Source organism: Mustela putorius, unplaced genomic scaffold (genome assembly GCF_011764305.1).
Source record: "Mustela putorius furo isolate JIRA1106 unplaced genomic scaffold, ASM1176430v1.1 tig00000228_pilon_pilon_pilon, whole genome shotgun sequence".
Classification (NCBI taxonomy): domain Eukaryota; kingdom Metazoa; phylum Chordata; class Mammalia; order Carnivora; family Mustelidae; genus Mustela; species Mustela putorius.
In genome coordinates, this window is record NW_025421322.1 from 7,323,339 (window position 1) to 7,395,136 (window position 71,798).

General features: G+C 42.3%; 1 protein-coding gene across 1 annotated transcript; it reads left to right on the plus strand.

Moving 5' to 3' along the window:
• Positions 1 to 4,335: 4,335 nt before the first annotated feature.
• ATP6V1C1 (ATPase H+ transporting V1 subunit C1) lies at positions 4,336 to 44,159 on the plus strand. Its single transcript, XM_013064762.2, has 14 exons — positions 4,336 to 4,526; positions 18,851 to 19,021; positions 20,018 to 20,085; positions 25,023 to 25,108; positions 25,738 to 25,832; positions 27,454 to 27,545; positions 28,560 to 28,658; positions 30,565 to 30,633; positions 38,263 to 38,355; positions 38,445 to 38,538; positions 40,156 to 40,253; positions 41,079 to 41,205; positions 42,740 to 42,831; positions 43,697 to 44,159. Exons 2-14 carry the CDS (start codon positions 18,890 to 18,892, stop codon positions 43,704 to 43,706), a joined length of 1,155 nt encoding a protein of 384 aa, XP_012920216.1. The 5' UTR covers positions 4,336 to 4,526; positions 18,851 to 18,889; the 3' UTR covers positions 43,707 to 44,159.
• Positions 44,160 to 71,798: the final 27,639 nt, after the last annotated feature.

Here is a 71,798-nt window from a genome sequence, read left to right on the forward strand (position 1 = left end):
CCGAGCTGAAGGCAGAGGCCTTAACCCACTGAGCCACCCAGGCACCCCAGATGCTTATGACAAAAGCAGAGGTAGATATTAAAGTCGTAAAAAACTGAGAGTATTATGTATCAAAAAGACAAAAACAAAAAGACAAAAAACCGAGAGTATTATGTATCATGTTGGTAATCAAGAATTATTGATTAAGTATTAATCAAGTATTCTGTATCAAAAAGACAAAAGACAAAAAGACAAAAAAATGAGAGTATTATGTATCATGTTGGTAATCAAGAATTTGGGAATCTCATGGGATGCCTGGCTGGCTTAGTCAGTAGAACATGTGACTCTCAATCTCAGGGTCATGTGTATAAGCCCTCCATTGGGAATAGAGATTACTTAAAAAAATAAAAGTTAAAAAAAACTTTGGGGGGTGCTTGGGCCGTGCATTCGGTTAAGCGTCTAACTCTTGGTTTTGGCTCAGATTGTGATCTCAGGGTCATGGGATTGAGTATGGTGTGAGCCTACGCACTCAGCACGGAGTCTGCTAAAATTTCTCTCTCCCTCTCTCTTTGCCCCTCCCCCCATGCCCTCTATCTTTCTCTTTCTAACATCAGTCAATCAATCAATCAATCTTAAAAAAAAAAAAAAGGCTTTGGAATCTGAGAATATCATGGGTCTAGTACCAGTGTTCTCACTCCTTAGCACTATTGACACTTTGGATTAGATAATTCTTTGCTGTGGGGCTTGTTCTGTACACTGTAGGATGTTTAGTAACATTCCTAGTTTCTAAATACCTGTAATATCCCTTTCCTCACAGGTTGTGACAAGCAAAAATGTCTCCAGATATGGCCAAATATTCTCTGATTGAGAACCACTGGTTTAGTGTCTTCTATTCATTAATTATGAATATTAAACTTCAAACATTCAAGATGTAAACCTCAAACCATGTTCAACACTTCACCTTCATAGGGGACACTTAGGTCTTCGACTAAGTCTTCAATTGATGTTGTTGTTGGTGAAAATAAGACTTTATGATATAATGTACATATTTTGCATAAATATTTTACTATCTTGTGAACTACTTCCAATCTAATGTAGAGCAAATAAATGAACATTTTTAAACTTTCACCTTCAAATTAGGTCAAATTACTGACTGTAAAAGTTGTACCAGTTTACATTTCCGCTAGCAGTATGAGTCTATCTCACAGCGTTTTCAGCAGCATTGGCTATTATGTATATATTTCTATCTTTGCTAATAAAGGTTCTCCTTTATAAATATTTTTGTAGATACTTATATTGTCATTATATATATTAAAGACATTTGTTGAGAGAGAAAGTGCACGAGCACATGAGTGCGTAGAAGGGAAGGGCATAAGGAGAGGGAGAGAGAAACTCTAAGTAGACTCCATGCTGAGCTCAGAGCTCCACATAGGGCTCAATCTCAGGACATGGAGATCATGACCTGAGCTGAAACCAGGAGTTGGGCGCTCAACCAACTGCACCCAGGCACCCTTGTCTTATATATATTTTTGAACCCTAGTAAGGGTTAATATTTTCCTATATGTTTTAGCCAGTGGTTTCTTCTTTTCCTAATTGTTTGTGTCTTTCTTCGTTTGTGTGTTGGGATCTTACTGATTGTTCTTTTTCATTTGTCTGAGCTCTTTATGTAATGTAACTTGATGGCAGAAATTTCGACAAAGTAAAAGCTTATATGAAGCATTTGAACTTAAACTTTATCAAAAATTGGGGCAGATGGCAGAAGATTTACATGCCAGCAATCTCAAATGGAGTTCTCAGCAATCCTGTTTTTGGAAGCCCTTTACCATGTTGCTTCCTTTCTCTTCTCTCTTCCCTTCACTTCCCTATGCTTTCCTCCCACCTCTTCACTCCAATTCTGTTTCTTTCCAATCCGGAAACTAGTTTAGTTATGTCTTGGTTTGTCTCCATTTACCCAAGCTCCGTTTATCTTCCATTTTGCTAGTTTATCAAAGTGTTTTCCTAAGCAAGAACATCTCCTTTCCCAGGAGAATACCAGTACCAACTTTCAAGATATTTTTAATATTATAGGAGGGCGAAGTGATTTTGATTTCTATTGTGCTGTTAGTTTCAAATACTTCTCCCACTTTGTTTAATAAAAACACTTATCTTTTTCCCTTGAAGAAATTGTGAGGAAAAATAGATGTTCTTTATGTAGTTTTTCGGAGACTTTAAGCTTAAAAGGTACTTCCCGGTGGGGAGTATATGGATAGTTGGAAATGGGAGTGAAAAGTATGGCATGTCTGCTATACACACGACAAACTTAGCATGCTCCTATGTACGGTATAAAAAAGTGAGCTTCTTCTCTTTCTGTAAAACACATTCTCTTGCTATTAGAAGCCATTAGAAAGCAATCATACCCTGCTTATATTAAATATGCTTGCTAATTTTGGAATGGGATATGCTAGATCTAGTAATAGTTAGAGCTGACTATATTACACTGTCTCTTAAGCATAGCATGGTATTTAAAACACTGGAAAGTGTCAGGAGGTCAGAAATGGATGCACTTGAATTTAAAATTTAAAAAACTGAGATGCAAATTCTGCTTCAGGGCCACAAACAAACAAAAAACCCCAAAAGATTTCAAATGCAGACCCTAAAATTGCACTATCTAAAGCAGTTACTACTAACCTTCCGTGTGTAATTAAATTTCATTAAAGTGAAATAAAATTTAAAATTCAGTTTTGGTCACACTAACCACATTTCAAGGGCTCAGTAGCCACGTAAGGATACTACCATATCCATAGCACAGAATAACACTTATATCATGGACGAAAATTTTATTGGACAGTACAGTACCAACAAAATACTGCCTTTAGGCCCATTTTTGTGATCACAGATAAAGCTTTTGGAATTCCTGACAAGTTTCCAAAGCTGTGTTATAGAACTGGTTGTCAGAATTGCTTGAACTTCATCCAGAATTGGTTAAAAAAAAAAAAAAAAAAAAGCAAGCAAGCAAAAAAAAAAAAATCAGGTTGTGGATAGCCTTGTTTGCTGTTACTTTCTGTCCAATTTAATACTGAGGTTTTAGGGGCGCCTGGGTGGCTCAGTGGGTTAAGCCGCTGCCTTCGGCTCAGGTCATGATCTCAGAGTCCTGGGATCGAGTCCCGCATCGGGCTCTCTGCTCAGCGGAGAGCCTGCTTCCCTCTCTCTCTCTCTCTGGCTGCCTCTCCGTCTACTTGTGATTTCTCTCTGTCAAATTAATAAAAATAAAATCTTTAAAAAAAAAAATACTGAGGTTTTAAGAAATTTTGGGGTGATTTTCTACAGGGACACAGGAGCAGGAAAGGTATGAGATAGCTCAGAAAACCTGGGTCCCGTAATGTACAGTAATCCTGGTGATCATTTACTGGGTGTTTTCTGTGTGCCAGCTACGGTGGTAAATGCATACTTCTTCAATCCTCAGAATACCTCTAAAAGGTGTGTATCATTACCACCATTTCACAGGGGAAGAAACTGAACTTTAGAGGCCTGAGGTCACACAGATAGTAGTAGAACGAGGATTAACAAGGAGGCATGTTTATGCTTTTGTGCTAAACAGCTCTGTGACCTCTGGTTCTTCACTTTCCTCATCTGTAAATCTAAAAGGACTAAATTAGAAAATTCCAAAGTTTTCCACCATTTCTAAAACTGTGTTCTAAGTTAGAATAATACCCCCTTATTTTCCCAAGCCAATGAAATATGCAGGGTTCAGAAGAGCGGCTTGCTACCTCCTTCTCCCAAAGAACATGCTTTTCCCCCGTCCATACCCTTGTTCTGAAACCTTTTTTGGTTTCTCATTATGTAATATGGTTTCAACTATTATGATGTTCATCACGCGCCACACACACTCCTGAAGTAGATAACGTGCCCTCTCATGGCAAGGAGTGATTCGCTCTGGTAGATAAATCCTAAAAAAATTTAGCGGAATGCCTAGTGCACAGTATGTTCCACGAACATTTACGGAATTAACTGGAATGGACTGGAAGGAAAATGTGAATCAGCTAAAGTAAACTGTGAAGGGTACTACTCAGAAAACAGGACTGCCCGGAGAAAACCCCGAGTGGAGCAGCCTGTGTAGGGGGCTGGAGACAAAGTCTGACCCACAGAAACCCGAAAAAGTGGGATAACGTTAGGGATGGTGGCGATGACGTCCACAAGAGGCGGACCTGACGGCGTCAGGACACTAGCAGAGGCGGCAAAGCCCACCCACCCCGGAATCACCTCCGCCAACTTTCCCGGGTCTCCCGGGCTCCCGGGAGGACCTCCCGGCCCCGCCCCTCCGGGGAGGTCGCCGCTGCGACGGCAGCTGCGGCTGCGCAGTGGCGCGCGCGTAGGCGAAGCGGCGCGCGCCGCGGTCAGCTGACTGCTCCGGCTGGCACGTGACTTGCTCTGTAGGCGCTGGGGTCGGGAAAGCCGGGAGGCCGGAGCTTAGGTCCGGCAGGGATGGAGCGCTGAGCCGTTAACGTCTGCAAGGCTGACCGCCTCCGTACCTGTTAGTGCAGCCACTTCGTCGTTTGACACCTTCCTGGGTCAGTGAGCGATGGTTACCCCGGATGGCCAGGCCGAACCTTGCGCTGCGGTCGCCGTCTGGGAGGGATGGGGGTGGGTGCAGGGGCAGAGGCTGTGGCGTTGCAGCTGGCTGCATCGTTGTGTGGGGTTTCTCGGCGTTGGTTCGTTGAAACCTTGGGCGTGGGTTCTGTTTCTAAGGAAGAGGAAGAAGGGAAAAAGAAATGGCCCTAGGGGGTACTGAATAGCCGAGACAGGAAGGAGAAACACTGCGGGTCTGGGACATTTCTCCTTGGAAGGGGTGAGGGGAGCGAATCCACGCCCCTTGATTTAGAGGGATGAAAAGCGACAGAGTGGCCCAGATGAGGATCTGGGGTTGTGTGTGTGAGGTCACAGCGAGCTCAAGAGTCTTCACTGGGCATACGCGCTTCTGAGTAGGGAGATGGCAGTTTAAAGGGCCTAGCAACCCTTCACTACAGGCAGGGGACTCTCCCAGAGGATGCAGGGCCTTTGTAGGCAGAACAAGAATCCAGAGAACTCAAACTGTTTTTATTAGATGGGGGAAAGATAGGCAAGAAACCCCTGGAAAGGAACTTGAGGGGGGAATCACGTAAGGCATATTGAATCACCCAAGAAACGGGTAAAGAGAAGCAGATACTCTTTTCAGAGGAAAATTCTGGTATGATAGGGAAAAATCAAATGTTTCAGCGAGAACTCAGTACTTAGCACTACTCTGGGAGTGCAGGAACGGGGCTGTAAACAGTCCAGCCTTAGGAGTTCGAACCGATGTTGGGGAGATAAGTCACACACACATGACACATTGAAGTACAATGAGGCTGTATGTAATTATCAAAAAAATTGCTAAGTGCTTTGGAATTATGGAGCAGGGACAGAAGGATGAACTGACACTATCAGGAAATATCCTGGAGGAAAGGCAACGGGGGTTGGATCTCTGCAAGCCAGTGGGATTTGAACAGGTGGAGAGAAATGAGAACTCTCTAGGCAGGGAAAGCCGTCTAGGCAGGGTTTGAACGCCTGAAGATGCAATGAAAGAGTGGTTCTAGGGGAGTCCAGGTTTGTGGTGATTTTGAATTTCAGAGAAGTGAGAAATAAAGTGGGGTCAGATACTGAAGACTTTTTAATATTTACTCATTCATTCTACTGATATATATTGAGCTATATACCAAGTACTATGCTGGTAGGAAGGTTTAGAAGGTTTAGAAAACACTCATAGAGTTTCCAGTCCAGTGGAGAAGATGGGTCTTAATAATTATGCAAGTGTGAAATGTGTTTGGGAGGAATAACAGTGGTGTGAAAGAGTTTGTAAGGGACATGGCCTTTAGGGGAAGTTCATAGGAGGCTTTTTGGAGCATATGACTTTCAAACTGATATCTGAAAAGAGGCTAAAAAGGGTGTGAAAGTGTGAGTAAAAAACGTTCAAAGCAGAAGGAACAGCATATGTCAGTACCCTGAGATGTGAAGAAGAATAAAGCTTTTGAAAAGTAAGAGGACTAGCAGGGTCGAATCCGGAGAGAAATGCGTGAGAGAGGCAGGTTGGGGAAGGCTGGGATCGGGCCCAGCAGGACTTTTTATCCTAAAAGCAAAGGAAAGCCAGTGAAGATGATAGGCAGTAGAGTGAGTTAGATGTGGTTTTTAAAAATAACATTTAGTGAGAATGTGGAGGGCGCAAAACTGAATGAGGGAAAACCACTTCAGGAGGACATTGTTGTAATTCCAAGAGATGGTAAGGCAAGTTAGTAGTTTCCTCCCATAGGAAATGGAGAGCCACGGAAGGATTTGAAGGTGGAATTTCTCTTTCCACCAAGGAATTAAGGAGAAGGTTTAACCATATTCACTTTTAGAGGAGCTAAGGAGTTGGGAAGGGAAAGAATGATTAGATTCTATTTTGATCCTTCACTGAAGGTAGTTATAACTACCCCCTAAGCAGTCCTGAGGACAGGGGAAGCTGGATCATTTGGGGGTTGACTGAAGGTTCCTTTGCCAAAATCTGTTTTGGCCTTCCAGACTTACCCTTTGGTAATGTTACTCCTCCAGAATACCTGTTATTGAATAGTAGTAACAGGGTAGAGTCTGTTACCTTTCATGTTTATTTTGTCCTGACAGGTCTTTGAGAGTAGATGAAAATGCATTTCATTTTATAGATAGGAACCTTTCCAGACCCTTGGAACTAGAAACAGATTTGTCTCAGTCTGGCAGAACTTTCACAGGGTGCTGACTGCTGGTGTACTTTTCCTGCTGATTACCTACATAATACTTAACCACAGCCGTATCTAGAGAGTATGAATTTCCTGATACAGCACATTAGCACTTTTGGTGAACTTTTTCTTGTAGGACACCTTCAAGGGATTTGGCATTGGTGGTCATTGCTTTCAAAACTGCTTTTCTGTAAGCTTGGGTCAAGCTAGTCAATTTACAGTTGCACTGGAAGAGATAAAGAGCTGCAGAGTGGAGCTCACTGTGCTCAGGTTGTCAATCACAGTTCTTTGGCAACAAGCAAGTCTTGAGTGGTGACGAAGACCGAGCCTTGGGGTTGTGTCTCTGAACTCCCGGATCTTTTTCTCTTTTGGTGTATCTTGCAGGGACTAGATAAAATCTAAAGAAACAGTACTCGGGATCTGACAGAAGCAAATGCTGAGAGGTAGTATAATTCTGCTTTTAGAACTGGGCAGGAGATGCTTGTTTTTAATTTTTGGCATATCAGTTTTAGGGAACCTCATTGACATTGGCTTTTACAACCAAAAAAAATTTAGAGCTTCAAAAATACTATTCTGTGATTATTTGCATAACTTGTGAAATAATTCCATTGGCCAAAGAGCAAAACTGGAATGCCAAAATAAACCTTTGCAGAGGGATCTCCTTGTAGTCCACCAGTTCCAAAGCATCTTCCTATTGAACTTGAGTTGGTTTAGGGGTAGCTACAGTTTTGACTTAGTATCTCCTAGTTAAATTTTGTTCTTGTGTATATTTTGATCTGTCTGCAGAAGTAAATCTTTTTCACCCTCTGGATGTGGAATTATATGCTATTTCAGATGTAAACTAATTCATGTTAGAGTCCCATTTCAACAACTCTTTGAAGACGTAGTAGAAATAGAAACTATTAATACAGTGACCTTGGAAAGAGCTTGGGTCAGGACCCATGACATTCTAAAATTTCTTATTGACACGAGTGACTCTTGGAACAAGAAATTTCAAACTATGTTCTTGATAATGAAGCACAATTATTTTCTAGTGGTAATCTACTTCTAATGTTATATCACAGTGTAAATCTGCTGTACACTTATTGAGTTCCAAAAGGAGCCAAGTGAGCTGTGGAAGAGAAGTGCTTTGGTTACATCAGTGGGTAAAAGAGCATTAGCTCTTTGTCTAAAATGGGGTGTGTGTATATTTGAAAATAAAATGCCCGGTAGGTGCAGAAAATGGTGTTTTATAAAAAGAAGCTGGTGTAGTTTTAAAGATATTGGAAGCAAGCTATCAGTGAATAGGAAGTTATTTGTAAATTAAGCTGATTAGCAGGTGGATTAACTTTACCATGAAGGTTTTCTTTATGAACCAGGTTATAGCTTAATATTTCTATACGGGTGTTACTGGCATTTTGGACAGGATGGTCTGTTGTTTGGTCCCCATCCACTAAATGCAGTTAGTAGCTTCCACGTTGGGACAACCTAAAATGTTCCCATACATTTCTCCTGGAGGAGAGATGTACCATTTGGTTATGAAACACTTGCATGTGGTGCTACCATTTGTTCGTCGGACAGAAATTTGAGTGCTTGTTAAGGGACAGATACTCTGTTAGATGTTGAGGGTATAGAAGTTAAGAATAGTATTTTAATAAACTAGCTGTAAAATATGTATAGTCTCTAGTCATGTGATCTTGGACAGATGATTTCATTAACTGTTCTTCCATCTACAGCTGGGGGTGATAATAACATCTTTGAAGAATTTAAATGCAAAATTGCATAGCATATTGACGTGCTTATCACATAGTAAGTGATTTAGTAAGTGGTTGTCGCTATCAAACAGAATCTCAAGCTTACTGGAGTGATGAATTGGGAAAAACTAACTTGAAAGTCTGTAACTTGGTGAGTTTCAGGCTACATTGTGTTAGAGATAAAAGCACCTTCTGGTGGAATGTGGTATTGTGGTCCAATCAGTGTTACAAAATACCAGCCCAAAATGAAAGGGAAGTAACACTTTGGGAGCCATGAGTGTAGATTCAGGGATTCCCCTCACATGGAAGGAATTGTTTGTTCCTTGGGTCATTGCTGAGTTGCCTCTGGCAGAGAGGAAGTCTCTGGGAGCTCAGAAGGTCCTGATGATTGCTTTCAGTAATAGGTATACAGTGTCCTCCTGCCATGTCTACCAATTCACCTACCTTTACCAGAAATTGCAAGAAAATTTCCCTAAAATGCCCGAGCACAATCCACACCCCACCCCCCAACATTTCAGTTTTTATAAGTGCTATTTATGTAAAAGTTAAGGCTTGGCTTTTACAAATTTATTTTTAGCCAACTGTGATATAAGAACACGGTAGTTTAGGGGCACCTGGGTGGCTTAGTCAGTTAAGCTTCCAACTCTTGATTTCAGCTCAGGTCGTGATCTGGTAGGTTTTGGGATTGAGTCCTGCTTTGGGTTCTGCTTTCAGCTGGGAGTCGGCTTGAGATTCTCTCCCTCTGCCTGGCTTGCCCCCAACCCCATCCCCACTGCTCCCCTGCTCATGTGCTCCCTTGCTCTTGCTCATGGTTATTTGCTCATACCAAAAAAGATGGTAGTTTATAAAATATGTCTGTTAAAGATAAAATTGTCTTCCATCTTTAGATGTATTTTTGGCATGAAATTCAGGTAATCTGTAATGGGATTATAGAGCAATTTTAAATATTGCAGTTGGAAACAAAAAGAGATTAAGATTTATTTGAAGAAAGTGTATGTTCTGACAATTTCTAAGTTTTTTTCTGTATGAATCATGAGATTACTCCTTGAAAGGTAAAATTCCCCTTTTAGTTATTGGAAACTTTTAAACAAGTTTTATTACCAGTAAACCCTTCCCACAATCTCAATTACAATGCTTCTGTTTTGAAGGGTAGAATTTCAACATTTGAAGAGGAAACAGTTGTTCTTTTTATTTTTATGGTGTTAACAGTTTCTGGGGTAGGATGTGGCACTTTTTAAAAAAATGAATGGATGGTGGTAAATCTTTTGCACTGGTGAATTCTCTTAAAGGTTGATGTGTCACAGTTGGAAGGCTGTGTGATATTTCGCTGACATCTGAGGTGTATCTTCTTGCACTTGTTGTAAACAATAGCCACTTAGTAAACTTGGTATTTTCAAGGACTGAAAAGGAGGTTGTTTTGCATGTAAACCGCCTTCAGTCTTAAGTTGTTGAGAAATTTTATTTACTGTGGAAAGTGGTTGCATTTCAGAGACTATTGGTTTGTTGAAAGCATTGAAATCAGTTAAGTATTGGAACACTTCTGAGGTGCTGTACTGTTTTCTGTGGTTGCCCCTGTGTTGGGTCAGGGTCACACCTTCAAGAAGACATGACAGCAGGTCTCTCTTTGAACTTATTATCCTAATCCTTTATGTTGTTATGATAGTTACTGCTTTACTGTTTTTTTATATTGACATCAGTTATGGTAGGAAAATAATCTACAGCCTTCAAATTCCCAATAGTGGGTTGGTACAGTAAATAAACTATCTCAGAGCTTTGTACCCAGGTTTTCCTTTTTCTTTTTCTTTTGTGTTTCTCTTTTGCTCCAATGTATTTTTCTTTTTTTAAGATTTTATTTATTATTAGAGAAAAAGTGTGGATGTACACAAGCAGCAGGGCGGGGTTGGGGGAGAGGGAGAGAATCGCAATCAGGCTTTGCCCTGAGCGTGGAGCCTGACTCGGGGCTTGATCTACGTGCCCCGAGCTCATGACCTGAGTTGAGATCAAGAGTTAGATACTTAATAGACTGAGCCACTCAGGCACCCTTCCAATGTATCCTGCCTGATTTTTCTTTTTTGTCTTGTCACTTGAGTTTTCCTCCTACCTCTAATGGCTCACACAGACATATCTGCTCATATAGACCTGTGTGTACATGATTGTAAGTTCCTTCAAGAAAGGCAGTGCATTTCATTTGTTTTGCTTCTTAGATCCTATCACAGTTCTGAAAACTTAAGCACCCACAACATTTGGTGACATGAATGATATGACCCTGAAAACAGTTACACTCAACAAGAGATGTGAGACAAAACACCAAATAGGTGTCTGCTTTATTTAATGTGGTTAATTACATGGGTTTAAATGGGTTGGAGGGACCATACTGAGGGGAATATACTAGTTTGGGATTATAATAGTGGATTTAGTACATGGTTAGGCTTAGTTGGGAAAATCTTTTTGTTAAGGGAAGTTTGAGTTGGTTTAGACAAGAAGAGAAGTTTTGTGCAAAATGGACTGTCTGAGCAGAGGCAAGGAGGAAGAGAACTAAAGGCAGGCAGGCCTGAGGTCAAGGTTGTTAGAGGTCAGGAAGATTGTGAAGGTAAGGCAGAAAAACTAAGACAAATACACTAGTCGTGATGACAGTGAGGACAGGCAGATTTGAGTCTTACTTCCAAGAAAAACAAACTAGGAGTGTACATTTATGTGAGTTGTTAAGCCTATTACCAATATTTTTAGAGCTGCAAAAAGTTTTCAAGGGGGTGTTTTGGCAATGAATCAGAACTCTGTACACTGTGGTCACAAAGCCACCTGCTATGTTTATGTAGGGTATTTAAAATCCTCTGTGTTCTGTCCTTCAAAAATTAAATAAGAATTTGCGTTTCTTGAGCACAGCAAGAGTTCACTCAGATTTTGTTTTGTTCTGTACCTCATTCCATATTTCATACTGCTTTTCACATTTTAAGTTTATAACCTGCCATAGAAAGCATTCGAAAAAGTGGGTTAATGTATGTTTCTCAGTGCCACAGAGCAAAAATCATTTCTGTACTATAGAACTAGCATTAATATTGGCAAATTATGTCTTTTTAATGCTTTAAAATGAATTTATATTTTATCCGTCATGTAACCATGCTATATATTTCTAAATTAATAACACGTATGAATGTGTGGGGCATTTATTCAAGCTCTATCTGTTCTTTTTTTTTTTTTAATAAAAGTGAACAATTGTCCCCTTATTACCAAAGAAATACATTTTTGTTGTGCTCACAGTATTACTACAGTCAAGCCCTGCTTTGAAGCCTACTTTACAAGAAAAAATGGAACTTAAAAAGCTGAAAAATACACCTAAAGTGAAAAATTCACTTTGTGAGACAAATAGCAGAATACTGTAAAGAAGAATTCAGCAATCTAGAGGAGGGAGCCAGAAGTACCCAAACTGAAGCCTAGAAAAGCAACTCAAAAAAAGGATAGAAGTTTTTTGACCTGTGCGACAGTATTGGGTAGTTTTACATGTGAATTTTGTCTCAAAAGAAGGGAAAGGGAAGCTGAAAAATAACCTGAAAATGATGATGAAATTTTTTCAGATTTGATGAAAACTAAACATAGATTCAAGAAACTCAGTGTGGTTCAAGCTGTAGAGTAGGCAAATTTTTCTTAAACCACAGCATTTTTATAAAAGAAGAAATTGGTAAATTAGCAGAATTGAGCTTCACAGCAGTAAGTGTTGGTGAGCCCGTGTAACAGCTGGAACTTGCATACTTTGTTAACGTATCTACTTTGGAAAACAGTTTGGCAGCTTCTTATGAAGTTAAATATATGCTAATTATTCAACTCAGGAATTCCAATTCTTGATGTTTATCCAAGAAAAGTGAAAGTCCATTTTCAAAGGAAGCTTTGTAGTGCAATGTTCATAGCACCTCTATTGTGAAAGGCCCCAAACCAGAAACAGTCCAAGTGTCCATGACCAGACAAATAAATAAGCAAACTGTAGTACATTCATGTTATGAAGTATAAGCAATGAAACGGTGTACTTCTACTCATCATATAATATGTATTAACGTCAAAGATTTATGAGCAAAAGGAGTCAGATGCAAAGAATATATAATATATTTTCTATTTGCAATGATTTCTAGACAGTCAGAACTGTAGCATGACAGCAGATCACCATCTGTCTAGGCTGGCAGTGCAATAGGAATTGACTGGGACTGGGTGTAAGGAAAGGCTTTGGGATCACAGAAATGTTTTTCATCATGGTTGCAGTGGTGGCTACACAAGCATGTACGTTTGTCAGCTCATTAAACAGTACCTTTGTAATGAGTGCATTTTATTGTATATGAAGTATATTTCAATAAAGTTGATTTTTAAAAATACCAGAGAAGTGAAGGGAGTTAACCAGTGATAAACCAGGTACTTGAACTGTGTTATCTCATTTAATCCACATAGTGATTTATTCATTCAAGAATATTCAGGGGCTCCTACATGGCTTAGTCATTTAAGCATCTGACTTTGGCTCTGGTCATGGTCTCAGGGCTCAAGATCAAGCCCTGTGTAGGTCTCCCTGCTTTTCGGGGTGTCTGCTTGTCCCTCTCTTTCTGCCCCTCCCCCCACTCATGAGTGCATGTGTGCACACTTTCTCTCTCAGAAAAATAAAATCTTTAAAAAAGAGAGTATTCGCCAGATACTTTTTGAGGTTCTACATACTGACCTCTGTGCTAGGTACGAAGGATACTGAGTTGTGAGCAAAAACTACCACCTACCCGAAGGGGCAATTTATTTGGAAGAAAGATATTAATAAAAAGTGTTCCTCAGGGAAATACTAAAAAGAAGGTGCTATGAAAACATAAAATACATTTCATTCTTAGCATTTAATGATATGATACCATCTTAGCAAATCACGATACATATTATATGATTTATCTCCTAATGTATGAGGCACTTTCTGTGCCTTTGTTTCTTCATTTTTAACTACTGATAAGCTTGTTTGAAATGAGTTCATATGTATGGAGGATTTTGACTAGTGCTAGTAAATAGGAAGTGGCCAATAGGTATTGGCTGTTACCTTGATGACATTTGATAATTCTAATTGTCCAGTGTTGCAGGGGTACACCTGACTCACTCAGGGAACACTGGAGTAGGACATGGTTTTGGGGAAAAGATTATGAGTTTTGACTAGAAATGTTGGGTTTTAGGTGCTTTTGAGACATCCAAGTGGAGACATTTTGTATTTAGTTGAGGAGGCTTGTTGGGTATAGCTCTCGAGGCAATGGAGGGCCTGGGCTGGAGATAAAAATTTGGGGAGAATGTTTAGCATCTAGCCTAGAATTCCCTTGAGTATAGATAGCATCTTCAAGAGCAAAACTATACACACATTAAAAAAAAAAATTTTTTTTTTAAAGATTAAGAAACATTAATTTTGAGAGAGAACATGCAAGCAGAATTTGGGGCAGAGAAAGAAAAGTGGACTCCCAGCTGAGCATAGAGCCCATTGTAGGGCTTGATCCCACGACACTGAGATCATGACCTGAGCTGAAATCAAGAGTCAGACGCTTAACTGACTGAGCCACCCAGGCACCCTTTTTATACCTACATAGAGCAGAAGGACTTAGACCTAGATCTTAGTCTTGAGGAGCTCAATATTTGATTGGAGAGCTTTTTAATTTTCTCTTTTGTTTAACATACAATTTGTATATATGCCTGACTTCCAGTATATTCAGTGACATAAAGGGAAATTATTAGGATTAAAAACATAAGTCATTTGAAGCATACAGAGGAGGTGGAAGTGTCTAGGTTGTGATGAGAAGATAGCCAGTGGACACCCGGTTTTGACTGTTTCCATGCAGCTGAGATAAAAGGGGAAAGGTGTTCAGCAATATGGATTTCATTTGCTGATCTAAAAAGCATGTATATGTATTTGTCTGCAAAGATAAATTTTATTTGGAACTGAGCCTAAAGTTTCTTAAATTTCAAGTTTTTTTTTTTTTTTTTTTTTTTTTTTTTTTTTTTAAATTAAGTAAACTACACTCAGCTTGGGACTTGAACTCAGTGACCCCAAGATGTAGTGTCACATCTCTACCAAGTGAACCAGCCAGGTGCCCCTCAAGTAGAAATTCTTTTAAAGATTTTATTTATTTATTTGATATATATAGAGAGATCACAAGTAAGCAGAGAGGCAGGCAGAGAGAGAGAGGGAGAAGCAGGCTCCCTGCTGAGCAGAGAGCCTGATGCAGGGCTCGATCGCAGGACTGTAAGATCATGACCTGAGCCGAAGGCAGAGGCTTAACCCACTGAACCATCCAGGCACGCAAGGAGAAATTTTTTATGTGACTTGTGTCCACAGGATAACAGTGGACATTGATCAGAAACAGAGAAAAGAGGATTTTGCAGGAGACTTACTGATGCTGTTTTCATGGGCATTTCTTACATTCATCATTTTGTTGACTCCTTCCAGCAGCTGTGTGAAGAGATTTGTAGTATTCCACAGATGAGGAAACTAATGAGAATGGATAAAGTTAAGATTGTAACTATTATGGACTTCAAACCCAGGTCTCTTTTTAAATTTAATTTAAATTCTATCTCTAGGTCTTTTGAATATTTTATTTTACTTCCCTTTTCTGTTTGGAGATACTGTTTCTTCGAGCAGCTAGGATAGTTTGGGATGCTAGGTGTTGCTGTTTTTGAAATTGTGATGATCCTGCTGAAACGAAAAGGGAAAGGAAGCTCAAATCAGGTCCCTTTATCTAGCAGAATTCCTTGGGCCTACAGGTTGCTGGGAGCCTGGAAGGAAACAGGACGAAGGGGTTTAAGGTTACAAGTGGATCTCTCCAAATAGGAGAGCTCAGTTGGGTCTGAGTGCAGAACATTTTCTTCTAGCATGACACCATAGAAAGAACATAGACTTTACATTCAAACACAGTGAGATTTGAACCCCATTTGCCACTTGTGTAACCTTGGTAAATTAGTAACCTCTCCAAGTATTATTGCCTAGCTCGTAGGGCTGTCTTGAAAATTAAACGAGATAGTATAGGAGATGTGTATAACAGTACCAAACAGAGGACACCTCTTCCTCCCCATCGCCAGAAAGACCCCAGAGAGGGCTCTAGTTGAAAAATGGAATTAAAGGGCGCCTGGGTGGCTCAGTGGGTTAAGCCTCTGCCTTCGACTCTGGTCATGATCTCAGGGTCCTGGGATCGAGCCCTGCATCGGGCTCACTGCCTGCTCCCTCCTCTCTCTCTGACTGCCTCTCTGCCTACTTGTGATCTCAATCTTTCTCTCTCTGTCAAATAAATAAATAAAATAAAATAAAAGAAAAGAAAAATGGAATTAGAATACTTTCTGTAAGTTCCCTAGACATTTTGTTAACGTGTTTTTTTTTTCTTTCTTTTTTTCTTTAGTAATCTCAGTTGGGGCTCAAACTCAGGTACCCCTTTCCTAGACAATACTGGACTCTACTTTGGCTTAGAATTATCATGACATTATTTCATTTGATCCTGATAAAAGCTCAGTGAAATAGGGCAGGGCAGGTATTTCTAAATAAGAAATGGGTTTTTTGTTTTTTTTTATTTCTTGAAATACTTTGGAAACCTATTGGATGAAAGAGATTTTCTAGAACTCTAAATGGTATGATAGTGACATCTACTGTAATAGCTCATATTATTACAGTCTTTGAAGAAGCTGCAGTTTGGATAATTTTAAAATCTCAAGAAGAATTTAATCACCTACATTTCGAGGGGAGAGGACGTATAAAATGTCATCAGATATAATTTAACTGAATCATTTGTATAAATAATTACAATAAAACCTCAGATTTCCAAAAACTACTGTTATGGAGAAGATCTGAATTATTAAAAGAGGTTGAAAGATGTTATTGGATTTTCTAATCAACCAAGAATTTTAAAATTCAAGGTAGTCCTGTAATTGGTGTTTGGGCTAAAAAAGCTAGATTTGATCAGTGTGAGAATATTAGATGGAGGAGATAGGGAAAAGCCAATGCTGAAGTGGCCAAAGACAAGTGAAAAGATAGCAAGGTTTGGAGCAGCTTAAGTGAGGTGACCCAGGATTTTAGGCAATAGAAGACAGGATTAGGCAATGACAGGAAAGCAGGAGATTGACCCACAACATTTCATCAAGAATTTAATTTAAAAAGCAACTTAACTGAAATGGGTCCTGTAGTTAATATAGGTGTAGCCCAAGCTCTTACCTTACAATCTTATGTGATTAGAGTTGCTGAATATGTCGACCCTAAAATATTTTTTAAAAATTCCAGAACATCAAAAAGGTTTTTACTCAGTATATTATTATGCCTGGTCATAACATAAACAGGTTAGAAAGCATCTACTAGTATTAAAACAAAATTGTGGTCAGAGGATTAACATAGCAATAAGACTACTTTATTCTTCTGGATATTCCATTTGAAAGTTTAATAAAATTTAATTTTTATAAATTTGCTAGGTATTGTTTTATTTTATCATAAGGTAATTATGTTCTTATAACAGTTAAAATGCTTAATTTTTAAATATTTCAAGTATTTAGAAAAACTCAACTATTTCACATCAACAGACATCCATGTATCCATTACTCAGATTTTTGACAGGTATTAACATTTTGCCATATTTGCCCCAGATATTTTTTTAAAGAAATCTTAAATACATAGCTGATGTACCTTTCTCCTTTACATGTTTCTTTATTTTCCTGAAATATCTATTTATGAACAGTGTATACTCTTGTGTGGGAACTTCAGTTGGTAACTGCTTCAGAGAACAGTTTGACAGTACCCAGCAAAGTTGATGATGGTTTTGTCCATTATCTCATGTTATATAACAAACCACCCCAAACTTCAGTGGCTTAAAACAGTGATTTTTTATTTCCCCTGATTCTTTGGGTTTTCTCAGTGCTTTTTCTGATTATTTCATTTGGGCTTGATAGGGCTGCATTCAGCTGGAACATCCACTACGCTGGAAGTTTCAAGAAACTCAGCTGTTTCACAGCGTTTGCTGGTTCTTTGCCATGAGGCCTCTTATTTTCCCATAGACTAGACTACATGCTTCCTTCCATGGTGATCTGGGGACCTTCCAAGAAACAGAAGTGGAAGTTGCAAGGCCTCTTGAGGCTTGGGTCCTGAACTCACATAGTATGGCTTCCTTGAGTTTTGTTGGTCAGAGCAAGTCACAAGACCAGCCCAGATTGTAGGTGAGGAGAAATAGAATCCACCTTTTGATGGGAGGAGTGGCAGTCACATTGTATTGAAGCATGGAAAGATTTGTCACCTCCATATTTGAAGACGGTCTACCATATTATCATACTCAATTCAGCTGTTTTACTTCTCTCTGTTCTGGAGAAACTCTTTCACAAAAACAGACATGCACAAGGCTGTTCACTGCAAATTGTTTATAATAGCCAAAAAAGTAAAATGTAACTATCCTTCCAGAAGAAAATATATAATAAATTTTAGGTTATTCATAAAATACCTTATAGCTCTTAAAATGAATGAACTACAATGTATGGATCACCATGAATAATCCCAGAAAACAGGTTGAATGAAAAATTCTCTGCTGAGCAGGAAGCCCAGTGTGGGACTTGATCCAAGGACCCTGAGATCATGACCTGAGCTGAAGGCAAAAGCTTAACTAACTAAGCCACCCAAGCACCCGAGGGTTCGTTGTGTCTTAATGGAGTTTTTGGAAGGGGATCCATAGCCTCTCACTCAGATCCAGGGGTGGTGTATCACCCCACCCCTTACCCCCCCCATCATATTTTTTATGTGTGAGGCAATTGCAAGATTTTTTTTTTTGCAAATTTATAAATGTTTGATGGCTACTAGGTATATGCCAGGGATTTGAAGAGGTTCCTTTAGGTTGAATATGGATTAAATTTAACAACCATTTTGTTAACTTGGTAGGAGTTGCTAAGCCAGATGTGATAAATTTATTTAGTGGGTACTGTTCAAATGCAGTGATTCAATTCCTTCTCAAAGGAGTTACCTACCTTGAGTTACCTTCTCAAAGGTAAAACTTACGCATGTTTTTAAATTTCCTGTTTTGGTTTTACATCTTAAAAGTTTAAGATAAACCTATAAATTTGTGACTTTTCTACCTCTTTAGTGTAATGAAACTGTTGGTAGCTGGTATTTTCAGTTTCACTTCTTTGAGTAATTCCCATTTTAGATGTTCTGTAATTTTAAAAAAATTAGATATTTCATGTGTAAAGTCTGTCATTTTTTTTTCTAGTATCATAAATAAATCTCCCTCTACCATACATGTGGATTTACTTCCAGGTAAGTAAATTTGACTTTGCTTAGGATCATCTGCCAGTGTTGGATTAATTTTGAAACAGGTTAATATTTATCTTATCCTGTGACTCTGAAATACTTTAGAAACAAATGGTATTAAAGGTATTTTTTGTTTTGTCTTTCAGAGTCACTCTTGATTTTGGAAAAAATACTTGGTAACAAATATGACTGAGTTCTGGCTTATATCTGCTCCTGGAGAGAAGACATGTCAGCAAACTTGGGAGAAACTGCACGCGGCAACTACAAAGAACAACAATCTTGCTCTTGCTTCAAAGTTTAACATTCCTGACTTAAAGGTAAAACTGCATGGTGCAGAATAGCATTTGCGTTCATCACAAAGAGCTCTCTGCTTACCTTTGAAAAGAAATGAGATGTCTGGGTTCCTTCAGAAAAAAAGCTCATTTCTAGCTGTTGGTATAATTGAAAACTTGTCTCTTTGATCTTCAGTTTTTAAATAATGAGGAGATTAAGATTTTAGAAGCAAACTATCAAAATGAGAGGACATTTTTTAAGACTTCTGTGCTTTTCTAAATTGTAATTGTGATGCAAAATCTTATGAAAGTATTTGATACATTTACAAATATGATCTTCAGAAGTGAAAAGTCTTAGTAATATATATTAAATTTCACAGCGAACTCAATGTTTTGTTAATTGAATTCATAAAATATTCAATAATGTGTTTTAACACTGAACCTCTTTAATCATACTTGGCAAATCTCACCTAGTTATTTAACATAGTTAATTTATTTAACATTTCTTGAAGGTCTGTAACCTAACAGCCTCAAAGGGAAGCAGGCTCTCAGTAATTTTACAGAATGGAAAAAATAATATTTTTATTTTGCTGGTTAACTTAGGTTAACTTAGCGCCCCTGCCAGTTTATACATCATATTCATTTAAGAAATACTTAAAACTGCTAATTCTTAATATTTGGGGAGTTATAAGTTCCTTTGGGACACTGATAGTCATGGACCCCTATTTAAGTGCTGCTGTTGTAACCATGACCTCAGGTGAGCCACTTGTCACTGGGCAGTACAGGCAGAGGCATAGGCCTCCCATTATGGAACTGCACATCTTAAATAGTGGTTGTACCCATGAATTAGAGGATTATCTTATACATATAAATAGCTTTGAAACATCTGACAAACATTTCTTAACCACACTTGCACATTATGAAATTAAAATATGGAAAACTTAAGATTTGTAGTCTCTAAATCAAGATGTTGTATCGCCTTGTAAAACAAAAGGTGGGGGAATGAAACCTGGGTAGTAAAATGGTATATTTCCCTTCTAGGTTGGCACACTGGATGTCTTGGTTGGTTTGTCGGATGAACTGGCTAAACTGGATGCCTTTGTAGAAGGGTAATGTACTTGTATGCGTAGACTGGAGCCACATGAGGGTCACTGTTATCAGGCTACCTGGACATTGGGTTTATTATCACATGTAATACTTCGCTTATTGGAATGGTTTTAGAAAATAAGGACTTTTTTTTCTTTGTAAATCTTCTTTATGAAGGTATAGTTGTTTTTTTTTAATGGAGATTCTTTTTAACATTTTTAAAAATTTTTTACTTTTAAAGATCTTATTTATTTGAGAGAAAGAGAGAGAGCATGCACACAGTAGCAGGGGCAGAGGGAGAGGGAGAAGCAGGCCCTCTTGCTGAACAAGGAGCCCAGTGTTAGTCTTGATCCCAGGACCCTGGGATCATGAGCTGAGCTGAAGGCAGAGGCTTAACTGACTGAGCCACCCACGCACCCCATGAAGGTACAATTTATGTACAATAAAATACAGCTGTTTGAAGTATGAAAATGGTGACAGTCTTTTTAATATTAATACTGAGATATAACTTATGTGCCATGCAATTCACATGTACAGTGTACAGTGCTTTTTTTTAAGATTTTATTTACTTGACAGAGATCATAAGTAGGCTGAGAGGCAGGCAGAAGGAGAAAGCAGGCTCCCCGCTGTGCAGAGATGTGAGGCTTGATCCCAGGACCCTGAGATCATGACCTGAGCTGAAGGCAGAGGCTTTAACCCACTGAGCCACCCAGGCGCCCTGTACAGTGATTTTTAGTTAAAGTCAAAGAGTTGTGCAGCCATTGCCACAGTCAGTACAGTACATTTTCATCACTCTCCCATTGCCACCATCACAAACCTCCTGTTTCTTGTCCCCCTTATTCCCTGTCTGCTATTTTCTTTTCTTTTTTCTTTTTAATATATATATATATTTAACATTTTATTTATTTATTTGACAGAGAGAGATCACAAGTAGGTAGAGAGGCAGGCAGAGAGAGAGGAGGAAGCAGGCTCTCCACGGAGCAGAGAGCTCGATGCGGGGATCATGACCTGAGCCGAGGGCAGAGGCTTTAACCCACTGAGCCACCCAGGCATCCCTGCTATTTTATTTTCTGAGATATGTATAAGATTTGCTTATTCTGGACATTTCATATAAATGGAATCGTACAATATGTGGTCTCTTATGACTGGCTTCTTTTCCTTGGCATAGTGTTTCAGGGTTTACCCATATTATAGCATGTATCGATAATTCTTTTTACTACCAAAGGATATTCCATTGTACAGACATACCGTATTTTATTAATCCATTTATCAGTTGGTGGACATTTAGGTTGTTTATGTCCATTTTTTGGCTAATAAGATTAATGCTGGTATGAGTATTTGTGTATAAATTTTTTTTTAAGATTTTATTTATTTACTTGACAGACAGAGATCACAAGTAGGCAGAGAGGCAGGCAGGGAGAGAGGAGGAAGCAGGCTCCCTGCTGAGCAGAGAGCCTGATGTGGGGCTTGAACCCAGGACCCTGGGATCATGACCTGAGCTGAAAGCAGAGGCTTTAACTCACTGAGCCACTCAGGCACCCCTACATTTCTTTCTAATCCTTATTTCTGTCTTTATGCCAGCACCACATTTCTTTATTATTGCAGTTTTGTAGTAAGTTTTGAAATCAGGAAGTATGAATTCTCTGTTTTCCTTAAACTGTTCTTAAACTCCTTTCATTTTCACATGAATTTTACGATCATGTCAAATTATTGGGAAGAAGTCAGATGGAACTTTGATGGAGATTGTGTTGAATCTGTAGGTCAGTTTGGGGAGTATTGGCATCCTAACAGTTTTAAGTCTTTGACCCAATAAAATGTTATGCCATTTATTTTAAAGATAAGAGTGATACTCTTGTGTTGAGACAGGAGTGATACTCTTGTCTTTAAAATTCAGTTATAGTAAAAGAGTTTTTCTAAACTACAGTTTTAGTCACTCCTGATACCTACTTGATCTTTATTTCAACTGAAGATGGAAATAGGATCCTTGATCACTTTTTGCATTTTGATTGATTGGCCTTTGTCTGCAATCCCTTTGACTCTTGGGATATGGAGCATTTAAATACTTAGGGGTTGAGTAAATAAGTACAATTTTGTAAGATACGGAGTTTTGGAGAGTCTTAGAAATGTATATTTGACTGGCGCTCTAAGGGAACTTATTCTTGAGTCTGCTTGGAAGGGTTTCCTATGTTTGCTCTTAGGCTTTTCTGATAGAACCACCATAATGCCAGGTCTCTGGGTAATAGAGGCTGATGTTGCAAAGAGACCTTTGAACATAGCAGTGTGTAGTAAGTAAGCAGACCTAAAGATGTACTGATGGTCTTTAATATCAGAGGCAAAAAAGCTAGTTAGGAGACAGGTATACAGTGGATTAAGCAGGAGATATTATAATTTATTATATATTATTATAAAAGCCTAAAATAAGACAAGGGACTTGGCAAGAAGAATGAGTGAAAGGATGAATGAAAAAGTAACTTTGCAGTTAGTGAGTCCATGCATTCATTGTAGGGCAAATGTGAAAATAATTGATGGTATGAACATTCTTGGTTTCTTGATGCGACATTTTTAGTTGAGAAAAGTTTGGGGAACCCTTTGTAGTTGTCATCTCTGAGCTGATGAGCTTCCCTACATTCCCATCCCCTCATCACACTGAGGAAGGGAGGTCCCAGAGAACGTCATTACTTGGATCCTTATTAATCACCTCAGTGGTGCTGTAGGTCTTTAAGTCACCATTGCAATGTCCTGAATAGAGTGTAAGGTTTGCTCACATTTTTTAGGGAAGGAATCTGGAAAGTTTTTAGGTTAAATGTAGCTCATTTGGTTGTGGAATTAAAAGATACCTATGTAGTTTGTCTGCTTTTCTTTTCTGCACTGTTATGCAATCTTGTCTTTGTCAGTTTTTCTGAAACGTATGAGGAATTTAAAAATCCTGTAGTTGTTAGACCTTGGTAAAATTGACAGATGGTAGCTAAATGACTTAAATGTTCCAGTTTTTAAAGTCTGAACACTGTAATACGTGTAGTAAATTACAGTTTTTACTTATCAAGTAATCTAATCATCAGAGCAGTTTTCAAGGTGACCATGTGTACTTTGACATAGATACTCTTGTAGAGATGCACAGGGAAATTGGGACGTTCTGAATTACACACTCAGTTTATAAATTTGACACAAGGCATTTCTACACTCTGAATTATTTCTGTGGTAAACATATGACCATTTTTGCATGTTCATAGCAAATGGTTCTGTTTAAAAGATGCTTGTGAAATTACATGGGAATAATGGCTTGTCTTCTCTAACGGGATAAATGAATTTTGGAGACACAGCCAAGTGGATGTACAAATCCCAAGTTGAATGTGTTGAAGATTTAGCAGCTTACATAATTTTTTCTGTAGTTGTACTTGATTAGATTTGAGTTCATTTAGCATAAGATTTTTTCTGGCCCTTATTGGTTTATGTTACAGGAGTTTCTTTTTCTTTTCTCTTTTTTCCCCCTAAAGATTTATTTATTTGAGAGGGAGTGAGGGCGCATGTGTGCTAGTTACGGGAGGGGCAGAGGGAGAGACTCTCAAGCAGACTCCCCATTGAGCACGGAGCCAGACACGGTTCTCTTCCCCAGGACCCATGAGACCATGACCTCAACCGAAACCAAGAGTTGGATGCTCAACTGACTGAGCCACAAGGATGCCCTTTCCCTTGCAGGAGTTTAATTTGTCTACCCTCCCTGCCATTGAACTTGTGGTCCTCAGATTAAAGCCCTGTTTTGACCATGTGACACTTTTTTCTAAAGTCTGACATCAGAGGCTAGCTATCTGCAGTCCGGCTCCAGGCTTCCTTGCCAGCCTAACTTCCCTTCTCAGCACAGCACTCGGGGCAGTTCTGGATCCCTTGTCATCCTCTGAATGCCTTTTCTTTTCTTCTCCTCCTGATCTTGACTCAGAGGATGCCCTTCAGCAAAAATATACTTTCTTCCCATCTGATCACCTTTTCAAAACCATTCCTGTCCTTCATTGCCCTGCTCATGAGTCATTATGCTTTTCTTGATTACAGTAGTTGGAAGTGGTCCCTTTTTCCTTTATGCTTCTCTCTCTATAATCTGGTATTCTCAGCTGGCACTTAACCATAGATTGCTTTGTATTTAGTCATTTGTGTCTTTTGGTAACTCTCCATTTTGATTTAAGCAGTATGAAACTAGTGGGGGGTTTTATGTGTGTGTTTGTGTGGTTTTTTTGTTTGTTTTTTTGTCTTGTTTACTTTTTTGTATCCCAACCAGGGCTAGAGGCAGACATGGAACTGGAGAAAGAACACCAAAGTCCAGACAGCATGTTTCTACTCCCAGCTCTGCCATTAGCTTGTTTTGTAACTTTGTGACTTTTTTGATTGTCATTCGTTTTCTTTATATCTTGGCATCTTTACTTACATAAAATGAAGAGATTGACAAGGAGATATCTAGGTGCCTCAGTAGTAGGGCATTAACATTGTTCCTTGCACATAGTAGATGCTCAATAAATAATGAATAAATAATACAGCAGCTCATCATTACTGTTGCTTGTATTCTGTTGCTTGTCAGATCTCTTTTGTCCTAAGTGAAAATACTTAAGTGGTGAATGCTAGCTCCCAGCCACCGTCCTTTGTTGTTGGTCCTTGCAGTCAGATTCATGGACCCATTTTTGTCATATAATGTATTTTTCTCACTAGTTTGTTATTACTTTCTTTCTAGACTTAATAAACATACTGCATGTAGTCTCTTTAAAATTCTACAGTTGCTCAGTTGATCTTTGTCCCTTTTATCCTTAAAACCTTTTTATAGAAGTTATGACTCATTTGTTCTGTATTATACAGATAGGTATAATGGGAACATACATAGTCAGATTCATGTGTATATGAGGTATGTTCATTGTATAGCATGGAATTTAGGTCTTTTTCCTGAAAATGGTTGTTGATTTTTTTTCTTTCCCTTCCCAAGGGTGGTTAAAAAAGTGGCTCAGTACATGGCTGATGTATTAGAGGATAGTAAAGATAAAGTTCAAGAGAATCTGTTGGCCAATGGAGGTAAGCTAATATTTCAGGATTTGATACTGACTTACATGAGGTGAATGAATGACTTAGCTACAAAAACAGGGAATAGTTGTTGAGGGTTTCTTTGACTCTGCATTTTTTATTTTTTTCATTTGAATGTGGAAGGGTTTGTGTTTTGAAGATTGTTGAAGTTTAGACTCCTAGAAACAATTATCACCTGGTTTTAAAAAATTTAGTTTCATTTGGAGTAAGTTGGCAAAGAAAGAACATACTTTTGTCAAATTCTGCTTATTGAGGAGACAGTTTGCAGTCGTTTCTTATCTTTGTGTCTCTTTCTCCTACATATGAGACATATCATGGGTATACGCATTTTCTGTTTTTTAAGCTATCAGATTAGAAGGAGCATTAATACGCACATACACGTGTATATAAAAATATGGAATTTTGAGTAAGAAGAGATTCAGTCAGATTATAAGGTAAAAATGTTGATTAATCCATGTTAGTTAATATGGTTCCATGTTTTTGAAATCAGGACTCTCCAGCAATGATGACATCTTTACTGATTTTCTCAAAGCAAATTTTAACATTAGAAAGTTACTGCTGTGTTGGAAACTATAAACAGTCTGTTGCTTCTCAGTAATTAATTTATTTCCTTATTTCAGTTGACTTGGTTACTTACATAACAAGGTTTCAGTGGGACATGGCTAAGTATCCAATCAAGCAGTCCCTGAAAAATATTTCTGAAATAATTGCCAAGGTAAGATTAAAAAATGACACGGGTAGGACGCATTGATTTATAATGGCTTTATTTATTTAGCTGGGAAATTCTCTTTAGGCTTTGACAAAGCAGCTAAATTATACATGATTGATGCAAATGGGAGCTACCCTTAGTACAACTTTACCAAAAAAGAAAGATGTTAAAATATAACACTTTTGCTATGTACATTATCCAAGTTGTGGTGTTTACTTACTCAAGTGGTTAACTTAAATACTGTATTCAACGGTGTTTACGTAAGAAAGTAAACTTTAAAATTCAATGTTTATTATTTATAATTTAATTATTATTTATAATTTAAGGGTAATTGAGATTGTGTAGAACAGGAAATTGGAATCAAAGATTTAGTAGTCATTCAGGTAGATGACAATGATTACTTTAGCATGGTTATGTATAGTCTGAATTAGACATTAAACTTTATGGGTTCTCTGACACCTTTTGACATTCACTATATCAGTCCTCTACCCGCCCCCCAAAATGCATGTATTTGCATACACATGATTTTATGTACAGTTTCAGGGCGTGCACAGATCTGTAAAGCTCATCCATGAACTCACCAAGTTAAGAGTTCCTTTTATATTGTAGTCCTTGAACTTGAGAGAAAACGTAAAAGTCTTACCTGAAGCTATAAACAGGGCAAATAGTGCCCTTTTAATTGTCAACATTGTTATAATCTGGGTGAAAACTGTGGTTTAAATCACTTGGACAGATTTTTTTCCTGGCTCCCAATGACTATTTGAACAGTATGCTCTATAGTTAAATATATAAATGAGTAGGTTATTAAGGATTTTAAAACTGAAGTCATCATTTTAATTTAATGAAAATGAATAGTTAGATTATATAATACGGTGCTCTTAGTATGACTGAGCCTTATTTTCTTTTGATCCTTATCAAGGATCTAATCATCATTATCTGATAGAAGTATATAGAGGAAAGAGGCTCACACAGGTGAATTGACTTACCCCAGTGCCACACAGCTAATAATAGTAGAGCTGAGTTGAAACTAATTCTTCAAATGTTAAATCTGCGATTTGTACTTTCTTCCTAAATTGTTAGTAGCTTTAGAAATGGCCTCTTTTTGAACAATCAGCTTCTGTAACATTTATAAATATATTCGTCCACAATTGTAATTTAATTGCAAAAATAGTTTGTGTAAGAATACTGGTGTTGTGAACAACAAAACTGTGTGGTTTATTACTTTTGGGAAATTCATCCTTCAGCCTTGTGAAGTTAAGCCTTTTAATAATTTGTGTGTACCCAGTGGCCTAGGTTTCATTTGCATGTTTTAAGAGGTAATGTCATAATCATAATTAAAATATATGTGGACTAAAACTTTATCTTTGGTAGAAGAAATTCATATGGAAATTATCAGGGTTATTAAAAATGAAGTAGGTTCTTTTTAAATGAAAAAAATTTTCTAAAAATGAAGTAGGTTATATTTTAAAATGACCTTTTAAAGTTGTGCTTTTAAAATGATAATTCTTACATCAGCAACCAGTGATGGTGTTTTTTAAAGTAAATATTGAGGTATGGCTAACTTTATTTGTGTTAGTATAGGCAGATTTAGGAAAATTTTGCCTATTTTTCTTTTTCATTTTTAAAGGGAGTGACTCAAATTGACAATGACTTGAAATCTAGAGCATCCGCATATAATAACTTGAAAGGAAATCTTCAGAATTTGGAACGGAAGAATGCGTAAGTATATCAAGTATATGTTAATATTAAGAATTAGGGAAGCACTCTAGCATGCACTGAATGAGCTATTGTTGGGGTTTAGTGAATTCCAGTTTATGCTGTTTCTGTAATCAGAATGGTGTTTGTTTACTTCTGGAGAAAAGTTTATTAACTCCGGCTAGTCAAAACAGATGCGAGGTTGATTTATTGTACTTGTTTAGTTTATCCCTTTATGCATTTGAGTTTTTACTGAAAAACTGTCTGAAATTGTTTTAAATTAAATCATAGTTTAATTGCATAACAATTACCTGCTGCTTAAAAGAATTCTACTGAAGAATCCTTTTACAGTGTAATTTATGTGCTTTTCTGTTTTGCAGATTCAGCTTTTTTACATGTTAGGTTTTTAAAAACTAGAACATGTTTTCATGATCTCATTGTACTATGACTACTGCAAATGTAGCTTTAAGCATTTAACTATTCAAGTTACATGTTCATATTCCAGAGGGAAAATTGGTTGGATACCATCAGTGGTACAAACAGGGCAAGTCATTTTCATTATGAAACGTACTGGGAGACCGAATGAAGACTGATTTGAAAGAGTTGATTATTGGGTTAACTAACCAAAATTGCCTAGTATCAGATGATACCCAGGGAGAGGGAGGAAAATCAGAGGTTGTCCTTAGATGATATAATTTTGTAAGTATCGTGAAATAGACTTTAATTGACATATAATGAATAACACTTGCCCAGTCGAGGTATTATATATGTAATCAAGAGAAGAACTGAGTTATAATAATTAAAGAAAATACAAAGGGAGATACTAGAGGCAAATTTTGATAAATGTTGACATTTCTTTAACAGTGGGGGTGGGAAATAGTTAAATTTTGACTTCTTACAAGGTAAAGACATTAAAAAGATTAATCCATTTCACAAGATGTATGTATAGTATATATATGTGAATGTAATTAGCCTGCTCTTTCTTTACTTGTGTTATGGAGGCATTATCAGCCTGATTATTTTTTTCTTATTCCTCAGAGGAAGTTTGCTAACTAGAAGTTTAGCGGAAATTGTGAAGAAGGATGACTTTGTTCTTGATTCAGAGTATCTCGTCACGTTACTGGTTGTAGTTCCCAAGTATGTTTTTAATTACAAAAGCTTTTTTACTTGTTAAAATATAAGAAAAATGTTAGTATCTGATACTGGAATTTGAATTGTCCGCTAGAACCCAGTGGTAAAGGGACTATTACATTGTCCTTCATTCTGTGAACCAACATGTATTCCTAGGACACACGCAGTAGAATTGAGTTCATAATCTGGTAATGGAGACATCAGTTACAAATTGCGATTCTAATCCAAGTTAGCAGGTTAGTAGAGTGGGCTTACTTAAAAATTAAATAATGCTAAATTATTGGATTTAAAAAAAAATACAGATTTTAGATTTTTCAAAGTAGGAAGCTCTTTGTATTTGTTTTTCTGAAAAATCTTCATGATTGGTCAGGATGAATTAAACCCTTTAAGAAACAAAGGATGCATTAGGCCAGGGGTTAGAAAATTTATTTTTAAAAGGGCCATATAGTCAATATTTTACATTTTGCAAGCCCAAGGGTCTCTTAACAGCTGTTCAACTCTGCCATGTCAACTCTCTGGTTGTAGCTGAAAGCAGCCGTGCACAGTACCTACAGAATGGGATGTGGCTGTGTTTCCAGAAAATTGTCTTTATGAAAACAGGGCATGGTTTGCTAGGTTAGAGAACCCTTTGAAATCTTCAGATTAGTTGGTTGTAGCTGAAAGCAGCCATATACAGTACCTACAGAATGGATGTGGCTGTGTTTCCAGAAAACTGTCTTTATGAAAACAGGCATAGGCTCTGGGCATGGTTTGCTAGGTTAGAGAACCTTTTGAAATCTTGAGATTGATTAGGTCTTCTGTGTTAGTGTTTGATCATAGTTAATCTTGGTAAAATGAAACCTTTGGACACTCATAGGAAGGATTAGAACTCTGTGCACACTGCACGTGTGTGTATGAGAAAGAAACACTGTTAATGGTTTCATTTCTGACTTGGACTAAAGTCTTGCTGTCAGGAAATCTTTGGAGGATCTGAACTGAGGTGAGAGATTTGGGGATTCTTCATAGTGTCATTGCACAAATTCATCCTTTGCTTTGCTCTGCATTTTTTATCTGATTAGGAAACTGGGACTATTGGGAAAAAGCACCTGCATTCAGTTTACCATGTCTGCAATATTATCTGACATCAGCTTTTCTCCTTTTACTGCAGAATACTAGAGCACTGATTATTTATAATAAACTTATGTATATCTGTGTCTTTATACTGTGTAGGAAAATAACGCTTGGGTGAAAGATTTGCTGCAATCTTTATTGAAAGTTTGTGTTTAAGATCAGAAATTTTTAGTTTTCTGTACATTGTAATTGAAACATAGGACCTAGGATACCTTACATGTTGAATTATTCACTCTGTGACCTACAAATACTGAAGTTCATTAAATTGCAAACATAACTGTCTTTTTGCACACACCCAAAACCATTGGTCTCTATGAAGGGTTGTTGCACAATGTTGTGTACAGCATGGTTTGCTGTCACTTAATTTACTCAATTCTTCCTGGTACGCTGTGCTTTTAGTAAATACAGTTTGATGCAGCGAGTGAATAGACATGATAGAGATTTCAATATGGCCTTTAAATTAGTTTATTTTTAATAAGGTAATGCATATTAACTCTGAAGTTTGAAAGTCATTTAAAATCTGTACTTTGCTTACTTCCTTTCCAAACTTAGTTCTAGGATGTGCCTCTTTTGCAATAGTTACTGGATGTAAGAGTGGTGAACTGTAGTTCCTGCTTCACCACTCACTGTGTTTGAAATTCACTCTCAGTATAAAACTCAAAAAAAATTTTTTTTTATTTTTGGTTACATAGATTTGAGGTATACTTAATTGAATTTCCGGTTTGTCCCATATTTTTTTCTCTTTCTGGATGTGGCAGGGATTTTTTCTTCTTTTCCGCTACTTACTGTATCTTTTCTGCAGGTTAAACCACAATGACTGGATTAAGCAGTACGAAACACTAGCTGAAATGGTAGTTCCAAGGTCTAGCAAGTAAGTAGTAGTCTTTGTAAAACCCGTTTCTTTCCTAGAATTCCTTTTTATAATTGGGATGTTGGGTTAGGAAATAGCTTTATCTTTCTTTGTAAATTGTGGTTTCAGGATCATCTTTTTCACCTTATAAAGTTAACTTTAGTTATCACAGTTACAGACCTCTGGAAGGGACCTTGTACAGTCTAATCTGTACTGTCATAAGTTTATAGATGGAGAAGTTTGAGGCCACAGCTGTGAAGGGGTTTGCCCAGAGTCACACATCTCATTAATGGCAGGGCTAGAATTAGAACCCAGGTCACTGTTTCTGCTGTGCCACCTTCTGAAAATTCTTTGTTCAATATTTATTGTATATCTACTCCGTGTCTATAATTCTTCATTTCTCTTGCAAAGGAAGTATATCAAAATGGCTGCTAGAGTATCATGTTGATCTCACTTTCCAGTGAGTGTGGATTCTACCTAATCTTATTTTGCATTAAGAAAAACTTGTACTGGGGCGCCTGGGTGGCTCAGTGGGTTAAGCCGCTGCCTTCGGCTCAGGTCATGATCCCAGGGTCCTGGGATCGAGCCCCGCATCAGGCTCTCTGCTCAGCCGGGAGCCTGCTTCCTTCTCTCTCTCTCTGCCTGCCTCTCTGCCTGCTTGTGATTTCTCTCTGTCAAATAAATAAATAAAATCTTTAAAAAAAAAAAAAAGAAAAAAAAAAAGAAAAACTTGTACTAAGTGTTTAAATTTATGGCTTGATATACATTGTCTAATTTGATATTTACAATTCTGTGAAGAGTTGGGTCAGTTATTCTTGTGGATAAAGGAGTAAAAATACAGAAGAATTCAATAGTTGCCCAAGGTATTTGATTGCATTGGCTGTGCCAATGTCCAATGACAAATTAGGACTAAAAGTCAGGTTTCTTAATGTTGGATCTTATACTGTGAGGTGTTCTTTGAGAAAGTATTAAATACAGTGTATATGCAGCCCCCCAGGGTTCTTCTGTATGGCTGTGCCTCAAGAGGTGGCAACATGTGGGGAGAAAAAGGTATAGCAGATAGTAAAGAGGTGGTATTAGTAAGGTTAGGCCCATGCAATATTTTCTTTTCCAGTTTCATTGTGTCATATGGGAGGTAGCTTAGTATAATGGAAAGAGTGCTGGATCCAGGGATTTGAGTTCTGTTGCTGGTTCTGCTACCAACTTGCTGTGTGACTTGGGGTAAGTCTTTTACCTTCTCTGGGCCTCATTTTTCTTTGTCTGTAAGATGCACATAGCACCTTCCCAGTACACATGATGAGACTGTTTTAAGGCTTGATAAGTTATATAAAATATAAGGTAATATGATTGTGGTAGTTTCACAAATGTTGATTTTTGTTTGAGAACTAAACCACAAACCTCTGCCCATCACAATTTCCACCCCCCCCAGTTTGGGGGATACCTTCAGTTCACACCAGCTGAAGACTAAGGGAAAGCCTTAATCTTCATATTAGTTTCCCACTGAAGCTGTTTATCTTGACAGATGACAACTTCTTATACCTTTGTACTCTGTAGAACATTAAAGCCATAGAGGTCGACTTTATATCTGAGAGGCAGGGAGGGAGGAGACCCAAGGACCCGGTGTTTACAGAAGAATTGTAAACAGAAGGTTGTATATATGCCAGACCCAAAGTCCAGGGGAGTGGTGTGTAGATAAGTTTCAGATTTACTCTGAAAGAAGGGCTTTAAATATATTACTTCAGAGATTTGCATCTCTTGAATATTACTCTAGTAGCTTAAAGGAAAGAAATCCCAACCAGTAAGAGTTCAGTGTAGATAGCACCCATCTTTTAAATGATGGGTAAGTGCTCCCTGACCACTGGTCTCTGAGAACCTCTGTTTTGCTTGCGTCTCCATTCAGAAGACACTTGGAACCACTGACATGGAAGTTCAGCTGTTTAAATTTAGTCCACAAGAACAGCAGCAGCTCCCCTAGCCCTGTGACAGGCTGGGGTGGGTTAATTTGGAATTTTGTCCACTGTTCAGGAAGCATCTCTAAGACTTGATGCTGGATTTTTAGCTTATATAATAACTAACAATTTTGAGTTGCTTCTATATGCTAGTAATTATTTAAAGTGCTTCATTTTTAAGTCACTTGTAAGTAGTAGTACTTTCACTTGTTGCTTTTTGGCACTTGAGTCCTTACTCTTGGGAGCAGTGAAGATGAAAGTGAAATTGCAAGGTAGAAGAATGAATTGAAAAATACGGTCTTCAAATCTGAAGGAGATAATTTCACTTAAAAAATGCTTAGAATCCAGCTATTTGTAAAGTATTCTACTTAAGTCTTAAAATCACTGGACACTTTTGAACTCCCAGCATTGTTGTATGGAGAAGCACTGGGCTGTGTGTCAGTGCTGTGCACAGGTATGGCCAAGAAAGTGGAGGCTGGGCTGCTGTTCTGCTTCTTGTTGGAAAAACTGTTCAGAGACAGATGTTTTTCACTTGTACTCAGGATTGCCACTTTCCTTTTTGTGTTTTTCCTTGTGAAGGTAGTCTGACCAGGTCCAATGACTAGTTAACTTTGGCCTTTTCTGTGTTATTGGATACAGTACCACAGATGCATTGGTGCCCCCCAGAGGTTTCTGGTGAGGGAGCTAGAGGAACCCAGCTACAAAAGCCTACGAAAACCTGTACTTGCCAGTGCAAAGAAAAGTTTTCCCTGTCTTTCAGAGCAGGGATTGCAAAGATAACTTTTTTATTTTTTTAAGATTTTATTTAGTTGACAGAGAGAGATCCCAAGTGGACAGAGAGGCAAGCAGAGAGAGAGGAGGAAGCAGGCTCCCCGCGGAGCAGAGAGCCCGATGTGGGTCTCGATCCCAGGACCCTGAGATCATGACCTGACTGAAGGCAGAGGCTTAACCCACTGAGCCACCCAGGTGCCCCCAAAGATAACTTTTATGAAGAAAGGCAGGAGAGATGCCTTGGCAGTGACATAGATTAATTAAGGCGCAGAGAAGATGGCAGTTCTGAGTTTTAGGACCAAGCTAAGAAGTCCAAAGCAGCGGGTAGAGCGCTGAGCTCCAGAAGCAAGGCTACCCACACGGGTGACTGAAAATGCCGTGAAATGTCTGGAAGACATGGCCATTTCCTTAAGGCCTGGTTACGCCTGCGTGAGGTTGGTGCTCCTACTGTGAAACAGCAGAACTAAAGGAAGCAGTGCGTTTGGGTCATTTATTTGAACCTAGTAAGACTGGTGCAGCCTCGGTTAAGCTAAACTAAGCTCCCTTCCAGGCATAGTCCAAGATGAAAAGATGGCACTCTCTTAACTCTTTCCTCTCCTTCTGGCTTTGATTTTGTTTCTGTGCCTTGATTTCATAATGTCACTTAAGGTCATGCTGGTTTTGGCTTGACTTGAAATGCCTCCAGCTTCTGGCTTCTCGTCTCCCCGATCCCTGCAGCTCACAAATCATCACCTCCCCTTGAGTTTTTTGTTGTCGTCGTTTATTTATTTGTTATTTTTTTAAAAAGATTTGATTTATTTATTTGTCAGAGAGAGCACACAAGCAGGGGAAACAGCAGGCAGAGGGAGAAGCAGGCTTCCCGCTGAGCAGGGAGCCTGATGTGTGGGACTCAGTCCCAGGACCCCGGGATCATGACCTGAGCCCTCTTTCCATCTTTCCTACTGTCCCAGAACCTGCTCTTTGACCTTGTCCACATCTCTAGTCCCTATCCCTTTGCTCTGACATTGTTGATTTCCTCCAGCCATGCTTCCTCTCCCGCTGAGCCTGGACTCTCTAGTGATCACTTTAGCTATTGTTGTCTTGCCTGCACCATCATCTCTGCCCCTGTGACCTCCTGCACATTCCCTCCCTGAATTATTCTGTAATGCAGCCTGCGGGCTTTTACACGTGAATTGCCTGAGTGAGCTCGAGAGAATCTGGTAGCCCTGAGTATTGGCAAGTCTAGACGTGGACTCTTCTGTCTTAGTGGGACAGCCTGTTCTTCTGTCAGCGCCTTTTCAGCCACACCCAGGGCTCTGACCGCTGCCTGCAGCTTTGGGACTGTGAAGTCTCCATTCGTAGCCTGGCTGACCCCATAGTTTCACTCTCACACCTGGGTGCCTCCTGGACACTATACATATCTGCGCCATGAATAGGCGCGTAACTGTGAATAGGACATTATCCCCCCGAATCTCAGCCTCAGTCGCCCCCCTTCTTGTAGTGTGTGGCAGCAGCATGTGCCTAGTTACCAAACCAGACCATGGTAGTCAGTCATTTTGGACTCGTATCTCTCCCTCCCGACCTGCCCTCCCACGACCCAGTCTAACAGCCGTGTTATTTCTACCTCCAGTCGCATTTGGTTGACTCATACAAAATTGCTGTTTTGTAGGTCAAAAATGGTCAGGTACCAACAACTTCTTACGGTTCAACTGACTTTAACTCCCCCCACCCGCCCCCAGCTGCAGCCGCTGCTTCTCCATCTCTGGCCTGGACTGTTGGAATTGCGGTCAGCTCGTCCCCTCTGTCTCCGCTCTTCTCTTCCCTCTCAGCAGCCTCCTGCCTTGGTGCCGTTCTCCCTTTGTGGTGTACCAGTCTATCACTGGCACACAAGCATGCACACACACCCCTCCCTGTACTCTGTTCAGCTGTGGCTGTTTCTGGCAGAGCCCCAAATGCGCCGGGTTCTTCCACACCCGTGTGCCTTTGCGTGGGGGGCTCTCCGGGCATGTTTTCTCCTTTGCCTTTCCCGCTTCCGGTTGGCATCACTGCGTTTGTGAAACTCTTTGATCTCCCCTGAGATGGTATCAGTTACCTTTTTGCCCTAATATGTCACATATATCTTCTGTTGTAACATTTGCAATTCTGTATTGTATTACTTATTTCTGTTTCCTGGATTAGACCCATGCTTTGAGGTCCGTGAACCAATTTGTCTTAGTTTTATTCCCAATACGTAACAAGAGCCGGTCACATTTATAGAGGCTCAGTACATGTTAAATGATTGAAAGTCCGTTATACCAAGGACTCATGGTTTGTTTTTTATAATGTTTGAAGGAATATCTTTTCTGGGGGTAGAAAGAAAAGCAAATGGTTTCATTTATTTTTTATTTTATTTATTTATTTTTATTTTATTTATTTATTTTTAAAAAAGATTTTATTTATTTATTTGACAGGCAGAGATTACAAGTAGGCAGAGAGGCAGGCAGAGAGAGAGAGGAGGAAGCAGGCTCCCCGCTGAGCAGAGAGCCCAATGCGGGGCTTGATCCCAGGACTCTGGGACCATGACCTGAGCCGAAGGCAGAGGCTTTAACCCACTGAGCCACCCAGGCACCCCCATTTATTTTTTCTTAATAAGGTAGCATAGCAGGATTTAGTCCTAAGACTGAATTTTTAATCTTGGCTTCTTCACCATAAGGATTTTGAATAAGCCAAACAGCTTTGCTGTGACCCAGGTCTCTACATGGTAGACTGTGCTGCTCATTGTCACAGAGCTGTGGCAGACATCAGGTGCTTTTCAAATGGTCTTTAAAACGGCAAAGTACGGTGTGAATTTAGAAGATAACTATGGTAGTGGAGGAATATTGTTAGGGGTCTGCACTCACCTGTCAGATTGGATTTGGATTTTTTGGATCACAGTGTGCATTTTACGGAGGTAAGCCTGGGAGACCTGAAGATCATGAAAGATTCGTTACTGAGTTTTGTCCGCTTGGTAGCTGCCTTGCCTTGGATTTGATAGGCACCGGGAGCAAGAACTAAGGGTAACAGTTTTGAGAGAGCACCATTTATTTATTTATTTATTTATTTATTAAATTTAAATTTTTGTTTTTTCTTTAGGATTTTATTTGAGAGTGAGTAAAGGAGAGCACTAGCAGGGGAAGCAGCAGGCAGAGGCAGGGGGAGAAGCAGACTCCCTACTGGGCAGGGAGCCTGACGCCTGACTTAATTCCAGGATCCCAGGGTCATGACGTGAGCTGAAGGCAGATGCTTAACTAACTGAGCCACCCAGGCACCCTAATTCTTACATTTTTAAAATAATTTATTTTTAAATGCTCTCCACACCCAATGTGCGGCTTGAACTCACAAGATCCAGGGTCACACACTCTAGCTTTGCTGGCAGAGCCAGCCAGAGAGGACACCTTTCTTTCTTTTTCTTTCTTTCTTTTTTTTTTTTTAAGAGAGGGAGCGGGGAAGTGGCAGAGGAAGAGAGAGAAGGGACCCAGAGACCCCTAAGCAGGCTCCACTCGCAGCTCAGAGCCCAGTAGGGGGCTTGTTCTTGGCAATCCTGAGATTGTGACCTGAGCCCAAATCAGGAGTTGGACGCTTAACTGACTGAGCCACACAGGAGCCCCAAGAGGGCACCTCTTTGAAAAGGAAGTTTTAATGTCCCAGATCCAGAGTAGCTGAGTTTCTCTCTGTTAGCGATGCCAGTGATCAGTCCTCCCAGAGGCACGTGCCGGTCCTGCTGCTGGAGAGGGAGACCAAGAGCCAGGTTGCCTCCGTTCTTACAGCCGTTCTGCCATTAAGTATTGTCACTGCCTCCTGAATTTACCTGAATTGACTGCTAACCAGGCAGTTCTTAGACTTCTTGGAAAAACTAAACTTGCTTTTTTTTTTCCTTCTCCCTCATATTTAGTAAAGTATCTTTGAATTCCACAAGCACTCAGGTTTGTAAAATACTATTTTTGGGGATTTCAGAAGTTCCACATTGTAAATAAAAACTAAACAAACAAAAAAACCTAATACTTGGAAAGTAGAAGGGAAAAGAGACCCCTCCATATAAAATTAAGTGATACTCCTGCCCCAGCCTCATCACTGTTGAACAATTCAGTGTATGGCTTTGTAGACCCTGCCTGTGGGATTCTCTACATTGGTAGCTGTAGGTAACTTGAAAGCCAAGCGGGAGTCCTGGTATGCACGAACAGTATGGTTTGCCTTTCCAAACGGCTTTTCCCCATAGGAATTTATATGACAGTTAAAATTTCCCTACAGTTATGTCTGGGAAAGTATTTCCAGTGATGTCCGTGAGACCCATGACTGGATAGAAGTTCTCACCTCGCTGGGATTCTTCTAGAGCCTAGGAGAAAGCCCTGAGATGCAGAAAAGTGTTTTGTCAAAGGATATTTAGACCGTTGCCTTTGTCTGTCTTTGAGTTAGGATGTTGGGGGCAGCGGGGAAGGAAGGACCTGAGGTAGGAGGTATTGGCAGTGTAGAGAAGGTGAGCCAGGCCTTCATGGGCTGGGCAGGGCTGGGCTGGGCTGGAGAGAGGTAGAGAGAATTTGGTTTCCAGAAGAGAAGAACGTACTTACTAGCAAGGAAGCAGGGAGCCTCTGGAATAAAGTAGTTACTGATTTTGCCACATCTGGCCTGGCACTGATAGATGGGAAAGCATGGTTTTTAGAGTTTGGACATTGAACTTGATTAAATGTTGGAGTTCATTGGGTTAGGAAGAGGCAGATGGCATAGGGCTGTTAAGGCTTTGTAAAGTTACATATCATAAACATGGAGTGCCCAGAGTGTCTAGGGCAGTACAAGTAGTTAGCCTGGAGGTGGTTTGGGAAGGGCTGCCACACCCTACTGTTCCTCCTCCTCCTGTTTGTGAATTCTGCCCTCAGTGTGAAAGAGAGCAATCAATATAAAGCTTTAAATGGACTTTTTGGGGTTTTTTTCCCCATAGTGTTCTCTCCGAGGACCAAGACAGTTATCTCTGTAATGTCACCTTGTTCAGGAAGGCAGTTGATGACTTCAGACACAAAGCCAGGGAGAACAAGTAAGATTATTATTTTTTGTTTTTTAATTTGTTGGATCTCCTATATACACAGTGTGGACAATTTTGTTTCTCCCCCACTCCAAATTCAGATTCATCGTTCGTGACTTCCAGTATAATGAAGAGGAGATGAAAGCAGATAAAGAAGAAATGAACAGGCTTTCTACCGACAAGAAAAAGCAGTTTGTATGTGTTCTTTTTTTTTTTTTTTAAGAATTTATTTATTTATTTGACAGAGATCACAAGTAGGCAGAGAGGCAGGCAGAGAGAGAGAGGAGGAAAGCAGGCTCCCCGCTGAGCAGAGAGCCCGATGGGGGCTCGACCCCAGGACCCTGGGATCATGACCTGAGCTGAAGGCAGAGGCTTTAACCCACTGAGCCACCCAGGTGCTCCATATGTGTTCTTAATATTTAGTATTATCAGTGTTAAGCAGAAGAAAAGACAGTATTGCTATTTCCTTTTTATTTAAAAGAGAAAACTGATTTTACTTTAAGACATTTGAGTTTAGTTACTTTTTCTCTTAACCAAAATGAATTTTCTCTAAGCAAACTTAGATCTTGAAAATCCATGCCTTAAAGGTAATTACTCCATCCAAATCTGTATCAGGAATTAATTTTAAATGCAATGTAGTGAGGTATTATTTTAACTAAGTAGTAGTTCTTTCAGGAAGAATTTTCATTTCCTTGTGGCAAATTTTTTTTAATGCTGCAATATGATACTGAAGCAATTTCTTTTTAAACCACTGGAGAGTTTCTATGTTTGAGGCAGAATTGGGAAGGGAGGTGGAGAAATGACAAGGGAAGGTGGTGTCAACTCTCTTGTCATCTTTGAGTGCTGGATTACTGTGAAGACTAGAAGCTTGCATGAAAGGGGTGATAAGTGAAAATTTCTTTCTCTTGTAAGGCAAGAGAAAATAAAAACAAATCCCATTTAAAATTATTCCTAAGTACTTATAAACCATAGCATCTCCATTGGAGAAAACTAACCCTAACCAAGTAATGCCCAGTAGAACCAACTTATTAAGAAGGTCCGGAGCCTTTTTAAAGAACAGATACTTGAACCAAAGATTTTCACATTGTCTTGTCCTTTTTGCTTAAATTAATTGGTTGGTACGTCAAATGAAACTAACGATGTTCACTAAATAATTCAGCCAAACTGATCATATATGTCTTTTATGTACTGAAAGGCAGTATTAAGTTATTTTAAAATCTGTTTAAAGGAGTGTTTTTATTTAGCACTGGAAACTATACCAAATATTTTAAGTTCAAAGAGAAGTTATCCTACATAATAGAATCATTAAAAATTCAGAATGTGAAGAGGTTTAAGGGATCTAGATCAACAGGCCTGATACTGTATGAAAAAATTAAGACCTAGAGATATGTATTAAATAACTTAATACGTCACTATTTATCCTGTCCCTGAGGAGTTGTTTATAAGTTGAATCCTATTTTAAATGTCTGGCATGTATTGCACTAAGTTTTTTATATTTTGGTTTTCAAGTCTAGGACATACCTATATTGTATATCAGTTTAAACTGCTTTCATTAAAATTTATGCCTTTTTCTGTGTAGTGAAATAGATTCCATGAATTTTGGTGTCTGCTAAGGTTATAGTGTAGTGGCTAACCTTTTAATCTTATTTAAGGTGAAGTGTTTGAAACATTTTTAAAGTGAATTATTATGTGATTTAATTCTCCTCTAAATTCTTACTGGATAGTCACTCCTTTAAAAATACTTGATTTATTTATTTCTAATTGCCATTTTCAAGACCAAATTTGTGGTGATTTTCTTTTTCCTTTTTATAGGGACCACTTGTACGGTGGCTGAAAGTAAATTTCAGTGAGGCGTTTATTGCGTGGATTCATGTGAAAGCATTGAGGGTTTTTGTTGAGTCTGTTTTAAGGTAAAGAAAGTTGATCAAGAAACTTGGAAATGAAGGGTTTATGGATCCCTTTACATTAGACCTCTTTGTTACAACAGTCGTAATAGGAAATTGATGGAGAGAAACCAAAAGGACAACCATGAGAGAGAGATTGTCAGTATCCTACCTTCATATTAGTCTTGTCCTTGATGCCAGGTTTGGAAAAAGGGATCCATACTACTATACTCCCTGGTTCGTTGCTGGTGTAAAGTTAAAAGTAGATTATAAAGTATTTAGCTAATATTTGTTTAAAAGATCTTTCACATACTTTACATGTAGTTTGGTACTTGGTATACTAATGGTTTATTTGAAATCACTGTTTCATATTAACCTAGAGTCATTTATCATTTTGAGATACTTAAAAATGTCAATCATCTTATGATCCTCTATATATTTTGCTCATATTAAAAGTAGTTCAAAATAGTTAATCTGTAGCTGTATTTGCCATTTGTAAATTTCATTGACTTTTCAAGATGTAATTGTATTATTTCCTTATCATGAAGGTGTCTCCTAAGCGTACATATTATTGCCGAGGGTATTCATAGATTAAAAATCGAAGAGTAATTAAAAGTAAATTCTAATAGGCAGTGGGCTCTCATTTTAAGGTAAGATTTCTAGTGGACAGTGAGGACCAGAGAAGATTGAGTTTCTCTGTATATTAGTTGAGCTTGTCCTTAAAATGAGGTACCTTCTCTCTATTAACTGATTAAAGAAGACTACGAGAATATACGAGAATATTTGCTTTGAAAAGAAAATCTCTTTATATGTTTACTTGTGTTACGTACTGAACATTTGCTTCCTGAAAAGGTATGGCTTGCCAGTGAACTTCCAAGCAATGCTCCTTCAGCCCAATAAGAAAACAGTGAAGAAACTAAGAGAAGTATTACACGAACTGTACAAACATCTAGACAGCAGCGCGGCGGCCATTATTGATGTAAGCACTTATTTAGGTGCCTTGGAGGAGCAACTGGAATGAATTTCAGAAAAAAATTATTGGAAGGAGATAAATGGAAAAGGGATAGTAAATATTGTTTATTAAATCTTTTTTTTTTTTATTACTTTGAGGTCCTCAGTTAATTTGTTAGATAAACACAGCAGGTAATTGACATTGTTTACTGTGTTTTACACTAGTTAGAGCAGTGCTTTTGCTTCTACGCCAGTCATTGTCTTGCTATAGATCAGATGTTTATAGCTGCAGAAGTAAAGAAGCAAGCAGCAATACTATCCTACTTGTTTACCAAAGTTAATAAATTTCAGAGAAGAAGATAATAAGTAGGTAATTCAGTTTTATTTGGGACAAGTAGCAAAGTCAGTATAGGAGTATTTTAAAGGGAGCTACCATTTTTCTAAACCGGTATGTTTCTATCTTACTTCAGACGGTGGGTGTAAGCAAAGTGTGTTTTCAGACAGTATAAGCAAACTCTTGCTGATGTTTAAAACTGTAGTGGGTTTTTATTTCAAATAATCTTGAATTTTTTCCTTTTTAGGATGGTAGTACCTTACATTTACATTAATTAGAACCCATGACACACCAGTTTTTCTTGATAGAAGTAAATGCAGGAAATTACTTTCTACATTTTCATGTAATTGTCAAGAAAATACATGAGGTTCAACTACTGATACCTAATTTCCTACCAGTATATATATATATATTTTTTTTAATCCAGGTCAGTTTATTTATTTATTTATTTATTTATGTCAGAGAGAGCGAGCACAGGCAGACAGAGTGGCAGGCAGAGGCAGAGGGAGAAGCAGGCTTCCTGCTGAGCAAGGAGCCCGATGTGGGACTCGATCCCAGGATGCTGGGATCATGACCCAAGCCAAAGGCAGCCACTTAAGCAACTGAGCCACCCAGGCATTCCCTTACCAAGTATAAGATTTTATTTATTTGAGAGAGGGCGAGAGAGCATGAGTGGAGGGGAGAAGCAGAGGAAAGGGAGAAGCAGACTTCCCACTGATCATGGAACCAACTTGGGGCTCGATCCCAGGACCCTGAGATCACAACCCAAGCCAAAGGCAGACACCCAAGTCTACCAAGTCACCCAGGCACCCCTCCCACCAATATATTCTTAAAACATTCATAGTTAGTAAGTGATATCATTAAAATCGTACTTGGTTTTCTTCTATTCAACATTTTAAGAAGCCACATGCCCCGTAAACTGAAGACCCCAAGCCTGAGATTTAAAAAGTAATTTTATACATTATGCATAAAAAAGGATCATAGGGTCATGGTTAAACACATACAGGGTTTGGAGTCTGTGAGGGCTTAAATCTGGCTTTACTACCCACTGTGTTTCCTCATTGGCAAAATAGGAGTAATAATGCCCAAGTCGGATTAAATTAGCATAAACATCTACACCTAGTGCCAGCGTAGGTGTTCAGTCAGAAGGTAAATGGTAATACTTAATTTTTTCTTCCCTTTGATTTCTGTCAGTACTCATTTGGATAACTTTCCTGTTTTTCTGTAGGCTCCTATGGATATTCCAGGCTTAAACCTGAGTCAACAGGAATACTACCCCTATGTGTACTACAAGATTGATTGCAACTTGCTGGAATTCAAGTAAAAACAAGCTCCTTCCCAGACAATCCTGTCCTTGTGTTGGTGTAATCTAACAGAACTAGGCTGCAGTATGACAGTACTTTTAACTCCCTATTGTCCTTTGCTTGCTTCTGACCACTTTTCCTAGTGAGTTCTTCATAGTGGTCCATCTCTCAATATTTTCTTCTTAAATGTCTTATTTCTTTTTATTGATCAGGTCTGTAAATGTGTACTAAAAAAAAAATCAGAGTTTATTTATAAACAGAATAGTTTATTTAAAGAGAAGGTCTTTCTTCATTGATATTGTGGTATGCATTAATTCCATTTGTTACTGTTGTGCACAAAAGCCTTGTTTACAAGGGAATGGTAAACGTTTGTACCATTTTGTTCACTGTATTTAGTAGACATAACTGTTCAGTAGTTACTGAATCATGATGTAACAAAATGTGATGATATTCAGGTATGTGCTTTCTGAATGTTTCAAATTCCAATCTGTGAGCACTGTTGACACCCACAGGAGAGAATAAAATTACCTGTGCAAAGGTGTATTGTGGTGTGTGTAACTTCGCAAGATAACGGTCCGGATTGAGAGGTTATAAAAGAGAGCAGAGCGCACTTACTGGGCCACTTCCAAACTTCTTCTCTGTACCGGGGGCCGACTGTTTGTGTCTGCCTTGCGTAGGATGTCAGTGTGCCAGTTCGGGGTCACAGCACAAATGTAAAGATTATTTTTCAATACATGATGGATATTTATGTCTGGACACTAGATTTTGAGTTCCCTTGAATAATTAGGAAGTAGGGCCAACTTCGAATAAAGTGTAGTGAAACCTTGCGGCTTCAGTCATTTGTTTTGTGTAAGTCCTGATTTTACATGTTTCCTTCCTAGGATTTTTTAACCAGACAAGCCTTCGTTTGGACCTGTATATCATTTATGACATCGTCTGAAAGGAGGCATTGTTTGCTGTAAAGATCTCTGAACTGGACGACTGAAGGAGCTTTTCCAGGAGGTTCTGTGACCATGCTCCCTTTCTGTGCACTCCCAGGCCTGCGGATGGGAGAAGGGAGTTAGTGTTTTAAGGGCATTTCTGAACTATTCTATTCCTTCTAGAAATTAGTCTCCCAAATCCTTTTTACTTCCAAATTTATGTTGTTATTTCAAAAGAAATTAACTTCAAACATACTCAGACTTCTAGAAGGTAAAAACTGAGAGATGATTCTGCCTGCCTGCACTCCCCCCCCCCCGATTTCTTCTCAAGGGAGTTGATGTATTCTTCCAGGCCTTTTTCTATGTATATATCACACACGTGCAAACCTAGTTTATTTTTAAATAAATGTAGGATCAGACTGCATATATTCTGTCACTTGCTGTTTTGCTTGCTAGTATGTCCAGAATCGCTAGATGGCAGTCTATCTAGAGCTTCCTCTTCCCCCGCCACTGGCTGCATGGTTTTCCATCGTGTATTTCCGCTATAAGATAGCTGACTGGCTGGATATTCGCGTTATTTTTTGGTTTTGCTCTTGACAAACACTGCTGCAGTAGATCTCCTTCTTCAGGTATCTTTAGTATGGAAATGTGTTAGTATTTCTGTAAGAGGGACCCTGGAAGCAGGCTTCATAGGCCGTAGGGTATGCATATTTAAAGTTTTGACACATACTGCCAAGTTCCCTATCAGAATTCTAAATTTAAGACATTTTGAGGATGCAGATTTTATTTTCAGTTTTCCTTTAGATAAGAGGTAGCTGAAAATTTTTGGTTTTGGTGTCAGAAAATTGTAGTTTTCTGTCTTTTTTTTGCAAGTATATTTTGTGTCTTCGTCTCTGGATAGTGGGCATAATCTGGGCTGGAGGCTATGTTTTTGGCATTGAAGAGCAAGCTGGTGGGCTGCGTGGTGACTTCTGGGTTTCACCTGGATGGTAACATTGTTCCAGTGCGGGTAGGTAAGGTCACTTCAAGTTTAAAATCCCAGTGTGTGTCAGGACTTTCACTGTAGTATCTCAGAGATGCAGAGTGGCTGAGATGTAGCCGTCCAGCTCTTGTGGAGCCCTGTGATCTCCATGCCCCAGCCCTCCTTCATAAAACGGGGGTAACCAGAGTGCCCGCCCAACAGGGCTGCTGTGCTAAGCGAAAGAGATCCCACTTGCATGTGTAGTGCTTTGAAATGGTGCCCGGTGAGTGCTTGAAGCGTGTACTCAGAATCCTAGATGAGTGCCTCCAGCTTCTTTTCACCATCAAGATTCATGACATTGTGGAGTTTGAAGGTTAGAAGGAAGTGATGTGTGTATAGAGTAGACTTTGTGGATGTAGCATAATGTTAAAGCAGTTTGAGTATCTCTGAGCTTCAGTACATGTTGGATTTTTTATATAAATTGTTAATGGGAGCTACTGTTCCTGAAAGGGGACTCTTCCAACTTTTCTTGCTTTGTTCAGAGTCTACTGGTTCTCCTCTAGGATGGGGCTCAGGTCAGTTTGAGATTCATTAGACATTTATTGGGCATCTGTTCGAGACCATTCTGCCAGTGTTCTCAGTACCTATTGCCTCATCCCTTCCCCATGTTTGTATTGGGGGGACTGGTGGTCCCCACTCTACTAGTGGAGGCTAGGGGCAAAGGACTTTAGTGAGTTTCTTTTCTTAGCTCTCACAGATTTTCGGTTAGAGTAAGTGTTCAAACCCATGGTTTCTGACTGCTGGGCTCTTTTGTCCATATCATGCCTCTTGCCCTCTATGGTGTCCTGTATGAGTGAGCCTCACACTTTTCCTTCAGCTTAATCCAAGAAAGGCCGTGATGTAGAAAAGAAAAGTTACTAGATGTGGTTTATGAGATATTAAATTGTGCTGGTATTTGGAGGGAACGTAGGAGCGCAGATGTTCTTGTCGGTGATGGGTGATGATGTACCTGCTGCCTGCTACTCTCAGGAGCCCAAGTTCCTCAACCTGGAGCGTTTTCCTGCCTCCTGAAGTTGCTCTTGGACAGACACTGTGTGGTCTGGGAGGAAGACTCCCATGTAGTTTTTCTTTTCTTTTTTTCTTGTCTTTCCTAAATTCATTTATTTGACAGATCACAAGTAGGCAGAGAGACAGGCAGAGAGAGTGGAGGAAGCAGGCTCCCCGCTGAGCAGAGAGCCCAATTCAGGGCTTGATCCCAGGACTCTGGGATCATGACCTAAGCCAAAGGCAGAGGCTTTAACCCACTGAGCCACCCACGTGCCCCCCATGTAGCTTTGCAAACGAGCATATATCAAGTAATACCTTTCGAATAATACTTTGTGCATCACAGGTACTCTGCAAACATGAACTTTTCTTTGCTGTCACTTCAAATTTAAATAGTCCAAATGTTAGAAATAAAATATAAATTGATCTAGATGTTTGTATTTTTATTTTTATTCTCAGCTGCTTCTGCCTTTCCCATCACTCCCCTCCTCTCCCCTCCTCTCTCTCCCCTCCTCTGCCCTCTCCTCTTAGCTCTTCTCTCTTCTTGCCTCTTCCCTCTCTCTCGTTCCTCTTTCCCTTCCTCCTTCCTTTCTTTCTTTCCTTGTTTTTTTTTCCTTAGAGTAACAGGGTGCCTGGGTGGTGCAGTCAGTTGAGTCTCTGACTCTTGGTTTCGATTCAGGTTATGATCCTTGAGGTCGTGAGATCAAGCCCTGTACTGGGCTCCACGCTCAGCGTGAAGTCTGCTTAAGACATTCTCCCCCGTCCTGCCCCTTCCTGCTACCCACCCCTGTTCTTTCTCTTTCTCTCTAAGATAATCTTTAAAAAAATCAGAGTGTCAGATGCACTTGGTTAAAGACCACATATACAAATATAGAATAGCTAATAATGAGAACCTTGCTATTGTCTAGGAAAAAAAGTGTTTCTTTTTTCTGTTAACATCAGTGAAAGATGGTTTATCCTAGGTCTGTAACTGTATTATGTTCTAAAGGAAGTGCATTGAAAACTTCCCTAATTTAGTTGTCTGTAATCTAAAGTTTACCCATTTCAGTAATGTAAACTTATTTAGGGTCTTTATTTTTCTAACCTAGATAGCTTTAGATTAATATATGAATGTGGAACGCCTGGGTAGCTCAGTTGCTTAAGCAGCTGCCTTCAGCTCAGGTCATGATCCCAGCGTCCTGGGATCGAGTCCCACATCGGGCTCCTTGCTCCGCAGGGAGCCTGCTTCTCCCTCTGACTCTGCCTTCCACTCTGTCTGCCTGTGCTCGCTCTCTCTGACAGAAAAAAAAAAAAAAAGAATAGTTTCTGTCTTTGGGGCGCCTGGATGGCTCAGTGGGTTAAAGCCTCTGCCTTCGGCTCAGGTCATGATCTCAGGGTCCTGGGATCGAGCCCCGCATCAGGCTCTCTGCTCAGCGGGGAGCCTGCTTTCCCCTTTCTCTCTACCTGCCTCTCTGCCTACTTGTGATCTCTGTCTGTCAAATAAATAAAATTAAAAAAAAATATATATATGAATGTAATTCTGGTGGGGTTTTTTTGCCCACCAAGACTTTTATTTACCAGCACATTCACCTTTAAACTAGTTTTGGATCTGGGCCCCATGACTTGTGGGAGAAAAAGGGAACAAGGTTAAACCATGGAAGTAATCAGCAGTAGGAATAGCGATAGTTTAGTTGGAGAAGAGAGTGAAACAGGAGAAGCAGGACAACATCCTCCACACTGGGAATGGTTAAGATAATGCAAGAAGAAAATTTAAAACAAAGAAGTTCATGAGCAAACACAAACAGATTTTCCGACAGTTTAAAATTGAAATTGATTAGATCTACAGTGGTTCTTACTTGGGGAATTTAATAAAAATGCAGATTCGTTGCCCAGCTCCACAGGGATGTGGTTTGTAAGTCCTGTGTAGATCGAAGGAATAACCTACATTTTTAAACAAACACCCAGAAGATTCAGATGCTGGTGATAAGCCAGTTAAATGAGACGCCTTTGAGAGAATCTTCCCCTGAACCCCCAGATATAGGGTCGTTGGCTTAGGATTTGGGAGCATCTTGAGGTCTCGTTCAAATAGTGATTTCTCATTCACACAGGCGGCGTTCAGTAGGATCATTATGAAGAAATCAGCTTCTCCAGCTCTGCCACCTAAAGAAGCATTCTACATTATTAATCAACAGAACCAGAAAGTTCTGCCTCAGCAGAAACTCATCAGCGTAGATGTCCTCTACCCTTGCAAGGCCGTAGAATATCAAATTGTAATTTTTGCAAAAACTAAAGTGACCAAAATCACATTCCTATCCTTTTTTGAAAACCCAGTTTGGGTATGATTTATTTTGCTTATAAAAGTGGAAAAGAACAAGAGCAGATTTTCGAAGAATGGTTTGCATGAGGAAAGAAAGGGGTATTAAGTCAAAAGTGAAAAAGGTTGGGTGCAGCAAAGATTATTGTTGATGTTAGGTCAAAAAAGGAAACACTGTATAGATTTGAACTTGCAAATCATCTTTTCTTAAACCAGAGTATGAACAGAATCTCTCCAGAATATCAAATCCAAAGAGCAGCTTTGATGTATTTCACGGTTTTTCTAGTCATATGTGGATGACCTCTTTGGATAATCCTGTGACAGATCATTTTTAATTATCTTTTTCACCAATACAACTTGTCAGATTTTATATTTAACTAGGTGCATATTTGAGCTGATTCTCAGAGTACAGGTTTTAATGAATTGCTAGAAGCATGAAGTTAACTTGTTTCTTTAAAAAGGAATTGTGTTTTCGTGGGTCTACATTTCACCACAAGAGGGCGCCCTCGTGCCACTTAGAAGCAAACAGGTAGTTTATTCCCCCACGCTCCCTCGTGGTTGGTTATGAAACAGTCAATTTAGAGAAGCCCACAAACACCAAATAGTATTCTGATTCGGGATATTTTGTTATAAATTAATGTTACTAATATAAAGTTCTCAGAAAGTTCTAGGTAACTTCTATTCATTGTGACTTACTCCAGCCTGTGTGTCTGTGTGCATAGAAGCAATATTTAGAACCCAAACACTGGTGCTAGCCAGTGATGTTTTCCCCAAAGACAAAATGAAAAAGTAAGGCTACATCGACATGTCTGTCCATCTGTGTGCACCTATGTTCATTTATTCAGCAAATTGAGCACGTACTATGAATCAGGCATAGTTTCAGTTACTGGGGGTGTGATGCTGAGCAGTTAAAAGGCACAGTGAGATGTGGGAAATGAGAAAAAAATACTGTAATTAGTGACCTGTGAAATCAGATGTCTGAAAACATCCCTGAGGATATCTTTCCAGAAAGTCAACCTGTAATATCAGTGAGTGAAGAATAGACTTTATTTACACCCCCCTCCCCAGCCCCGAATACAACCCTACAGTTGGCCTGGTTCAGCACTGTCCAAAACAATTTTCCATGATGATGGACATTCTGTATCTCTGCCACCCACTGTGGTAGCCTCTGCCACATGGGGCCGTAGTCCACTTGAAATGTCTCTGCTGTGATTGAGGAAGTGCGTTCTTAATCTTTAATTAATGCAAATAACTATCTGTGGCCAGTGGCTACTGCACTGGCCAGCACAGGCCTAGCTGGTCATAAGTTTGAGTCGTGAGCTGCCTTGCCTTTGAGTTCCCAATATGCCCCATGTCCTTTGGCTTTATATGTTCCCGTAACTGGAAGAGCCAGCCTGGCTTCTGTTCACCCTGACTGCCAGATTTGATTTCCCTGCCAGCCTGAGACACGAGGACGGGATTGCTTTCTGAGTCACTGTTGATGGGGCTCAGATTGCTACACAGACAGCTTTCACTTCAGTCACAAGAGACGACTACATACACTTTATGCCTTTATGTGCATGAGGGTAAACTGGTTGCAATATTGAAAGACCAAAAGCTGTTTCTGATGGGAAATATTGAATCCGCAGAATTGGAAACACAGCTGTGTGGTTCTGAAGGGGATGTAATTTCTCCCATCAGTCAGTGCTCCCTGAGCACTCACTGTGTGCAAGGCATTCGCTCACCAGGCTCTGTAGGGAGACTTCAAGGAGATGCTCAGCACACGTTCTTGAACGACATCTGTTCCGTCTCTGTTGACTCCCTTAGGAATTTAAGAAGTTCATAGACTAGGGAAGAGGTCCAAGCTAGAAGCTCTTACTAGAAACTTCCCTAGCAAGAAGAGTGACAATTTACAGGGAATCTCGGAAAGGGGAGAGTTGTATGTGAAAGGATAGGACCCATCTGCGGGTTGTTTTCGTCGGTGGTGTGTTGGCCCGGATCTTGCCTCTGGCGGCGCTCTGCAGGACAGCTGGCCCAAGGAGGTGGGGGCGTGGTCAAAAGCCAGCCCCTCTCCCAACCCTGGGCTCCGCCTCTGCTGTGTGCTCATTGTCTCTCCCACATTGTCTCATTGTGGCCAGGCACTCAGGCCTTCTGGAGCTCCTCTCCTGTTTGCCCTTCCCAGGCCTTTCTCTCCCCAGCTTGTTTTGAGAGCCTCCTAACTGGCCTTGTTCTCTCTCTACTAACCTTCCTATCACCTGGCACCGCTGCCAGAGGCCTGTCAGGTCACTGCTCACAAAGCCTGAAGAGCTCCTCCTCATTTACCCACAGAAGAAAGTCCCTTTGTTCAAACTGGGCTGTTCCCTTCTTTTTAATTTAGCCTCTCTGTGTGTTTTCTGAAAGGATATTGTTCAATGTTTGTTTTTAATTCTGTCTGCAGTTTCTTCAATGGGGGAATTTAGACCATGGGTAATTGTTCTGAGTGCTCTAACGGTCTGCCTTTCTCTTCTGGCCCCTTGGAGCAGACCCTATCTGCTGGGCCGGGTCCGACTGGGATCTAGGCAGTCTCCCACCCTGGGTCTGAGTCCATTTCCTCATTTACAGCAGAGGGGTGAGGGTGACGGTGCAGGAATATTGTGAGGGTTCAACCTCATGGTGTGTTCAGATTTTTTGACAAGATACATGCCTCGAAGAGGGGGTTCAACGTGCTAACGGCCACTTTTGTTAGTAGTTATTTTTTATACTGCTTGATTTTTGTTTCTCTTTTGTTTCTTGGTTTCTCTAGCTTATGCGAATTGAAATTAGTTTCCCTTTAACTATATCAATTTAGAAGGCAAATTCCTTCATTAAAAACCCACCAGGATAATAGCTATGATGGGCAGATTCCAAGGGGTGTGTGTATGTGTGTGTGTGTTTCCCCAAAAGAATTGAAAACAGAGATTCACACAAAAGCTTGTACATGGGGGCGCCTGGGTGGCTCAGTGGGTTAAAGCCTCTGTTTTCAGCTCAGGTCATGATCCCAGGGTCCTGGGATCCAGCTCCACATTGTGCTCTCTGCTCAGCAGGGAGCCTGCTTCCCCTTCTCTCTCTGCCTGCCTCTCTGCCTACTTGTGATCTCTGTCTGTCAAATAAATAAATAAAATCTTAAAAAAAAAAAATGTGGCCTGAACTCTTGTGAGCCCATTTAAAAAAAAAAAAAAAAAAAGGAAAAAAGCTTGCACATGAAAGTGTGTAGCAGAATTATTTATAATAACTGAAAAGTGGAGACCCAAGTGGCCATCCACCTATGATGAATAAATGGGTAAACAAAAGATGGTATGTCCCTACAAGGGAATATTACTCAGCCACGAAAAGGAATGCAGTCCCGATCCATGCCACAACATGGCTGAACCTTGAGGACATTGTGCTGAGTGAAAGAAGCCAGGGAGAAGGTCACACAGTGTCTGATTCCCATCACATGAGATGGTAGGATTAGGCAAATCCAAAGATACACAAAACATGAGTGGTTGGTGGGGAGCAGAGAGGGAAGGAATTTAGAGCAGCTGTTAATGGATGCAGGGTCTCTTTTTGGAGGAATAAACATGTTCTGGGATTAGATAATGGTGATGACTGGACAACCTTGTAGATATACCAAAAGTCACTGAATTATCAAGAATAAATTATGATCTATGTATTATTTTTCAAAAAACCTACGAAGCACAAACTCAAATTTTTAACAAATTTTCTCAATTTTTGGCTCATACGTTTATGTCAATGTAGTTTTTAAAATTAATTTGAATTCCCTTTGCTGTTTTAGGGTTTTACTCCTTTCTATAGCCTCTCTATTCACGGGGAGGTTTTATGGTCTCCTTTCTGTTAATCTCGGTTTATCTTTAGTGCTTTCCTTCGTTCCACTCTTTATCCAGTGAGACAAGGCTGCAGCAGCCGCCAGAGCCCTCCTCTGTTTCCAGGGCGGGTACACAGCTGCTTCAGGGAACTCTGATGTCACCGGACACCGTGTCAGCGCTCAGCCCGCCTTTCCAGTAGTCTCCGAGGAAAAGGTCCATTCACTGGCCTGGTTTAGCGTACATGTGCCCGATGACTTGTCTAGATAAAAGAATCCTTTCTTCCTTCACTCCTTCCTTCAACAGCCAGTTACTGATGCGTTCGGGCGCTGTGAGTTCCTGAGGGTACAGTCCTCATTCCCCCCGCCCACTCTTGTTGCTCAGTACCAGTTGCCGGAGCAGGAACAGGAGCAGGAGTGAGCAGGGAAGGGAGCTCACCTGCTGGTGGCTGGTGCCAACAGACCCGGCCACCTCTGAATGTGGGAGGTGAGAGTGACCTGGCGGGGAGGGGGTCAGGAGAGCTACAGCAGATGGTGGGGGGGAGAAGCTGGCCAGAACAGGGGGAGAGTATCCCTGGCTGAAGAAACAGCAGATGCAAAGTGCCCCATGAGAGAACTAGCTCAGAGAGTCGACATGGCTGGTCATCGCGGCGGAAGCTTCCCGAGCCAAGGGGGTGTCAAAAGGGCAACACGTGCAGGCGGAGCAGGGAGTACAAATGTGGTGAGCTGAGACTTTGTTCTACAAGGGAACCCCTTGTAAGGTCTAATTGACGTTTCTCAAGGATCACGCCAGCAGCAGGCTTACTCATGTGTTTATAACCGCAGTTTCTCCTGTCATGTTTGGCACATTCATAGCAGGTGCTGGTTCATCCTGTGGGGGGGCCTGTGGGGGTGTTTGCCACACCAGAGAGGTGCCCGACGCTGCCCCCAAAAGCTCTTCACCTTGGCACTCTCTCTCTCTCTTTTTTAAGATTGATTTTATCTGACAGCAAGAGAGAGAGAGATCACAAGTAGGCAGAGAGGCAGGCAGAGAGAGAGGGAGAAGCAGGTTCCCCGCTAAGGAAGGAGCCCGATGGGGGGCTCGATCCCAGGACCCTGAGATCATGACCTGAGCCAAAGGGAGAGGCTTCACCCACTGAGCCACCCAGGCACCCCTTGTCACTGTCTTTTTCTTTTTTAAACCACTTTTTTTTTTCTTTTAAGGTTTTATTTATTTCTTTGGCAGAGACAGATCACAAGTAGGCAGAGAGGCAGGCAGAAAGAGGAGGAAGCAGGCTCCCTGCCAAGCAAAGAGCCTGATGGGGGGCTCGATTCCAGGACCCTGAGATTCCAGGACCTGAGCCAAAGGCAGAGGCTTTAACCCACTGAGCCACCCAGGCGCCCCTTGTCACTCTCTTAAGAGTGTTTCGTAAACATACTTAATACTCTCCTGCGAATGTCCGTGAAGATACCAGGACCTAACAATTTATACACTTACTACTGATTTTTTTTTTCAGCTTCCCTGATGTCTTCAGAATGACGGTCATTGCATGTTTATAAAATAAGTTGGCATTTTAAATCATCTTTGATACATAACTGGCTAACTGGGCACCTGGTAACTAGCAGCAGAGTTGTCCTCCGCTGAGAGCCAACATGACAGCAGAGCTTTTGGGGATGGAAAGGTTGCTCTGGGTTCTAACTGATTTTTTCCAATATTTGAATTTCTTGCTTCCACACTCCTTCAAGGGGAACATTGTCTTCTTCTTTTTTTTTTTTTTTTTTAAGATTTTATTCATTTCTTTTAGAGAGAGCACGAGCAGGGGGATGGTGAGGGAGAGACTATCGGGGAGGCTTCACGCTGAGCACAGAGCTCCATGTGGGGCTCTGTCTCAGGACCCTCAGATCTCCACCGGAGCAGAAACCCAGAGTCCGATGCTTAACAGACTGAGCCACCCAGGTGCCTCAGAAAAGTTGTCTTTTTGTTGGCTTCAGACTGCTCGGGCCTTTTCCTAGGAGACCAGAGGCTGTGATCGCCATCCACTAACTTAATGTAGGAAGTGAAAATCTATCACGTGATTTGCCACCGCTCTATCTTCTGTCTTTCCTCTGCCTCTTCAGTCATTCAAGGCATTCGTTTGGCTACAGCAGATCCCCCACATTCCTCAGGGGAACTGGTGCATCTCTGGAGAGACGGGAGCCCTGCGCGTGGACCGCTTGGGAAGTGTGCGTGTTGGTTCTGGAACGGGGCCTGTATCGTAGGTACTTACGCTGAAAGGAAGTGTCAAATTTTCCATAGTCCGAGCTTTCCAGAACTTAGTTGGCTGCTTGCCCCTGAGTGAGAATTTATTTTCTAAAATAAATGATTTGGAACGCTCTTATCTTGCCACCCAGACACAGAGCTACAGTTCCTACTGCCTGGGAAAGTGAACTCTCCAGCTGTGCTACGGTGCCCGGCGTCGTCCTGGTTTCATCAGCTTCCAAAAACTCATTAAAACCCCACATTAAAATTGTAGGGCAACAGCAACGTTGATTAGACTTCTCTTCCCCCTCCCCTGCCTTTGATGCCACTGGTTTTTTTGGTGTTTGTTTGTTTGTTTGTTGCTTTTTTAATTGTTTTTGTTGTTTTCTGGTTTTACCCCCTATTCTTTCTTCTTAATTGTGTTTGGTCAAAATCTTTCTTTTAACATTTGGGCTCCCTTTGGACTGTCCCACTTTGGTAATTCCTCTGCTTATTCTTTCTTCTGTCTTCGCTCTTCGGTTCAGAACACCCCTTTCCCATGAACCTGCTTCTTCCTCCTACAAGGATTGCCGTTGAAAAGAAAGCTGAGTTGCCTGGAACTTCATGTCGCTATACAGCCATTTCACATCCTTTCATAAGCCGAGGGAATGAATGATAAGATCATGCATTAGGTGGTGTATTCGTCAGGGTCTCCAGAGAAACAGAACCAATGTGATATACAGGTGATCCTTGAAAAATGCAGGGGTTGGAGCCACTGACCCCCTGTCCTATACAGCTGGAAATCTGTGCATAGCTTTTTTTTTTTCTTTTTTTTGTAAGATAATTTATTTGCAAGTGAGAGATGGGGGCAGAGCAGGGAGGAGCAGAGGGAGAGGGATAAGCAGACTCCACAGGGAGCACAGAGCCAGATGCAGGCCTCGATCCCACAACCCTGAGATCATGACCTGAGCCAAAACCAGGAGTCAGAGGCTTAACTGACTGAGCCACCCAAGTGCCCCCTGCATATAACCTTGACTCCCCAAAAAGTTAGTAGTCTACTGTTGATCAGAAACCTGTTGATAACATAAACAGTTGACTAACACTTTTTTTTAATGTTACATGGATTATGTACTATATTCCTTACAATAAAGTAAGCTAGGGGAAACCTTACTAAGAAAATTATAAGGAAAATATATTTATAATACTGTACTATAAAAAAATCCATGTAAGTGGATCTATGCAGTCCAAATCAACTGTGTGTGTGCATATACAAAAGGGATTTATCATAATGCGTTGGTCCACAGGATTATGGAATCTGGAAAGTACAGAATCTAGAGGATCCACGTCCCAGTTTGAGTCCAGAGGCCAGAAGTGCTGTAGAACCAGAGCTGCTGTCCTAGCTGGAAGGCCATGAGGCAGGAGAATTCTGTCTGACTTGGGGCATGTCAGCCTTTTGTTCCATTCAGGCCTTCAACTGATTGGGTGAGACCCACCCACACTAGGGAGAGCAATCTGCTTTACACAAGTGCACCGACTAAAAGGCTAATCTCGAGCAGAAACACCCAGTATTGTGTTTGACCAACCGTGGGCACCCTGTGGGCGCTGTCAGATTGACACTAAAATTAACCATCATGGCAGCTCCTGGGTGGGGGAGCTGTATGTTGTTGGACACATACAGAAGCTGCCTCTGGTCAGAGCTGGGACATCACTTTGTAGTTTGACACCACTCTGCTCTTACATTTCTGGTCATGCACCCTCTTACCGTGTTTTATACACGCTCTTTTTACTGGTCGCTGGTCAATGGCCTCTCGTGCATCACAGGAATTGCTCTAAGTTTCCTCATTTTTCAAGGTCTTTTCCTAACTCCTGCCCCTCTGTTCCCTGCATGAGATCTGGCCCCTTCTTTCATGGACGGGAGACACACACTTGGACAGGTCTGTTACTTTGCCCAAGGTCACAGGGCTATTGAATGGGCAAACTCAGATGGAACTTGAGGCAATGGGCCTTGTCAGTCCTGGGAGCCCCCAGGGCACAAGGCATTATGCCAAGTGCTAAATGACCTTGTTTCCTTAATGTCTCCAGCTTTGATGCCTCTGTCCTTCCCATTTCTGGAAGGGTGTGCCCTGTTCCAAGCAGTATTTCCCTGCCCCTCCACATTCAGCACTGCTCAGATCTTACTGTCTAGTGCCCACTTCTCAGTGCACAGACTCTGGCACTCCTATACGTTTCTCCCCTGTTTATTTTTCCCCTTTATATTTGAGGCATTAAAAATATAATTCTGTTTCATCCTTAAAAATTCTCCCTTGACCCTGTGTCCCTCTCAAGTTACTACTGATCCCTTCTCTTCCTTTTACTTCCCATTCTTTATTTTTAACTCCAAACAGTCCTCAGCCTGCTGAGAACCAAGCTGCTGCCACTTTCTGCCCATCCACTGAAACTATTCTTGGCAAAGTCGTGGAAAGCATCGTGTTCCGTCCCGTGTCGTGGACGCTCTGCTTGACTCCATAGCATCTGTCACTGCTGACCATTTCTTCCCCCAGGAATTCTCATTCCTTCTCTGCTCTTCCTCTGCTTCCCCCACCTTCTGCCCAACCCCTCCACCACGGTTCACATGCTTGGCTGCACGACCATCACCCCAAGGGTACCCCAGTTGGTGCCCCCACCCCGGGGATGCTGGTCTAGGTAGGCCCCATGTTTTTGCATCTAACCGGATTCCAGGTGATGCTGCGGCTGCTCTAGAGACCACACTTTGATACTGACTTTGCAGGTTTTCCAGAACATTCTCTCATTGTGAGTTCTCCTAAGTGTCATCCAATCTCACGCATTCTGGTGTCATTGATTTTCTGAAGTTCAGTCTTTCATTTCCACATCTTGGGGGTATAGCTCAGTGGTAGAGCATTTGACTGCATTTCCACATCTTTCTGGTCTGGGAGGTAGATGTGCCTTGAGATTGTCTTTGGTATTTCTTGGAAGGGCACTTTTGGCATTTGGGATATAACCGTTCTCTGCTGAGTAGGACAGTCCTTTGGCAGGAAGGATGTTTGGTTCCACCCAGTCACTGGAACCACTTAGACAACTCCCACCCCTGCCCATTTCCAAATGCCCCCAGGGCTGTGCTGCTGCCCCTGGTTGGGAAGCGCTAGGTTCCCCCAACCTGCACCTCCTGTATTCTAGCCCAAGCCTCATCAATCAAGCAGAGACCTCATGCTTCTACCTCAGCCTTCCTCCCTTTTAATTGGTTATCAAATTCCATCCATTTATTTCTAAAATAGCTCTTTCTTTTTTTCTTAAAGATTTTTTTTTTATTTGACAGACAGAGATCACAAGTAGGCAGAGAGGCAGGCAGAGAGAGATAGGAGGAAGCAGGCTCCCTGCCGAGCAGAGAGCCCGATGCGGGATTCGATCCCAGGACCCTGAGATCATGACCTGAGCCGAAGGCAGCAGCTTAACCCACTGAGCCACCCAGGCACCCCTAAAATAGCTCTTAATTCTGCTCCCTCTTCTGTGGTGAAAAGCTCAGGTTTTAACATCTGGCTCCTTGACAGGAGTTCAAATTAAAATCCTAACTTGGCCATTTAGGAGCTGTGTGACCTTAGGCAAGCTAACTATCCTCTCTAAGTCTGTCTCTTCAATCCATAAAAATAAGGTAACTCCTTCATAGGGTTATTGTGGGAATTGGTGGCAAGTACCAAGCACTTTCCCCAGACACAGACAGGACACTCAGCAAATAATGGCTCTCTCTACAGGCCTGGTAATTTCCACCTTAGACTGGTGCAGGGGCCCCCCCTGCCTGCCTCCAGTCTCCGAGCCCCAGCCCTTGCTGGGTGCTGCCCAAGGAGCTCTTAAAACATAGCCCGGCCAGGCCGCTCTCCGCTTAGGAATCTTCGTGGATACCCATTGCACATACAGTTAAGCTCCTAAGCATGGCCTACAAAGCCTCTTGGAAATACGATTCCAACCCCGTTTTCCAGCCTTACTCTTGTCTGTCAACCTGCTTCTTCTGCTCACCACCTCCCCCCCACCCCACCCCAGCTTGTGTCCCCTCTCTCTCTCTCTCTCTCTTTCTCTCTGAAGGACTCACTGCCTCCACGCCGCCTTCACATCTGCATGTTTCTCTTTTGCCTAGGAAGGGCCTGCTCCGTCTAGGCCTGCTCAAATGAACCTCTCTCTTGCCCCGTGAAGTCTTTCCCCTGTGCCTCCTTTGGCCCTCGGCCCCCGCTGTGGGATGCGTGTATTCTGGCATGTGTGTTGTCTTCAGCCCATTTCCGGTCTCTCCTGCACTTGCTGAGCATGGTGTGGTAGAAGCAGCTCGGGCGCTTTCCCACGACACACACCGCGGGCTGCATCCTGACTCAGCCTCTGCGGGGGCGTGCGACGTTGGCACGAAGCCCCTTTGTTCGTGAGTAGTGTTTGCCTTCTCCTCTCGGCCTCCCTGGCTCGGGTGAGATCACATCATTAAGGCACCTGTTGCAGTTCTCAGTGGGGAATCGGTGGGCAAAACGCCCCTGCGCCTCTCCGCTGCCCCTAGGCCTTTCCCGTCCGGGAGGCGCTAGCCAGGGCCATTCCAGTTGTATTAGTTTTCTGTCGCTGCCATAACCAGTTACTGCAGACTCAGCAGTTTTGACAACCCAGGTTGATCATCTTACAGTTCAGTAGGTCAAAAGTCGGCCGCAGCCTCACCTACCTAGTGAAAGCAAAACGTCTGCAGGGCTGTGTCTTGGAGGCTCTGGGGGGTAATCAGTTTCCTCGCCCCCTTTGTGTCGGCAGAATCTCCTTCCACGAGGTTGTACAACTAAGATTCCCATTTTCTTGCTGGCTGTTGACTGGGGCCCCCCCTGGAGCAGATAGCAGTCTGTCTCAGGTCCCTGCGTGGGGCTCTCTAGAGCTCAGTGCCAGCCACGGGACAGCACAGCTTCTCACTGCCCCTACCCCCGACCCATCATATCCATAAAGGCCCTTGTGCCCTGTAAGACAACATATCCACAGTCCCGGGGACTATGGTGCAGACATTTTGAGGGGCCCTTATTCTGCCTGGGACACCTGTCATCCCTCTTAACTCCCTAGAATATCACTGTGAATGTTGTTCCCCTTCGTGACGATCCCGTGGTCATTGTCTGCCAAAGAATCCTTTGTTCTGCAGTATCAGACAGTTCGTCCTCCACACGGTGAGCAAGGTGTCTGTTGATCATTTTTCATAGCCCTGATCTGGTCCTCCTCCTTTGGGTAATGATACCCCGGTCCTCCAGCCCCTGTTCTCGGTGTGTGTGAGGCGCTGCAGAGCCGGCCGGCAAGCTGATGACACAGGTTAAGAGCCATGGGGTCAGGGATGGGGACCCGCCCCACATCAGGCCCCTGAGACATTGACCTGGGACATTTGCTGGAACCATTGGTCAGGAGGCCTTTCTCCTTCCAGTGGGACAGATGACTGGATAGAATGGCCGCCCGTAGACAGAGGTGATTATCTTGACATGAGCAGGAGAGGGAAGAGCCTGCCAGAAAATGAGGCCAGCCTGGAAAATCAAAGCAGGCTGAAAAAATGGAAACCAATAGATTTCAGCTGACCTAGTTTGAGACCCTGGATTTAGAATTTTCTGAAGCCTGATGTGTACCTGGACTTTTAAGTTATAACATATCAATAAATTCCCTTTTTTGGCCTTAGCAGGGTTCAGTGGGATTTGTGACCACCGTGTGTCCTGAGTATAACCGAGATGTAAAGGGAAATCAGCTGAAGAGCACATAGGAAAGATTTTCCTCTCCACTAAAAAAAAATATACACCAGAAGAATCTTCCTCTCCTGTCTCCTTGCATTATATCTTTGGATGCAGTTGTATGAGATATGATGCTTGGAGCTATGGCAGCCATCTTGCATCCATGAGGTGACAAGCCTAAAAAAAAAAAAAAAAAAAAGAAAGAAAGAAAGAAAGGGAAGAAAGAAAAAAAAAAAAACAAAACAAAAGAAAACAAAATTGCCCAGTCTTCTGAGGTAAGAAAAGAAAAAGCCTGGATTTTAAATAACATTATGTTGCCAAGCGAACCTTAAGATTTCTTTCTTAGGACTTTGTATAAGATGATTAGTTGTCTCTGTTGTTATGTTATCTTTAGACAGATGCGTTACTTTCAGCCAGCAGTATTGTAACAGGAAGTCAATTAGAAGAACATCCAGTGAGCTCCCCAGCCCTGGTGTGTCTGGTGGCCAGTGGGGTAGAGGCTGAGGATGGTGACTTAGCTCCTCAACCAAAGGCCCTGTCAGGTACAAGGGCCCCATGTCTTGGGTTCTTCTCCCTATTCCTGTTGCCCTCCTACTCTCTGCCCCCCAAAGCCTGGAGAATCTAATCTGAGTGTATGTAAATCTGGCCTATGTTCACCCTGATTTTTCTGTACTCTGAATTTTCTCAGGGTCTAGGCTTTTAAAGCTAAAAATATTCCTTTACTCTCCTCCCACTGTAGCATTTTTCACTTTACAAAATGGTCTAGATGCTTAAATGGGGGGGAAAACCTGTAAAAGGACGTGTATGTGTTGTAGGGGAAGGCAGAACTGGGGTGGAGCGAAGTGGTGGACAGGATGCGGCACGTGAAGGAAGGAAAAAAAACAAACAGAAAACAGTATTAGTTAATATTTTAAGGCTTGTACCCATTTAAAAAAACTCTATTTTTTTAAAACGATTTTATTTATTTGACAGACAGATCACAAGTAGGCAGAGAGGCAGGCAGAGAGAGAGAGGAGGAAGCAGGCTCCCCGCCGAGCAGAGAGCCCAATGCGCGGCTCGATTCCAGGATCCTCGATTCCAGGATCCTGGGATCATGACCTGAGCCGAAGGCAGAGGCTTTAACCCACTGAGCCACCCAGGCATCCCAAAACTCTAGCCTTTTTAGAGATGCTTGTGATAAACACTCATAGTATTAGTATTTCAAGGAGGACATGGGTAAAAAAAAAATCACGAATAATATTTTATTATTATTTTTTTAAGATTTTATTTATTTATTTCACAGAGAGAGAGATCACAAGTAGGCAGAGAGAGGAGGAAGCAGACAGAGAGAGGGGGAAGCAGGCTCCCCGCTGAGCAGAGAGCCAGACGTGGGGCTGGATCCCAGGACCCTGAGATCATGACCCGAGCTGAAGGCAGAGGCTTAAACCACTGAGCCACCCAGGCGCCCCACGAATAATATTTTAAAACTCTTCAACTTTGCTCTTTTGTAATCTCTCAAAAAGACAAAGTGACCTTCAAATCTGATACATAATCTTCATCCATTTAGGAGGTATTTTCAGAGCCAAGATCTAGGTGCTAGGGATAGAGCAGTCAGTGTACAGGAAGAACGAAGTCTCTGCCCTCAAGGAGTTGACATGTAGTCAGGGAGGACAGGCCACAGGCAATAAAAGAAAACGGAGAGTCTAAGAGGATGGAGATCGGGGGAGGGATTTGTAGTTTTCAGTAGGAGGTCGGGGTTCCTGAGAAAGAGAGATGTGAACAAAGGAGATAAGGAGGCAGCCAGCTCTAGGGATGCCGGGGGTGGGAGCCTCCCAGCAGAGGGAGCAGCTCAGGCAGGAGATTCAGGCAGGAGATGGCTCAGCCGGGATGAAGACAGTCAGGTCCATGCGGCGGGAACGGAGGGATGGAGGGTGAAAGTAGGAACAGACCCGGCTCAGAGCTCGCGGGAGCCAGACGGGGGAGGGCCCCGCTTCGGAGCGGTGCCTCTTTCCTGATGCCCTTCGGAATGCCCGGCTGGCAGTTGCCGCGTCCTGTAATCGGTTGTCAGGGGTCCCCACCTGCCTGGGTTGTCCTGTGCCGGGATAGACAGCAAAGCGGAGGAGGACTCCCTTTCAAATTACCTGCAAGTCATCCAGCGCATGTGCATGGATTTCTGGAAAATCCTGAAAATTCAAAAAGCATACCCTCACCTACCAGGCCGTGGAATTTTGTTTGGCTTCATTTGGACTCAGGCCCTGGTACATTTTTGTCAGTGACATTTCCCCCTCCCCAAAGGCAAGATGACACTGAATATTTGGGACTCTCTTAAAGGAAGCTGAAGTTTGCATTTTTAAAAACTTGTTAAAATAACATTTGATCAATGTATTACAACATTTGTTCATGTATTATCAGTTATTTTAAAAGTGTGCTTGGCCCCTCCAGCACCTTCAACTCTCTCGAAGCATCAATATGGCGTCTCCATTACCTACACGAGCTCCCTTCGGGTGACTCTTCAACCTCCCTCTCAGGGCAACAGATTGTGCAGGTAACCCTGCTGCCTTCTACCTGGTTTGTTTCTCCCTTTGCACTTTTCTTCCTTGGGTCTTTCTCATGGGCATGTCGGTGGCAGCTGGGGGGGTCTGACTGAAGAAGATGGGTTCAGGGCTGGGGGTGGGCAGTGCTCCTTCTGGAGAATCACTGAGAGAAGCTAGAGCTCCACTTCTTTCTTGTTTTTTAAGATGTTTGTTTATTTATTTTGAGGGAATGAGAGGGAGGGTAAGAGGAAGGGCAAGGGAAAGGGAGGGAAAGAGGGAGAGGATCTCAACCAGACTCCCCACCGAGCGTGGAGCCAGAGTTGGATCGCACGACCCTGAGGTCATGACCTGAGTAGAAACCAAGAGTCAGATGCTTAACCGACTGAACCACCCAGCCACCCCTCGAGCCTAATGTCTTTTCCCACCGTTTATTACTGACCCATCATGGAGTCTCTCGTCAAACTTTGACCTGGTGTAAAATCCTGGAGCTGACAGGGCTCCTGTAGGGCAGCCTGTGTCTGCCCCTATCAGGAACACTTGCGCCTTCACGTGGTCTCGGCAGATGGATAAGGAACTTGTGATTCCCCCACAGTCTCTCAACTTGGCTACAAGTCTCGTGTTCTGGTTAGACATGCCCACCAGTGGCTCGTGGACTACATACCGAACCTGGGTATTCTTGAAGGGAGGTCCGAGTGCACTGACCAGGATGATGCTATCATTCATTCTTTTCCTGAGGAGATGTTTATTCAGTGCCTGCTGTGTGTTGGTCACAGGAGCTGCAGGAGATAGAAAGCCAAAGAAAAGATTCCAACCCTGGAGAAACTCATGGGCTTTTTCTTTAGCGGTATTGCAAGGATCCAAAATATCATTTACTTTCCAGTTCAGGGGTCCCTTTTGGATCTTCCCTTGTGGACTGAGGATCTTTATGTTCTGCTGGGGCCAGAGGATGTGATGGCCATTGCTTAGGGTAGGTAAGCTGGTGATGATCTAGAAAGCTGAGGCCCAGAGAAGGCACGTGTGACCTCAGGTCACCTGGTGGTGTGGTGATGGTGTTGGGGAGGGAGACCGGGCATTGCAGGCTGGGGAGCAGGGCGGGGGAATGTTTGGGGGGGATGCCTGAATTCCGAAACAGAAGAAAGGCTGCATTTCTGTGAAGCAGGAGCATCTCAGAGGAGATGGGAAGGGAGAGATTCCAAGTTTGCAGATATTCGGGAAAAGAGAAAGCTCTCTCCTTTCCTAGCCCTCTCACCTGCCATGCTTCCTCACCCCGGGACCTGGAGGGAATGCAGACTTCTGTCCATTCTGGGGCCTCAGGACAGAACTAAAGAGTTAATGTAATGTATGTAATATGCTGAGAACCATGTCTGGCCCAGAGTGAGTGCTCTATGAATCTGTCTATTGTTGTGATTCTGTTATTTTAGTCCCCAAATGATCAGACGGATGGACCTGGACTTTTCATGTGAGCAGTCTCTCATCCTCGATGGGAGCGCTGGTCTGAATTCTAGGCAGGCCACTTTTGGGCCCATCTCTGCACCAACCCATGCTAAGGTCATGTGACTAGATCCCTCTGCTGCCTCTTTAGAACTTCCTTTCTGAAGTGTCAGAGGCTGGGAGATGCTCCCAAGCCCCATTCCTTCCTCAGGGACAATGGGGTGTCTGCCATGAGTAGTTCTGGTTGGCATCCATGGAGCAAAGAACCCCCAAAACACCTCGGTTCCAGAGGTCCAGCGAGGGGAAGCTTTACTCTGTGAGAAGACGAGGAGGACGGAGCTTCCTGTCTGGAGAGGGGGCTCTGGACTATTCAAGAAGCATCAAGAAATCCCAACTCACCTCACTCTTGGCGAGCATGCCCCATTGTTATGCAGGGGTGGCGGTTCTCAAGTTCTTAGCAGTGTGGGAACTGTTCACGTGGGTTAGCCAGCCCTCCTGAGACGGCAGGAGTCCTTGGAGGCTCCCAACAGTTTGTCTGGAAGTTGGATAAAAAACAAAACAAAGCAAAACAACAAACCAGGTAGTTGGGGGCTCCCCTGACAGTAGGTGGCTCCAGTCACCCATAGGACAAATGTAAAATAAACATTTTATTATAGGAGCTTGTTCTGGTAGCATGTTGGACAGAGTTTAAGACGCATGCTTAAATATCCTTCCCTAAAGAGATCTTAAGGGACTCTCATTGCAGAAACTGCTTAAAAGTATGACTGGGCCATTATGTACAGTACCCAGTATCTAGCAGATAGGTAGCATGAGGTAATTATTGAAAATGTGTAACATTATCATCAGCATTTACGAGAGTTTAATAAGTGCCAGACTCTGTGCTTAGTTATCTCCTGTCACCTTCACGGCAGCCCTGTGATGATGATAATCTCAAGTGACCAGGTAGAGAGCCACAGTCACCTGTCCAAAGCCACGCAAGCTGGCTTCAGCCTCAAAACTGTGTACTTAGAACCATTCGAACTCACTGCTTGGGAAATCGTTGTTTTCCTTATGAATAGTCACAAGGGTTCTGGAAACCAGTCACTCTTGTGAGAGGAAAGCTCTTGTTTTGGACTTTGAGGGGCAGGGACAGAATATTTATCATAGTCTGAGGTATAAGGAAGAAGCGGAAACTGGTCTCCTGTCTTCTGAAATCACATGTCAAGTGGTCAGATCATTTCAGCTGAAGTGGATTTTTGTCCCTGTTCACTGGGCCCTGCCGCTGGTGCCCTTTGGGGGTCCACGCTGTCAGACCCAAAGCCCCTTTCTCCTCTCTTCCTGGTTCAGGATATGGCCAGCCCCAGATCGGCTACCCCAGGGGGAGCCCCTCAGCCGCCCCCACACTGAGCCTTCTTGCGTGGGAAGTGGGGGGCCACACGGCTGCCCTCAGAGCTCGAGTCGGAAAGGTCAGGTGTTGCACAAACGTGCCACGTCGCGTCACTGTTGTCAGGAGGTTGCAGAGGGAGCATTTAAGCACTGGACAGAGACGTGGCTGGGAGCAAGACCCACTCAGGCGTCCTCTAAGGCTGTCTGAGTGCGGGAACAGGCGCGCTGCTGAGGGGACAGAGCTCCACAGAGAGGTATTTTTGAGACTGATGCAAAATCCCAGGCAGTGACGTGCCAGTGACTCAGCCCAGTAGGTGGAAGTGATTTTAAATAATGACAGTATCAACCGTCTTCCTCCTCCTGCGGTGTCACACATCACCAAACACGAACTCTCAGCCCTGCACACCCCCGCTGAGTCAGCCGCTCTGTGGGAGACCGAAAAGCCTGGAAGGACCCAAGTGCATCTCAGCGTGTCCCTCTGAGCCGCAGGGGTGAAGACGGGCATCTGTTGAGTGGTGACCTTCCCATCCCCCGAAACAAGCCCAGATAAACAAGGGGTGACAAAAAGGTGACTCTGTACACCCCCCCAAGTCTCAACCGTCCTCTCAGAGTGAAGTGAGCTCTAATTACAGCTGCCACCATGGGGCAAGAGGCCCCTGCAGATAATTAGAATGGGAAGCCGCCTAAATTCAGTTAAAGACATTTAGAAATCGTTAGCATTGGAGGGAGGAAGACACTGCAGTAATTGGATTGACTGCGTCAGATGTCTCTTTGGAGACAGAACAATAGGGGGATCAGCTCAGGAAAGGGGGTGCAGGTCATGCCGAGTTTGCATCTGATGAGTTCCTCCTGTGACCTGCATAGAGGCTGATTCCTTGAGCTCAGATGGCACCCAGCCCCCAGCCCTGCCTCCTGGTTTCCTTAACCTTGGACGCCCCCAGAGGCAAGGAGTCCATCAGGGACTTTACTGGGACTTCTGGAGGATCCCAGGGACCCAACAAAAATCAAAGCCCCTGGGCTGGGGCGGGGGGAAGGAGGGGAGGGTGGTTTCTTAGGCACAACCTCCTAAGGAATAAGAATGAGATAGGAAGGGTTGGAGAGAAGAGTCCGGCGACAGAGTCCAGCATGGCAAAGGTTGCTGGGGTTTGAAGCCTTTAGCTGCATCCCTCCGCTTTATGGGGGCCAAAGTCAGAGGCTCCAGCCTGGGAGTGGGGACCAAAACTGATTTATTCTGGGTACATCATTTTAAGGAACATCCAGGGTGTACTGTCAGGACCAATAGAAATTAAAAGCAGGTTCAATTCTTTCTGCTAAAAATAAACGAAAAGATTTGCTTTTCTCTCTCTCTCTTTTTTTCTCAACCATTGACTTTAGGAAGCTTGCCACCGTAAGTACCTTCTTTTGTCTTTGAAAGATACACAGATGGCTTGGAAGACGAGATGGGTGTTCTGTCAGCGCTATGGCCCAGGAGTGTTATTCTCCAGGGCCTGGGCATTATCTCTTCGAAACATGAACATCAAGGGAGACAGTGTTCTGTCTCTGAGCTTAGGTGGGAGGGTAAGAGCCTAACTCCAGTGAGCACGTCCCTCTGAGCTGCAAAATAACCTCCTTTTATGAGGTAGGAGAAGGTGGTCTGTCCTCTGGGTAAAGCCCTTTAGCTAGTGCAAAAGGTCCTCGATGACCAGGTAAAGTCAGAATGAACCGTGTGTGACTAGTGGTGCTCTGAAGTCTCCTCACTTGAGGACTAAAAGTGGTTCATCTTGAGACAATGTATGAAACGGTGGAGTCTGTGTGGGTCCGTGACAGGGTGAGCCAGCTTGCTTTCTCTGCCATTCCTAGTGGGTTGTCTAGGCTGCCCTTCCCACTCTGGCTTAGTGCTTATTCAGTAATAAAACTGATTTTGTTTTCCATACTCCCTTTGTGGAGAGCATTTCTGGGTTGAGAGAAGATTTTGGTTTTGAGTGTATTTCTTCAACCAGTCTCCCCTCATGTCTGTTCCGTGTCTGGCCATCCCCACTTTGTCCATATTTATAAGTACAAGATATGTCAACCTTGGCCTTTTATAGCTGAAGTTCTCTAAAAGGACCTAAACGTTTGCTAGAAGATGATTTTAAAGCTCAGTGAAGGAAGGAGCTGATAGAAATACTTTCCTTTGGTGGTGGTCGCAGAAGAGGCTCATTGTCCAAGTTCACGGGACTGGAGAAAGGTAAGGAAGAGTTAACTCCCTGTTACTCCAGGACACTCCAGATCTGTGGCCATGTCCCCCAGCCCCCAGGATCCCACACCACTTGATTTGCACTGTGTTATATTATAATTTTCTTTTCTTTTTTTTATTTATTTGACAGACAGAGATTACAAGTAGGCAGAGAGGCAGGCAGAGAGAGGAGGAAGCAGGCTCTCTGCTCAGCAGAGAGGGGCTCGATCCCAGGACCCTGGGATCATGACCTGAGCCGAAGGCAGAGGTTTTAACCCACTGAACCACCCAGGCGCCCCTGTAATTTTCTTTTCTAATCATCTGCTATATTCACATATCCCCCAAGTTCCTGCATCATCACATTTGATGAATTCTTAAAAATGCAACTTGCGGGGCACCTGGGCGGCTCAGCTGGTTAAGGTCATGATCCCAGGGTCCCTTGATCAAGCCCCACATAGGGATCCCCACTCCCCACGGGAAATCTGCTTCTTCCTCTGCCGGGACCTCCCCCACGCTCGCTCCCTCTCTGTCAAATACATAAATAAGATCTATAAAGATGGTAATTTGCTCTCCTTCTAGACGCATGTGTAAGAGAAAGAAGAGCGTATTTCCCCTGAAGGGCTTGTACAGTAATGTTCGTGACGGCCAGAACCTGGGAACAACTGGAACGCCTATCAGCAGGTGAATGGAGAAGCCAGTTGCGATGTATCTGTACAATGGGCTACCCCTCAGCCACTGCACTCAACCCCTGGTCCCTGCAGTGACTTCAGTGACTCTCAGAAACATGCCGCTGAGCTAGAGAAGAGCGCACACCATGTGATTTCACCTCCACAGTGTTCTGTAATGAGCAAAACCGATCTCTAGCGATGGAAACCAGCTCAGGGCACGCCTGGGTTGGGAGGGGGAGGGAGAGGCTGACTGTAAGTGGGCACCTGGGGAACTTTTGGGGATGGTGGATATGTTCTATTTCTTGATTAGGGTGAAGGAGGCACAGGTATATCCCTTTGTCAAAACTTGAACTATAGGCATAAAACGGCTGTCATTAACTCTAAATTCTGTCAAGTTTATTAAAAAAATAAATTTTTCTTTGTGCCCCAACTGCAGTTTGCCTTCCCAGCAGCGATGACCGACCCGGTTCCCAGGATGCCGGGATGCTACCCCTCTGCGGGACAGGCTCGGAGCCCACGATGAGGTTGTGCGATCGATGCACAGTTGCGAACAGAGGCGAGCTCACAGGACCGCGCCCCTGGTAGGGGTGTATTCCCCAAGCTCCTCTCCAGGGGCAGCTGTGCTGTCAGGAGAACCCATGACCCACCACGGGAGGGTTTCTGATGGAGACTGTGTTCTTGCGGGAAGGAAAGGCAGTGGTTCCCACCTGTGGCACTGAGGGGAATAGTAAGAGCTCCCTTCCCCACGAGAGGGGGGAGCAGAAAACTCTCTCTCTTTCAATATTACATTTAAAAAAAAAATTATTTATTTATTTGGCAGACAGAGACAGCAAGAGAGGGAACACAAGCAAGGGGAAGGGAAAAGGGAGAAGCAGCCTTCCCGCTGAGCAGGGAGCCCGATGTGGGGCTCAATCCCAGGACACGGGGATCATGACCTGAGCCGAAAGCTGATGCTAATGACTGAGCCACCCAGGCGCCTCAGATTTCTTTCTTTCTTCTTCTTCTTTTCTTTGGAAATGTCATTTCAGCTCCTCTGCACTGACTCATTTGAGAGACATACCAATCAGGTTTTATAGGGTTAATTAAGTCAAATCCTTCCTCAGACCAAGACAGTGTAGGCACAGGGGCGTCACCTGACTCTCGCCCATCCATGGTCACTAAATGCAGAGGGAAAACCCACCTCGCTCTTCATCCGTGAGCCAGGCCAAGCAAAGACAGGCGATGTGGCCCTTCTCTGATTGGTTTTCCCACCCTCGAGGGTCAGGCGGGGAAAAAGAGCCTGAATTGTAATTTGTTGTTTTAAAATAGACATCACCAGGCTGGGAGATACCAGAATGGGATCCTACGGAGGTTTTTAAAGAGGCTTCTGTGAATTTGTCAGATTTCCATCCGCCTAAGGAAGGCTTGGGGGAAGAAAGGGACGAAGCAGAGACGGGAGTGATGGACCCCAAGCCCGGGGACAGGATTTCTGCTGTCACCAGAAGCCAGCAGAGAGGCGTGGCATGGACTCTCAGAAGGAAGCAACCTGTCAGCACCTGATTTCAGCCTTCCGGCCTCCAGATCCGCAGGAGGTGGGCAGGGGACACATCTCAGCTGCTTCGGCTTCCAGCTTTTGCTACTTTGTTCTGGAAGCCCGAACAAGCTAGTACTGAAGCGTGGGGGGTTGGTGGGGAGGAGCCGGCGTGTGTGAAGAAAGGTCGCAAGGCCATCTAGGTCGAGGTGACACGTGAGAGGCAGGCCTCCACCATTTCTCCGGCTGGGCTGCGGGCGGCGTGTGGGGACGAGTCTCGCAGCCCCAAGCTGGCCTTTTATCACAGAAAGACCATTCAAGAGACTGAGCATTGAGATTGAGAGAGAGCACTGGGGCCCATGTCCTCTGGCTGCCGGTCACTCTGGAGCTCACCTTTCCACCTTGCTCTTCTGGAACATGGCGGGGACAAGCATGACAACACCTGGCCTGCCCATCTCTCCAGGTGCTGGCAAGAGACAGAGGAAACTGTGTTTGAAAGCATCTTATGAATCTCATGCACCAGGATTTTTTTTTTAAGATTTTATTTATTTATATGTCAGAGAGAGGGAGAGAGAGCATGAGCAGGGGGAGCAGCAGGCAGAGGGAGAAGCAGGCTCCCCGCTGAGCAAGAAGCCCGATGCGGGACTCGATCCCAGGACAGTGAGATCATGACCTGAGCCGAAGGCATATGCTCAATGGACTGAGCCTCCCAGGCACCCCTGAACCAGAATGTTACGTGCACCTTCTGTTTCAAGAGTTTCGGCAGAGACCCCAAAGGGAAAGAGAAATAGGCAGCTGCTTATCTATGCAGGACTCAGTAAGGCTTATGAAATTAGCTCTGAGACCTTCAGCATGTCACCGACCTGGAGACCCTAGAAGACAAGGCTGGGGGGCAGCAGGGCAGCACGAGAGAGGTGGAGAGCAGCTCTTCAGTGGGGGAGCTGTTGTGGGGGGCGGGACTGCTTCTCCCCCTTGGCCTCTACTGTCCCCGCAATAAGCCTAGTGAGACCCTGGCTTCAGAGTGCCCACAGAAAGCTCGCCAGGTGCTCTCTGGAGTTGGAAGGATACGGGGACTGGTACTTGAGCCACATTTCAAACCACGAATGCAGGGCCCGGTTGGAGTAGCTCATGGTGGCAGGACAAGGAGAGAGGTACAGGGCAGTAACTGCACTCATGACCATGGGGCTCAGAGGGTTCTGACAGCTGCGTGAGGCCCCCACAGGGTAGATCTGCCACTGGGTTACCTTAAAAGGGACACTGGCCTGAAGGACCAGCTGTAAGGCATGGTGACCCCAGCAGTGTGACTCAGGATGGGGTAGACATCAGAGACCAGGGGCCAGGGACGGTTATAACTGGGCAGCTCGAGGAACATCCCCAATGTCTAATATTCCCTCACAGAGAGACCTTTGGGAATCCGCAAGAGCTCCCTGTGGGAGAGACTAAGCGTTCTGGCAGGCCACAACCCTGGGTCCTGTCCTGAAACCGCCTGTGCTGATCAAGTACCTGACTGCGGCTGGCTGCCCTTGGCCACTGTCCCCTCCCTGCTCGGAGTCTGCTCTGAGAACAGTATTTGAGTGAAGTGAGAAGTGGGGGAGAAGTCCACGACGCTTCTCTCTTCTGTTTAGAGCTCCTCAGCCCAAGTCCGTCCTAAGTTTCACACCGGTTGGGGGATTATAGCTTCAATGGTAGACTGACCTGGACTTTCCAGTGTCTGAAGAAGGAGACTAAATTCTCAGAATTCTAAATTCTCAGAATGTATCCTGGAACAGGGAAGAGCAACCAGAGAGCAGTTGCTTAAGGCAGCAGCTGTCAAAAAGAACCAAGATTTGTTTCTGTTTGTACCGTATTACAGCTCACTCTCTTTTTAAAAAGATCTTATTTATTTGAGAAGGAAAAGGAGCGCAGGACAGAGGGCCAGAAACAGAGGGGGGAAGGGCAGAGGGCGGGTGAGAGGGACAAGCAGACTCCCTGTAGAGACCCAACCTCAGGACCTCAGGTTCATGGCCTGAGCCAAAGTCAGATGCTTAACTGATTGAGCCACCCAGGCACCCTGTATCTTACTCTTTCATCAAAGAGGGTCTAGTTAGATAAATGTAAACCCTGGAACCTCCTTTCCTGGGAACAAAAGGATCAGTAGAGCCCACTCTCCTTATTGTAGCTAAGTGAATATCCACTTAAAGGGCACGTCATTAATTTTATTTAAAGTGAATCCTGAGTTACCAATGAACACAGGTTTCCATTAAGGATTTCTGTTTGCATTCAAAGAAGGAAATGTGACTGTTCTTAAGTTGTACTTTGCATGATGTTTGTGAGATGAGTGGATAAGATTACAGTTAAGTGATAAAGGTCTTCAGGCAACTTGAAACGAATAGGAATGCAT

Excerpts from the sequence above, each read along its gene's own strand:
- ATP6V1C1 (XM_013064762.2), top strand. The coding sequence starts at position 18,890 with ATGACTGAGTTCTGGCTTATATCTGCTCCTGGAGAGAAGACATGTCAG. Across the intron at positions 27,546-28,559 it reads AATTTGGAACGGAAGAATGC|AGGAAGTTTGCTAACTAGAA; the intron begins GTAAGTATATCA and ends CTTATTCCTCAG. Across the intron at positions 28,659-30,564 it reads TTACTGGTTGTAGTTCCCAA|GTTAAACCACAATGACTGGA; the intron begins GTATGTTTTTAA and ends TCTTTTCTGCAG.